We start from the raw sequence: 72089 nt of genomic DNA, 5'->3' as shown, positions 1-72089 counted from the left end.
GAGCAGGAAATCCAGTGACTTGGTGCCAGGACTTCTGACCTAACAAGGATGACATAATATGCGGATGTTGTTTTAGCCACTGAGTTTGTAGTAATGTTGTTACATAGCTATAGAAAATGAGTACACGATTGACTGTTCTGAAATGACCCACTGAGGACCTCTGAAACCCACTTCTCCACAAAAAGCCATGAGAACACTAGTGAAAACTGTCACAATTAACTTTTCCAGAGCTCTGAAAAATCTCCAAAGGTTTGCAACACTCCAAGCAGCACTTATTCAAGAAAAATGGCTGAATCTCGGCAAGGACAGTCAGCCACGAGGCATGTCACCCTGACTTATGCCTGTCACCTTCTCCCCAGGAATTCAGTAGCACTGAGAGCTAACATTACTAGCTGGGAAAACCAGCAGCTTAGTGCTACTGAAAGAATCAAAGGGGATTTGGAGCTCCCCAGAAGCTCCATTCCCGGAGAACTGTCATGATTTGACTCATTTGGGACTTCTCAAAAAGCTCCACTTTCAAGGATTTTCTTTATTTGATCTAACCTGAGCTTACTCTTTGTAAAGAGTCCTACCCACAGAGTATTTGTCAAATACAATCAGTGGCAATTGTTTCATATCACAGCTGCCTGAGGAGGTGTTAACAGCTGGAGCTAACAAGCGACTAACCAAAAAAATGTAAAAAAAGAAAAACTGGGTAATGAGATGCCCCTGAGAGCCTTTGAAAAGCTCCAACACATTCCTAGGGATCTAGAAGCCCATGAGCATTTTCAAGACTGTGCATATGCCCAGGAAAGACTGAGAGAACCCTACTCTCTCACTTCTGATTATCTTCAGTACCTGCATGAGCCGGAAGTTAAGGGTAAGATAGAGTTGGAGACTCCCTGCCAAAGCCCTGAAAACGGAACTCAACACACACACACACACACACACACACACACACACACACACACCCCTGAAAAAAGCTGGGAGATTATTAGTTCAAGAATTTTTTTTTTTAACCCTGTCTATTCATTAGGAAACCACTAAGGTAACTGAATAGAGACTTCAGTGGCCATACATTATTAAGAATACGGATTTTACCGAATTTGTCTAAGAAGTCGTTAAACAAACAGAAACAACAACAAAGAGCAGAGAAGAGACTCTGATTTCCAGAGCTGACACATTGTATTATTTTAAATGTCCAGCTTTCAATAGCAATAGCAAAAAAAAACAAGACATGCAAAGAAATAGGGAAGTATGGCCCATCCAAAGGGAAAGTTGGTTTATAGAAACTGTCCCTGAGAAAGGCCACCCATTGGACTTATGACACAAAGACTCAATTCAGTTATCCTAAATATATTCAAAAAACTAAAAGAAACCATGTCTGAAGGATTGAAGCAAAGTATGAGAAAAATGTGTAACCAAATAGACTTTCAATAAAAAGACAAATTATTAAAAAATAATAAGAAAAGTTCTGGAGTTGTAAATAAATGAAAAAATTAACTACAGAGGCCCAACTGCAGAGAGAGAGGGAGAGAGGGAGAGAGAAAGAGAGAGAGAGAGAGAGAGAGAGAGAGAGAGAGAGAGAGAGAGAGAGAGAGAGAGAGGGCTCTGGAGTTTCCCCTCATAAGGACTCTGATCTCATCATGAAGGCCCCACCCCCATGACCTCATCTAACCTCCCAAAGGCCCCACCTCCAAATACCATCATGTCTGGTCTTCTGGTCTTCAACATACTTGGATGAACTTTAGAGAATATAATTGAGTTCAGAGCAGTATGTATTATTAATTCTGTTAATAGGTGTGAAAATGGAGTCTCGGTGAGATTAATACACACACAAAAATATAAAAGGGTAATGGTATTAAAAGAAGATTCCTGTAGACATGTGAATTCCTTGTGGGCATTTTCACACACAGCCATATATGGTCCATAGCAACAGAGGTCATACATGCTGGAATCAGACAGCCTGAGTTCAGTTCCACCTTCTGCCACTCACTAACTCTGGGACCATGGGCAGGGTACATACCTGCGTGGAGTCTCAAGACCCTTACTAGCAAAATGGATGGCTTCTAACCTCATGGAGTCATTGTGAGCATCACATGATAAAATACAAGTCAAGAGAGGCCCAGAGAGCCCGGCACAAAGTGGACATCAAATAAGGCTTAGAACTTCACAGCTAAATATGTAAGATGATCGATGTAGCTGTGATTGTTAGAACAGATTTGGGCAACTCCATTATCCGACACTCAAGTAAATAAACTATGACTCATGCACATGAAGAGATGCTATACAAGCATAAAATGGAATAACACAGATGTTTGGTGACTCCTGGGCCCTTTTCCTGTCCCTATCTACTATGTCACTTTAAGCAAGGGATCTAACCTCTCTGAGCTTCAGTTTCCCCATCTGAAAAATGAAAATTAAAGCAGTATTCTATTTCCTAGAATCGTCCTGACGGTTAAAAAACAAACAGTCCTTGCAAAATGTTTAAAATATTCCCTGGCACATAGCAAGCACCCGATAAATATGAGGCATTATTATATTATGATTCCATTTATATGGAAGGAAGAATGGCTAATTGGCTAATTTCTGGAAAGAGGTATAAGAATCTGCTACTAATTGTTATTTCTGGAGGGTAAGGATGGGAAGTAGGAGGGAGAATGGTTTCACCTTTCCCTTTACCCCGTCTAGACCCTTGAAAACAAACCAACTCCCAAGTTATGAGCTGCGTCTTGCCATTCCCTTTCTCATACAATGTAGGCTAGACTTGATGTGGCTACGCCTGCCAGGACACCAGAGTGCAGCAGCTAAAAGATTTTCCTTCTGCTTGGGAAACAGTCACATCCTTGTATCCCGTGATCCACCAAGGTGAGCGTTAACTCCTGGCCTGCTCGGGGCCTCTGGGATGCCGTCTCACAGTGACTATGGTTTCTTTACGGTCCCAGAGCCTAGGTTAGTACATATTTGGATTTTCACTCCTGGTGGCAGGCTGCCCACCCATTGCATAATTCTACATAACTCTTCGAGGTACATATTGCCATCCTCTAAATGATGACACAAAGGTTACTTAGTACATGGCTCGCCCAAAAGGACACAGATCATTGGTGGCGTTTCTCTGGCTCGCAGGGCCATCCTCCTTTCATTGTCTTTGCTTTCATTGGCTCACAGTCCCTCTCTAAAAATATTCACATGCTCTGCTTCAACAAGTTATTTTCAGAAAGTTTGTCTTACCAGCTTCGTAGTTCTGGCTTGTCTCAACTGGTTTAGCAGTTTCCAACTTTGTGAAAAATGAACTAACTACTGAATTTGATGATGTGTCCTGAACAAAAAACAAGGAAAAGTTCCCTACCGTGGCACTTTTCGATGCCTGCAGAGGTAGGGAAGCCAGAAGAATCATTCTCGCTCTGTTCCCACTCTGAGAGATGCAGTCCCCTGCTCAAGGTCGCAGGGGCTGAACCAGGCTTGGGACTCCATTCCATGGAGACTAGACATGGTTTGGAAATTTTAGAAGTCTCAGGTTACATCATTATTAGCTGTGTGACCTTGGGCAAAATTACTCATTCCCTCCCTCACTTTCTTCATCATTCGCAAATGCGGGTGATAGATGTATAGGCACTAAGCTAATATCCTACAGGAATATTAAACATTTCAGCAGTCACCAACCAATCAAAACAAAGCTGCCGCAGAGTGCTGGAGGCCCCTGCTCTATAGGCAAGTACCTGTTAGTTAGATGGTGGGGATATCCGTGGGGGGTCCGAGGGCAATGGTCAGGTGGCCAGGAAGATGGGAATGCTATGATAGTGAGGGGTGGGTTTCAGGGATGCAGCTATTTATCAACTGATATAAAAATGCATCAATATTTTAACAACTGGTACTGCTATACAAATGACTATAGGATGAATATGGGTCCTTTGCACTCTGAGTTTGCATTTCCAGAAGAATTTACCCTGTGCTTGGTACCATAGTGAAATCTGTTTTCTCACGTGATTCCATGAACTCTTCAAAAACACTCCAGATGGTGCTACTTCAGGCCTATTTTTTTGCAGATGAGGAAACTGCCTCTCTAAAAGTTACAATGGCTCTTCAGTGGTAGAACAGGCATCCAAATTCAAGTTGACCAGGCGCAGAGCCAGACTTGTACCCACACTGGGGGAGTGAAGGAGATTCTGGACAATAATGCAAAACTGAAGTTGAAAACATGAATTGAAAAGGATAAATAAGAGAGCTGGGCTGTCAGATAATTCAAAAGAGGAATAAAGAAGCTGCAAGACATTCAGAGTCCTTGGGTAAGAACGACATTAAAAACATTTATCCCACTTGCACTTTTCAAAGGGAATAAAATGTTCACAAAAGATGAATCTGGGTACAGGGTAGACGAGGTTCTTTTGCACTGTGCTCATTCAAGCAACTTTGAAAGGATGCCCAAATAAAACGTTCAAAGAAAAATCAAAGCTCCTTGCACACTGGGCTCCTGACTTCCCTTATCTCGCTGTCATCTCTCAGTTGAATTGTTCAGCCCCTTACCTTCATCAACTCATTTCTCAGAGTAACAGGGGCCGCCGGAGAAGAGCCAAGTCGAATGTCCCACCTCTTCTGTGGAAGCAGAACTGCAGAAATCTGGAGGGAAGACTTTGCGATTTTGTGATTGGGGGAAAGCTTGCAAGCGAGAATGAGTATCACTGCTGTAAGTAACTATAGTGCAGCAGGAAGAGCAGTGGCCCAGGAGTCAGATGGAGGGTTGAATGTTGTTTGGTCCACTGCACAGCTCAGTGGTCTTGGATGAGTCATAACTTCATCTGTAAAAGGAGAATCACAGTGACAACCTCCCAGGTCATGCTGGGGATTAAAGAAATTAATATTATGTGGGCATTTAGTTGTGATACACAGTGAATTTCTCATCGCAGGTCAGTAGTCAGAAAGTCTGAAAAATGCCGTTCACAAACAAGAAAGAAAAACCTTGGTATGTTTAGGGAAATAAATATAGGCCTGTGAGGCTGGAATATATCCTGCAGTAGACATAAGCAGAGGCCCAACTGTGCAGGTGAGAAACTCTGACTTCATTCTAAGCACGACAGGAAGCCACGGAAGAATATAAACCAGGACGTTGCACACTATGATTTACACTTTTAAAAGAAACATGATTTTTGGATACCTTGCTCCCCTGTTTTCTATTGTTTGTTCAAGTTCCTAGATTGGACTCGAGAATTCATCAGGCAGATCCAATAACGGATAGCTATAGAGGAAATTAGAATGTTTGTAATAGAATACAACTGGTAAACCACTGATTTGAATCCTTGGTGGTACCAATAAGACAAGCTCGGATGGTAAAAAAGAAAACTCAAAGAAAGTCAAACCACAATATACTACTTTTTACCTGTGAGTAAGCAAATATTTCCAGACACTGGAGAATGTTATTAGCATTACTGTAAATTGGCACAATCTTTTATAGAGAGTCATTTGGTTGTTCCTATCAAAATTTAAATTTTGCATAACCTTAAATCCAGCAAGTGCACTACAATGATTATATCCTTCAGAAATACTCATATATATGCCAACAAGAGGTATCACAATGCATTTGTGGTATCGTTTATAATTAGGAAAAACTGGATATAATTTAAATGGGCATCAATGAGAGAATGCATAAAGCAGCAGCAGAAGCTTTTACTATGAAATACTAAACAACTATTTAAAAAGAATATTCTAGACACTTTATGTACTAATATAAAAGAAAGTTGATTTAGTGATGAGTAAAAGAAATATGGGTAGCATAATCTAATTTTAAAAACTGAGGAAAACATGTACGGATAGCATGTCTGAATGTTCATAGGAAAAAAGTCTAGAAGGAACACAAAACACACCTACTATTGATAACCCGTTCGTTCGAGGTAAAACAGGCTGAGAGAAAGCAATGCAGGATGTTCTTTACCTTTAGACGCTTTGGTATTTGAAATTTTTTATATTAAGCACATATTATTTCTGACATGTAATAATAAAGTCATAAAATGACGTTAATAAAAAATCATCATAGGCTTAAAGGGCAGGCAGAGAGAGGCATTGCCCAGGGAGGTAATAAAACAATTATAGCTTTTTGATCTCAGTACCTGAGCTTCACCTCTTAGGTTGTCAGGTTGGGGACAAATGAGAGTCAGATTCAATAATGCATTAGGCTTGTTAGTATGTGTGTTACACAGATATTTATGATTTTCTCCCAAACACCTGGGGCCAGCTAGTGTCAACCATTACAAAACCCAATGTTACACCATCTGTGACCATCTGAACTCTGGCTAAGTTTGGTTTACTCTGCTCCAATCTAAAATTCATCTGTGAGATTTTGGTGTTGAATCATGGACACTGGGCAAAACTGAAAAAGGGAAAACTGACAGCAACCAATTGCTGAGGATATAACTTCATGCCAGGACTACTTTTGGGTGATTTGTGTATATTGCCACTAACTCCATAACCCCACACGGTAGGCGACGTATTATTGCCCTTCACAAATGAATACACTGTGGCCTCCCAAGCCAGACGAGGTCATCTGCCCAGGTGGCACAGAAAAGGGAGGTGCTGGGTGACAGCCCCGGTCTGGCTCCAATACTGGCTGGCCAATGCTTTCCACAAGGCCTCGCAGCTCCCTCAAACCACAGAGAATAGCCTCTGTCCTGGCCATATTGGAGCTGCTTGGCTAAGCCTAAAGTCATCTGGATGATGGTACTCAAGAGAACACTTTCGCTGCAGTAACATTGATATCCTTTCAGACTTTTCAATAATGTACCCTAGTTGGCTGAAATCTCTACCAGCACTATGAAAAAGAAAAAAGGAATTACTAAGCCATTTATAATATTTGTTCTCATATACCCTCCCCTACCCCTGGCATACAAAGACAAATGTGTGTTTTACTCTTAAATTAAAGGGTTGATGAGGTGGGAGCAGAACTACATCAGAATCTTTCTCTGAGAAGACCTCCCCCTACCTGCTTCACTCTCCCCAGGAAGCCTATCCTGGACCCTTCCCACCCCCACCACGCGGGGTTAGCTGCCAGCCCCCCACCCTTCATCATAATGCCTGATGCCTGCCTGAAATAAGTGTATTATTTTCTTAAGAAGTACTACAATGGATGTTGGCAAAAAGAACGGCCACCATTTGATGCTTTATGAACAACCTTGTTCTTTCTGAACTGTAAAAAGAAATATACTCCATTAGAATAAAACCACGCATATCCACTGAGACACAGGAAAATTCTCTCCATGGGCTATTAGCCCATGTGTTAGCCAAGAGTAGAGCCACGTAGCCAAGAGAAATATAGTCTAGTATGGGGGGGGGGGGAATCAGTGCTTAAAAATTAAAAACAAATGCTAAATACTGTTTTCAAAATTAAAGAGATACAGATACATTTGCTCTTATCATCATCTTTTTCCTTGTCCATGGCCCAGATTTGGTTCATACTATTAAGACCATAACAAAATTTACCAGTACAGAAAAAAATAATAATAATTAAGTGTAGTCCCTACTTTCACAATAAAAGCATTCCCTAAAATTCAGTCATCTTATTATCATTAGTAACTTTTTACATTTACACATTATTTACATGAATGAGATTTAGGACTATGTTCAAGGAATCAGTATTAATTAGTATTAATTATAATTAAGTAGAGCAACTAGCAACTTCTATAACCATCTCAAAGGATAAAGTTGCACTCAGACTCTTGTCAGAGACTCCTCCCGCTAGAGTTGGGTGCTCCACCCACAGAAACGTAGATCCAGAGTCCTAGTGTGGTAAAGGGACTTGCTCAAGGTCATATATCATATTCGTAGCAGACCATCTATGGCAGAACCAACAGGGCCACCATGCTATACCTAAATGACTCATGATGCACTGGATTTAGATTACCTCATGTAAGCCAATGAACAGACGTATAGAGTAGGCATCTCAAGTAGCCTCACTTTTTAGATAAGTCATAGTGGCTTAAAGAAGTTATTAACATGGCCGAGGTCACACAACAGGTCAGGGGTTGGAGCCATGATTTAAAACAGGCCTGTATGACCTGACCTAAGCCATAAGAGAGAAATGGAGTCACCAAAGCACCAACAGCAGAAGGGCAGTTTGAGCAGGGCTGGGCCCAGTGCTCGGCCACTGGGAGGGTGAGACAATTATGGGATGGTGAAGATTCACCCCAACTTGTCATTGTTCTTCATGACAAGGATGTAAAATCTCCCTTGGCTGAGAGTTGCCTCTCCTCCCCTTCCTGCCTCTTCTTGCCTCACAGAGTCACTGCCTGGAGAGCTGCTGCAAAGACACCTGCTGTTCAGGTACAGCTACATGCCAGATGTCGGTGCAGAATGGGGTGTTCTCCACAGGTAAGGAGAAGGGAGGGGTGGCCCACGGGGCGGGAGTGGTCAGATGCTCCTTCAGTGGAGGAACCACAGTCTGGGGTTTTGGATACCAGCACTCATGTCCCAGGCCAGAAGCTGTCATTTATTAGCTATGTGACCAGGGACAAATCACCTCATTTCTCGAAAGCTGTTTCCTCAACTATAAAATGAAAATATTAGCATCTGTCCAGAAGGCTGCTGTGATGATTAAAATCGGACAGTGCAGGTAAGGTGACCTCATCCTTAAATTACTGCAAAATCCCTTCTTATGCCCTCCTCGGCTCTCCAGCACCTAGGACCTTCCAAGTTCTCAGGAAATATTTCTTGAATTGATTAAACGTAATAAAATATATAAACAAGTTAAACTGTTCATCTACTAAAGATCAAAGCTCAAGAAACATTTCAAACACTATGGCAGTGACTACAAACCTAAAGGGTTAACTAAAGAATCTTTCTTATCTTACCAATTTCCTGTATCTAGCTAAGAAATTCTGCACGACTAAAGGGAAGAACACCTGTCTCTCCCAAACAGTAACTTCATTTTAAATAAAACTTTTGAACACACACAACAGCACAGATTTTCTCTAGTTAATCATAACAGCAATTGATCTGGGCTTTCTGAGCAGTTTCATTTTGTTTTCACAATAATCATTTGAAGTAGACGCTACTGTTATAGTCCTAGTATATATTACATATTAATGAATTATATTGTTTTAGAAATGCAACTGAAGTGAGTCACAAGCTGCATTGTCCAGAAGAGGGAATAAAGTTCCTAAGCAAGTACATAATTACTCCCCAGGTTACCAGCTTAACAGGAGGCAGAGCCTGGAGTAGGGAAACCCAGGTAACAGTTTGACTGTCAAACCTTAATCACATTTCGATTCTGTATGTGTAGGTCAGACCCTCTACCTCCACTGTGGTCTAACAAGCGAGAATCCTCCAAGTTGTGGAACTAAAAAGAACTTACTGCATATTATGATAACCATACCTTGGCAGTGAACTACATTGTTGTAGAAGTTTCCCAAGGAAATTAGCAGAAAGCTCATCTTTGGGGTCATTTAGGGTCACCGTCCACGAGGCACGAGAGATTATATTACATTATAGCAGTGGCTTGTGCTGGCGAACTGAACAAAATAAATTCTTCCTCGATCGTGATTCCACGACTAGGCAGACAGGCTGCTAAACCTGTGATTCTGTTTTACCTCTGCTCCCAGCCAGCCTGGCCTGCGCTGCTTCTCTCCCTTGCATCAGGAAAAGGCCCAGATTCACCCTCCGCTTCATAACCTGCCTGGCGATTTAAGTCATCAGTAGCACTAGCAGTGTGATTTCTAGTTCTGGGAAAGAGGAAGAGTCACTCATTTGCTCTCCCTGTTCAACCCATCCTAAAAACCACTGCTGCTTCACTCTCCTTAAACCATAGTCATGAGATCACCTTGAGAGAATAGGAAGGCTTTCTAGTCTAGCAAATCCCAACCCCAAATTCATTCCCTCACTCAAACTCTGAAAGACGGTGCCCTTGCCTGGTCCTGCGTTAAGGGTTGGAGATGCACGAATGAGTTAGCATGTTGTGACTCATGGAGACATGACTACTGGAGCATGAAGCAAAGGCATTTTCAGAGCACTCATTGTTCATTCATTCACTCCCAACCTACCTCCTTTAATTAATTCACTGTGCCCAATATGAACCACCTCTTTCTCCTCTACCTCTTCCAAAGTTCAGCAGAAATGGTACTTCTCAGGGAATCCTTCTCTGACTCAGATAGAGGTTCTGCCCCACACACCCTGTACAGTATCCTTCATTGCACCTACCACAACTGTAACTAAATACCTTTTAGTGAATTTCTTTTTGGTGGTTACCTGCCTTGCCTACTAGAATGTAAGTTACACTTAAGATAAAAACTTCTCTTTCTATGGTAGGCACTGGGAATATAGGATCCACCTAGTTAAGTACCCTGTGAATATATTAGTTCCATCTTTTCTCCATCATCATTTGCTCCTTCAGATTTCTCATCTGATTGCTCCAATGGGAGTACTCCAAGTCAACCCACACACATCTGCTTTGTTTTGAATACCTACCAACCATCGGCGTTTTTAGGGCCACTTTTTACTCTAATCTGTCCTCTATGCAGGAGTGAAATTGGTTTCCCCTTAGAAACAAGCTCAGGGGCAGGGACTGTCTCTCCAGGCTGTTTGTTTTTGACTTCTAGATGTCCCTAGGCTAGGGCTCAGCGTCCTTCACCCCTTCATAGATAACTCAGTACCTTGCTGTGACTACAAATGCAGACACTAACCCTTCTTGCATCTACTCTGCAGATGAAATCGCTGTATTTGTTCAATCAGTAGTTTTTTGTCAGTAAATTCATTCAGGAAAAGGAAATAAAAGCCCTTCTGCCCATAGTCTAGGCCTGTTTACTGAGGAGCTCCTTTTAAATGCTTCCAAATATGTCATTGTCCTTCATTGAGCAAGCTCAGTCCACTTGGGAGAAATGGGAACAGCAGACTACACCAAAATCACCCAAGAATAGACACATTCTGGATTAGGCTTGTCTCCCTCTACTTTCTTGTGCAATGAGAACCATGATAAATTAAGGACTCCCACTCTAGGGAAAAATGGTCTCACTGCTCCTTGAGCTCCCTATCACCTGCATTCAACTTTCCTCCTGGTTAAGATTCTCACAGGAATCTGTTGACTAAGCTCAGGCTTTTAAACCTCAAAGGATTGTGGTAGTGGCTTCAGGGGTTGGCCTAGGGAGTGCTGGTGACTTCCCACATAAGTCTCAGACGCCACAGCTGCTCCTTGGTCTGCTTAAGGCACCTGCAGCCCTTATCATAACAACAGTGCCACGTGATCACATCTGTCCATTTTCTGTAATAAAATTACTCACTGAGCCCATTCCCTTTGTTTGGGACTCGGAAACCATCTAAGACGCAACATGAGTAACTGATCTTAACCCCAAAACACCCCAGCATAGATTCCAAAATGTGAATGTGCTTTCCAGCAATGCTTGCATCGATTCTGAAAAATCAATGTGTATTCAAAATTTATGTTCATGAGAGTTTTTTAATGAACACTGATAGCCTAGAAGTAATGGGTCACTAATTCTCACACAGTAAAGGCAGGGAGGGCTTTCAGTCACTAAGTGAATTTATCAAAATGTTTACTAAGGAAGGAAAAGATGATACACACTAACAGTGTGTATATACATATATATATATATATATATATACATACATACACACATATATATGAACTGCAGGTAAGTTGAGTAGCTTGGATTTGGGCCAAAAATGGCAGAAAAAGGTATATAAGTGGGGGGGAAAATTATATATATATATATATCGATATATATATATATATCGATATATATATATAGATATAGATATATCTGTGTGTGTGTATATATATATCTGTGTGTGTGCGTGTGTGTGCGTGTGTATATAATAAAAATTCAATTAACACCAATAGATGGTTTATTGGAAACCTTCATAGCATTTTTCAAAAGGATTTGACAGAATTTTATTTTAATAAGACATAGTGAAGAGGAAATGGTTTGAAAGATGTCATCAATCTTTTATTTAACTAAGCAATGCCCTTCATTTTGAAGGAAATGATATACAATTTCAAATCAGTATCTCCTCTCAAGAAGTGGTATAAGAACATAACATTGATTTAACATACAATCTTCAACAAAAATAAAGTTTACACAATTCACTGGGAAATAAAATACATGTATGGAATTTATGTTAGTCAATGTAATTCTCCATGGGTGACAAGTATTATAGCTAAGAACAAAACAACATAATGAAACATTGAATAACCAGTCAAGTTTATAGTTACCCTGATTAAAAAAAAAAACACAATCATAAATAAAATATAAGTTTCCAAACAAATCCATTCAGTGACCATGACTACACTAAATTTATGCTAATTTATAAAAAATGGTTAGACAATCACATAATATCAAGAGTCTTCAACACAGTGGATTCCATTTTGTTAAGAAAAAAATAGAAAACAAGTAGTCCTTAAATTTTCTTCACTCTCCATAGCATATGTAGTATAAAATTAAAGTTTTGCTTCCAAAAATATGTTTCCATGTGGTTGTAGTGTTGTCTAGTAGTGCTATTAGAGCCAGAAGCACCAAAGACGTGAGAAGTTTAACCACTGACATGTCATTTTTCATAAAAACTAAAAATTTCCTCAAAGGTCTGGAGTAAAGTCTTCTGCTAGGCATTTTAGTGCTATAAAGTTATTTTAAATTAAATGTGGAATAACAACTACAAAAAGCTGTGTTCTTTCAATACAAAAAGTTGTGTAGCTGAAGTTGTGGGCTCCTTTGACATACATAAGCAGTCTCAATAAAATAGTTGCTCAAGTAAGAAAATAGAATTTGTCTGACTACATTTAGCATACGTTCCGGTCAGGCGTCCTGCTTATCCCTGCCAGAGCTTCTGAAGAACCTTAGAATTGTTATTTCTTTCCTTCAAAGAACATCCGTAATTCACAGTAAAAAATAATTCTGAAGTCTTAATCCTAAGGAGAAATAAAAATCATTAAATACAAATATATTTTTTAAAGTGCCAGATGTCGCCATTGCCTGGCATTAAAAAACTCACTTATCCACAACACTGCCATCTTGAGGAAAGATCCAAGAGTTGATTTTGATTCTCCTTTCCTGGCACCTTCACTGGTTGCTTGTTGCTTCACTTGAAGCTTTATAACCCTAAGAAATCTTCCAGTGGAATTACTGTTCCTAAGTATTACATATTTCACCTCTCTGGTAACCTGTAAAAACGCTGGCTTGACATGGGAAAGCAGTGTTTGGAGTAGACCTATTCCCTCTTCTAGGTCATTTTCAAGCCCAGTTATCAAAAACCACTTCTCTAGAGGCAGAATGCTATCGTCGGTGTAGATCTTACCGGAGTTCTTCCTTCACATTGAGATTTCTTACAAAAAGCAGTTCATTTGCAACAACAGGGAGGCACTGCTATACCTCTGTGACCATTGACATTCACTTTCCATTTGAGGGCAAAGAAGGGTGACAGAGATGGGAAAGCGGAAAAGAGTTGGCTAGCGAGCCCAGAGCTGCTGGGCAGCGCTGTTTTGCTCTTTTTCCTTCCTGCTGTCTGCACATTGGTCATTACTTTCAATTTTCATTACTGTGTTAAGCATAAGAGAAGATCCAAATCTGTAGGTAGAATAGGCTCTCCTTAATGTCTTTACCCATGTTTATCTCATTCCACGTTTCTATGAGCAAAAGAAAATAAACACAAGGCGGTGAGATCTATATAAACTAGAGCTCCGTTTCCAGCAGGAGACTGATGTTTCTTCAAAGTCACAGACTAGGGCTGAGAATGGCTTATCTTTAACAAACACAACAATAGGACTTGTTTGGTGATCCCTACACAAATAGGAAACATAGCTAATGCCCTTGTAATGAAATAATGTCATGTTGAGGTGATACGGAGGCTTTTGAAAAAGGATGGCCTCGCCTCCCAAGTTTGAAAAAAGTGTACGAGAAAATTCTTCAAGTCTTGTTGCCTTTGTTTAGACATTTGTTTAGGCAGGAGGCCCAAGGATGACCATGGCTGTAGAACACTCCAGTATGATTCTACTCCAACTCAAAGATTTAGGTCCCAAAATGGCTGGTTCAGTGTTATCAGTAATGACTCTCGTGAGAAAGAACAACTTCACTCAACTTTTGAGACAGAATGAGCGATGCCCATGAGCAGCAGAGCTGCATTCTGAAATCGAGGACCCACGTAACTAAAGAGCTCACGTGAATACAAGAGACAAGTTCTACTTTTTTTTTTTTTAAAGTTTCAGAGGAAAGCAAATAGAAGCTCAGCAGCAGAATCAAATAGTATCAGCGAGCCTGCCGCCAACAGGTCCCACCATCACTAACCTGTGCCTTAGGACTGTCACCAGATTCAGCACTGACTACACCAGGTGGCATTTGAGACTGCTGTCACCTCTCGTAATTGAGAAAGCATTCCGAAGGGGTGTTCTCCAAGCAACAAGAAGACTGCTGCAATATAACCAGACTTTGCATCTTAAATGTAGTGTGCTTCAGGTGTGGCTACCAAAATACTTACTGAAATATGCCTCAAGCTTAAGGTTTTACCAGCAGCAGAAAAGTGACAGGGAAGGGGCGGTGAGGGAAAATGAAAATTCACAGGACCACCACCAAAGTCTTCCCATTTTAAAAAGGTTACCTTCACTGTTCAGGAATGGAGTTCACTGGGGAGTGGGAGTAATTGACTAATTCCCACCTGGGCAACCCTGTTTGGCTCCTTCTGTAGTGGATACTTTAGGAGTGGCACCTGCCAACCCCATGTGGGACTGCGGATGAGCACCACCAAGCAGGTTTAATTAGATCAGAGACACAAAGGGCTAGACCCTCCTTTGATAACAACACAGCTGTAAGTGCCTACAGTAACAGGCAAAAAATACAGGCAGCCAAACAGAAGCATCACTGAACCCTTCCCCTAGTTGGTCCATGACAATGATTTACTTGCAACCTGGAAAGTGACGAATGGAGGAGGAAGCAGGAGACTCAGCTAGAAGCCAGCTCCAGAAGATGAATTACTTGGGGACAGGGAGGTAGCAAAGTCTTTGTTTTGTAGCCCAAATTTACTCAACTATTTGTTACACTTCACAGGCGGCTCTTTGCTTTTGGTCTGCTGCTCCCAGACCTGGTCCTGGTTTCTCCAGTCTTGCACCCAGGAATCCTATAAAATAAATCACCCCAGCCTCCAGGATCCACACACACACAGCTCCACATGGGAAGCAGATAAGCAGCTCTGTGCTGGCCAGGAGCCTCAATAAACCCACTCTGGCCTAAGTACAGGACATCCTCCAAAGGGAAGGTAGGAGGGAAGCAGGAAGGGGCGATGGCAGGCGTTGGTACTTGGAACTTTTCTCCACCCCCACGTGCATATGAAGAGTCAACTTTGGACCCAGGTCCAGCAGGGATTAGTGTCAGGTGTGTCCACAGTTTGTCCCATCTCAGAAAGGAAGACTGACTGAGGGGGCAGGCAGGAAGTGCCCCCAACCAAAGCGCTCCTGTTCCCTCTTCCTCCTGTCCAAGATAACATGCTCAAGCCACAGAGAGCTGCGCATTTCGCCCACTCTAGGTTTTCCAAATGGCCCAGGAGCCCACATGGGGCCCAGAAGATGGTGGAAGAGGGAGTCAGAGGAGGGAGAGGGCAGCGGCTGCTGCAAACAGCTACCTCTCACAGCTCTGCACTCACCTCGCGGGTCAGGGCACGACTGCCTCTCGGTCCTCTCCATCCTGGCCCCGCGCAGGAGGGCGCTCGAGAGGCGGCGTAGTCCGCGCAGCGTCGCTGTCGCCCTCTTCGGGCTCGGCCGGATGCAGGTGCATGGCCAGCTCCTGCAGCACCGCTGCACGCCCTATCTGGTCGTTGCGCCGTTTCTCCATTATCAGGTCCTCCAGGCTCTGGAACTCGAGCGTGTGGCTGCGCTGTGCAGAGAGCTGGATCTGCAGCCGATAGGGCTGCTTGCCGATGCGCAGCTCGCCACCGATCTTGAACTCGCGCTTGCCATAGCGGCACCAGGCGGCGAAGCTCTCAGAGTTACGCCAGCTCAGCTCGCGCTCCTTGGCGCCCACGTGCGCTAGCGCGTTGCGCACCACCGCGCTGGGGCTCAGCGGCTTGTAGCGGTACAGATCGTTCACCACGCGGCCGCGCCGGCCCTGGCTCGCGTCCGTCAGGAAGCTGTTGCTCACCTCAAGCCGGTGCAAGTGCACCACCTGGAAGTTGCCCACGTATACAGCCCAGTGCGGGTACTGCGCCTGCGACACAAACTCCACCAGGTCGCCAGGCTTGCACTTGTTGAGCAGGTTCTCTGGCGTGTAGGTGCTCAGAGCCGCGGAGCCCGGCGCGAAGCTTTTCTGGTAGATGCACTCGTCGCGGTAGAACACAGAACACTCCACCTCGTGCAGCCGCGGATCGTAGGGCTGCGGTGGGGGCAGTGGCAGCCCGTCCCCGCGGTCAGGCAAGCCACTGCCATCTGGCCCATGGGGCGGCGGCTGCGGCTCCACGTCCTCGTCGTCATTGGAGAAAATGTAAGAGACCCCAATGCGAGGCCCGTCATCCCGGTCCACGCCCGTCGGGTCGGCGGTGGGAACTTCCTTATAACTTAGGTGGGTCAGTTTCTCCACCTGGTTGCCCATCACGCTGCGGACACACGTTCACAACGCCGAACGGGGAGAAAGAGAAAGCACCACTAGGGTCATTGGCACAAGTTCCCGGACAGGGGATGAGACCACCTGTTGGGAGAGGAAGGCAAGGGAGCCACATAGGAGCCTCTCCGCGTAAAGGACGATTTGTTAAGAAGAGGAAGAAAAGACCGGGTCGAGCACCGGGAATCATTCTACGGGGAGTCTCGGATGCAGTGAGCCTTCCCTCATTTCTCCACCTCTAGGGTCATGGTCACAGGAGGCCAGGCAACTCTAGCTCTCCCCCGCCCCCAGCCCTTCATCTCGCTCCGCCAAAAGCCCATTGCATCAGCAGCTCCTACCGCTTCCGCCAGCGCCCTACCTGCCAAGCCCAGGCAGGAGAGGGTAAGGAAGAGAAACTTTACTCCAGTCTCCAAATTCCTAACCATCCTTTCTCCTTAGGGCCCTAAGTTAGTCCCTGAGACCGACACACCCCACCCCCACCCCGCCTCCTGCCCCGAAGAAACCGGCAAGGATCGCATAGCACGGTCCGAGCAGGTGAGCCACCCTACCTGGCTCACCTGCGGAGCTTTTGCCTCCGGTCTGGCCCGTCCCTCCCCCCCGCGCGCCGGCCCTCTAGCTCAGGTTACCTGCGCAAACTCACCCGCCGAGAGGTGGAGGCCCTGGGGAACGGGGAGGGGCCCCAGGCCGCACCCTGAGACTTCTAGGGTGACTTTGCAGGTGTGGGCTCTTCAGTTCCTCCTCTCCAGACGTGGGCGGCAGCGAGGCTGGATAGGGGGGAGCGACGCATGTCTTGCCCCCTTGGCTACGTAGAGCCTTAAGACTTGAAGGTGGGAGGCACCTCTTCCCTCCCGCTGAGTCTACTGCTCCCCTTCTACCGGCTCTCGGGGAAGGTAGGACGCGAAAAGAAGGAGAAGGAAGCAGACTAGCTGCCGGGCGGTCGCAGCTCCCGCTCAGGCTGGACGAGCAACAAGCGCCGGAGCGGGAGGGACGGGATTGTAGATCCGGCTCCGGGCTTCCCGGGCGGGAGTGCAGCCCCTGGCATTTAAAGAGACAGGCGCCCGCTCCCGAAGCCTCGGTCTTTCCCACACGGCGCAGAACCTCCGTGATCCCTGGCCCGGCCCCGCCCACCCCGACTCCGGCACTCCGCCCAGACCACGCCCCCACGCTGGAGCGGGTTTAAATCCCGCTGGTAAATAATCTACAGGCTGGCTGGGCTGGCAGTCTGACCGCAGGTGTCAACCGCGGCCACTGGGGAAACTCGCTTGCTTTCTTAGAGCAAGGGCCTGCTATGGGGTTCACACCCCTTGCTCAGTTCGCATTTTTCCGAGCTGTGCGCTTTATAAAGTTGGAAGGCAAAAGCCATCTGACAGTATACAAATGAGAGAGGCAGTAAGAGTTTGCTGTTTGTTTCCTTTCTCCTTCCCCTCTTTTTTGCCACAGTACCTGGAGCGGGAGGAACAGTCATTCTGAAACGAACAGACTTATTTTCTTTCCTAGAACTTATTTCTTGCCAATGATCACAGAAGATATTTTTTTTCTGGGACGGCTCAAGAAGTGCATCCGTTTAGAGGTATTTTCAGAATGAGCGCTGTGAAACTTTGGAGTAGGAAAAAAAATCCACAGAAAAGAAACTATAGAACAGAAGGAAGACTTATTCACTGGCTTTCTTCCAAGACCTGCGCTCTGTTTATTAGATGTCGCTCGAAATTAGCACAAAGTTGATTTCATAACCTCCATTGTTTTGAGTTACTACTTGGTCCGGTAGTGAGAGGAAGCATTCAGCTCTGGTTGTTTTTCTTGAGGGCAGGGGAGGTAGGAATTGCCTAATTGTCCTTAAATTAAGAACAAATTAGCAGAGGCCCCTGTTGGATATGTTTCCTTCCTGCTGACTTACAGAAGGAAGTGACAGGGGAGGAGTATTGCCTATTAACCTCCACCTCCAGAAGACACTTCCTCCCTCCCCTCTCCAGGCTGGTTTCATTTTTTTTGTATCTAACATGTAGGCTACCAAAGTGTTCTTTCTTTGTGTTTGCAAAAAAAAAATAAAAAATAAAATAAAAAAATAGATATGTGTGGAGGTGGAAGTTTGACAATAGACAAGCTTGATGGAATTACGAATGCAACTCAAGACCTCTTCTACCCTATTTTCCATCACTGTTTCTTTCGACTAAGTTTTTCCAGGTAACACTATTATTTATTCAGTATGTATACCAATCAGTGGAAACAGAAATATACTAACACTACTGCGATCCTTTTCACTTTCAGAAAAACTAAATCAATTTACTATGTACTTTTGAGCCTGAACAATCAATCTAGGCAGGGCTGTGATGGTAGGTGGTCCTTCAGCAAGTCTAAGATCACTGTGTGTTAGACCAAAAGGAGACTTCTGTGTACCTGCTGGGCAGATTAAATTCAAGTTTCATCAGACCAGCCTTAGGAAAGTGTGACCAGATGAGTGCCCCCCCCCAATACCTTTTGATCTTTTGATAACACATAGCTGCTGCTACCTGAGTGGTATTTGTCAGTACCCTGCAACTCATGTAGGTACCCATTTTGCAGGTAGGAGTTAGGCTTAGAAAGAAAAAGGCTAGTCATTCCATGTCTGTTAGACTGGGAGACCTTTGCTGCCATCAGCCATGGGAGGCCACTGGGTAGGTTGGCTGGTGATAGGAGAATCCTTGGAAGGATGTCGTATGACAGTTTGCAGCCATCACTCTGGGACAAGGAACTAATAGGGAAACCACTGTGAAAAATAATATAAACAGAGCTACTTCAAAATAGAACCAGAGCTGTCATCCCAAAGGGACTGCCTTGCAGTCTTACTCCTCAGACCTTCAGAATGTTAAACCTGTGCAAAATAACCTTTGGACTGGGCCTAAAGCAACACTGTATTCCTAACAACTGTTTGTTGTGACTGCTGGACTGAAGGTTACAGACCTTCCTTAGAATTAGAATCACTACGTTAGCTTATCTGCACCTATGGAAATGCCTGCCTTCTATTTATTTAATTGTAGTTGGAGAGGTGGGGAAGCTTTGGGGTTTTAAGTTTGTCAGTCTGGCTGCCCTGTGAAAAATGGATTGTAAAGGGATGAGAGAGGAGGCAGGACCCCGTAGAAGGCCAGGCTGTGAGGCGGAAAGGTGTTCCACACAGACGGAGCCTAGTGACCAAAGGTCAAAGCCCCCGAAGACACCTTCCCCAAGACCAGCCACAGGAAAGTTAGTTGGATTTGAATTCTCAGCCATATTGTAACTTTATCCCCCATCAGGGACCCAAGTGTCACATCCCACATACCTCCTCAGAGAAGGTACCCTATCAAAACAAATTGTGTGGAATGCCAGTTAGTGACTCACACAGTATTCCTGCCCGGGACCCTGGGGAATAATGCAAAATTGACATTTTCTACCTGATGAGACATGGGCACTGACTGTGCATGTGTGGTAGCGATCTCGGTTTAGATGATTAGCTCCAAGAATGTACAAAAACAGGAGCACGAGGGCAGAATTATGTGATTAGGCAATCTGGAACTCTGCTTGTTCCCTGGGTGGGGCCCCAGGCCCATGGCAGCAGCAGATAGCTGAGTGAGTTTACTGGGAAACAGGTTCCTTCATACTTCCCTTATACTGGGGAACTAGACTTACCTGCACCTGTTACCCACTCCTGGGGTTTTGTCGATACCTGAGGAGGGGTGAGGTGGCAGAATGGAAACAGATGACCCAGGTAGGAGTCCTGTTTGCGAAGTGCATGACCTTGGAGCTGTTTCTCCTCTACCCTGGGCCTCCTTTCCCCGTCTCTAAAGTGGGGCCGTTGCTACTTCTTGCCTCACTGTGAATCCTCGAATGAGACAGTACATGCGGGAGCACCGTTGAAATCCTAAAGGCGATATAGATGCCAAGCATTATTTATACAGCGCATAAGAGCCAGATAATGGTCTTAATATGGGAGCAAAAGCATGACCATATGTTGTGGGCATCCTCTTACTAAATCATACCAATCCTGTTTTTTACATCCCTACCAGTAGGTAAGAATACAAAAGCCCAGCGATGTGAATCTTGCCTGTTCTACGTGGGAGAAGCTGGATTCAAATCCCCAGCTGCCTGGCTCCATGCTGTGTCACATTGCGTCAGGCTCACCAGCATACGTGTTTGTTCAGCCACCGGCCAGTCTGAGGACCAGGGGCTGGGTTGGAGAGTGACCAACGTGTCCTGGTTTGCCTGGGACTATCCTGCTTTTAGCACTCAAAGTCCTCGGCAAACTGGGACAGCTGGCTGCCCTACCTGGCTGCCTCCCTATCCTGGTCATTGCCTTCCCTGACCAAGAGTTTCATGGACTCAGAGCTGAGGATGTTGCCAGGGGGGAGCAGAGAAGAAGGGAATAGGAGAGTCAGGTGTTTTTGTCCACACCTCACACTTACAAGGCCCCCATTTCCATTTCTAGGTAATACATATAGCAACAGCTGCATAACCAGGGCCAGCCAATACAAAAGATAATACCTCCCTTATACTGGGAAACCTGCTTTGGGCATTTTTTTTTTCCCCTTTCTTAATCATACTCCTCACGTAAGAGGTGAGGGTTGGGCCGTCTCCCCTTGGAGAGGAACTGTCCTGCAGCCGCTTTCTCCACCTTCCCAGCCGGCCTGTCTTGGGCTTGGGCTGCGTTACTCCTAAACCTTCAGATTAACGGAGGGAGTCCAGGGGCTTCTGAGTGGCGTCTATTCCTTTGGTCTCTGTATTTTATCTGCTTTTCTCCTCAGATCACCAGAGCAGGCTCTCCCAAGCAGGCTGGGCCACAGCTAGTCTGACCTATAAGTGAGGGTGACAAAGAGATGCCCTGAGAAGGGGTCTGAGGCTGTCACCCTACCTGAGACCATCCGCCCTCCATGCATTCATGTCATGGCTAAATTGTGAGGCAGCTTTGAATCCTTTCCTGGAAGAGGGCTCACCAGTGGGAAAATACCGAGGCCAGTCTCTCCCAGAGGCTTGCTCTTTTAGGAGGCCCCTGACATCATATTGCGGAGGTTGAACCCAAGTTTGATTTGTGCTACTGAGTCTGAGCATGTAGCTAGCGCCTGCAGAAGCCTCATGAAAGATGCATTCCACCAGGCGGTTCCTGGGGAGAGACCGGCTTAAATTACAGCTTGACAAATCCAAATATTGGCATATCTGCAAATCCAAATGTAGGGATTTCAAGAAAAAAAAGCTAAACTCTAAGGATCTTATTTTGCACTCCTTGTGCAAGAAGGGGAGGATGAGATCGAGAGGAGACAAGGCCGCTATAATGGGAGAAGCTTGGGCAGAGCAAACCCAACCTCCTCTTCTTTCCTCGGACGTTCCTCTTGCTTCCAGGAAGAAGAACTCCCACGTGAGGGAAGAAGACATTTGTTCAGGACAGCTTTCTGCAGGACAGATTAAGCGAAGCACCCACCCAGGATGTGGGACACAGGGCTCAACAAATCTGGTTGGTCAATTTCTGTCTGCTTTCTCCAAACCACTTCTAGGCCTGGGGCCAATGGCTCCCCATAGAGCACTTACCCCCTATTGTTGTTCACCACACAGCAGCCCCAGCAATCCTGTGAGACCATGAGCCAAGCCAGGTCACTCCTCTGCTCAAATACTCCTTGGTTCCCCATCTCCCTTGGAGAAGGCCAAAGGCCCTAAAACAGCCCTCAGGGCCCCGGTCTGCCCTCCCCCATTACCTCTCTGACACCCCCTCACTCATATCTCCAGTCTCCCAGGCCCCTTGCTTTCCTCCCCATGGTGAGCATTGCTTTTCTCTCTCAGAGCCTTAACATTTGCTGTTCCTTCTGCCTGGAACACTTTTCCCCCAGATAGCTTCACGTCGTGCTCTTAAAGTCTTGACTTAGATGTTAGCTTCTTGGTGAGCCTTCCCTGACAACCCTATTTAAAATCCCAAGTGTCCTCTCATACATACACTTAACATTCCCGCTCTATGTCCCTGTCACTTAATCGATTCACTTACCGCCTTTCAGTATCCTATATAATTTACTAATTTATTATTGTTTACCATCTCTCCCAATTAGACTATAAGCTCTATGAAATCAGGGATCCTTGTTCATTGAGGTATTCCCATCTCCTAGAACGGTACTGGATAGTACATGCTAGGCTCAATACATCGTAGTTATATGAAAATACTGAAGGACTTTGCACGAGTCACTTCTGTTCATCCTCACAATAGCTTTATGGTATAGGATTAAGTTACAATTTAAAGATAGGAAAAGGAATTATAAATTTCACGAAATACCTGTGGTGCGCCAGGCACGGTACTAGGCAGTTGAGTTTCAGAATGGTTAAGAAGGCGAGCCCAGTAACAGCTCAGTTCACCAAGAAATGATTGCTCTGCCCTGCCCAACATGGTAGCCGCTAGTCACGTGTGGCTGTTGAACGCCTGAACTGTAGCTCATCTGAATTGAAACGTCATAAATGTTAAATGCACACCAATTTCCAAGTCAGTACAAAAAAAGTAAATATCTTAGTCACTTTTTCATATTGATTATATGTTGAAAGTATAATATTTTAGGTCGATGGGTAAAACAAAGTATATTATTAAAGTTAATATCACCTGTACCTATTTCTTTTTCCTTTTTTTTAATGTGGCCACTATAAAAATTTGAATTACACGTGCATACGTGTAATTTGCTTTGCATTTGGCTCTTGTAGCTCTTTTCATTAAACCTTGCATCTCTGTCTTCAAGGAATATTAGTTCTTGGAATGTTGAGGGCAAGAGTTCAGTGACCTCATCTTTCCTATAAGGATAAGAGCAAAAATATGCAAAATTTATCAGCAAGTTCCAAAGAGAGGAACATACTTGTTACATACTGGATTTTTTTGCCCCCCACCCCTAAAAATTTCTATGTGGAAGCCCTAACCCCAAATGTGATGGTATTTGCCGGCAGGGCCTTTAGGACATAGTTAGGTTCAGGTGAGGTCATGAAGGGGAAGTCCCCATGATGGGGTTAGTGCCCTTAGAAGAAGAGGAAAAGACACCAGAGCTTCCTTTCTCTGCCTTGTGAGGACACAGTGAGAAGGTGGCCATCTACAAGCCAGGAAGAAGCTTCTTACCAGAACCAACCATGCTGGCACCCTGATTCTGGCCTTGCAGAAATGTAATAAAACAAAATTTCTGTTGTTGAAGCCACCCCAGTCTATGGTATTTTGTTATGGCAGCCAGAGCTGCCCAAGACAATACCTAAAGACTAAATGTCTCTTCCAAGGACAGTAAATCTCCATGAAAAGCCAGTGGAGGGTTGAACTGGCCTCCAGGGGTGGTGTGTTTTCAGCACCTTCAGTTTCAAGCTGATAGCCCCCCACACACACTTGAGAGTTGGATCTGTGGAGAAGGAATTCCCAGTATAATGGAGGTGGATGAGGCTGACTGTCACAGAGCCAGGACACGCACCACTAAGATTATCGATCATGTTCTTCTTCCCTCTGCTCCCTGTTAACTCATCAGCCTTCTGAGAGGCATTTGGCTTCTCAGATAGACATGCTTATAAAAAAGACGGATTGACCTGATGGTTACACTTCCTTTTGTCAGTCAGTAAGCTGGAGAGCTGGTTTTCCTCATCTTGACTCTATGGGCTGGGTCTGTCCACTTTCAGTGGATTGACAGAGTTGAGTTTTTGAGACTTCCAGCTAGAGGGTCACACCTCAGATGACAGAATTCATGAAAGTGGTAATAACACAAATACGTAAGATGGTAGCAGTTAACATACGTGGAGTGTTGACTGTATCAAACATCGTTCCAAGAGCTTTGTGTGTGTTCGCTCTTCTAATCCTCACCAATCCTCACCAGTGGGCATTATTATCATTATCCTCATTTTACGGATGAGAAAGCAGAGGAATTGTAAATGTAAACATCTTACCTATGGCCACACAGCTAGTGATTGGCAGAGCCAAGAGTCAAATATAAGACCGTGCCAGGAAGTAGTGGTCACCTCTCGCCATCCATCTTGCCCAGACAGTAGCCAATATGGCTGAGTTGCTTTGTATTCACACCCCACATTCCTTTTGGGCCCATCTAGGGATGATGAAGCCATCACCTATCACCTTTGCGTTCATTCATAAGTCTGCCTCTTCACCACCCTTCTGGCCTCTCTCCTCCCAGTTTTCCATAGCCCGCTATGCCCCAGCCACAGCAGTCCTTGGTTCCCGGTCCACACCAAGCGCAGGATTGCCTCAGGTCTTGGCATGACGGTTCCCTGGGCCTGAATGTTCTGCATCCCACTCTTCACAAACCTAAATTCTTTGCATTGTTAATGCCTTCAATTAAGTCAAGTCCTTAGAGAGGGATCTGCAAACTACAACTAGCTGGCTCGCCACCTCCCACTTCCTCAGCCTGTTGGTTTCCTACAGAACACTTACTGCAATCGATAGTGACTGTATTTGCCTATGTGCTCATTTTTGCCTGTCTCTCCAGGAGCCCAGACTTTGATGTATCACTGTTCTTCCCCATCGTCCAGTGCAGTGTCCTGCACACATCAGATGCTTAACAAATATGTACTGAGTAAATGGATCCTTCTTTGCAAGAGCCCAATAGTCTCATTCTGTAAGGGTCAAGAGAAACACTTCTTCAAAAACTGATTTTGACTTTCAATGTGACCTTGGTTCACAAAACTAAGGTGTTAAGTGAAAGCAGGAGGAGGCTGATGAAATAGAATGGATCAAGGAGAAGAAATAGAAAAAAAAGAAGGAGGAGAAGAAGAGGAAAACAATAAGGGTCTATTAAGGAGAACAAATATCAAGAAAGGGTTTTGTTAACGTTCGTAGCATCGGGGGCTGATTTCCAGTTTGTCCAATGAGTTTATCTGACAGGACTGCATGAGAGAAAGATGGGATGGAGTTCTCCCTTTGCAGGGTGAGATGTACCTTTGGTCCAGCCCTGTCCTGGTCCCTGTAGCCAGGGCTGAAAGTCCACCACTGCCGTGAGGCCTGTGCCTGGCAGTCCAGTTCCAGGAATCCTTGAATACCTACTTTATGCCACTCATGGTTCTCACTTGCTATCCAAAGGGACTAAAACCCCGTCCTGGCCCTGTGCATGCTCATGCCGCATCACACCAGCTGGCATCTACTGAACAACTCAGTAGATATCCAGTAAGTATCTTTGAAGTAATGGATTAATGAGTGCCTAGTATTAGGCCTTTTGCTTAAGAGTCCTAAGAGTAGTCAGAGATGTCAGACAAGGGATATGTAGAGACTGAGCCAAAAGTATAAGCACATAAACTGAGCTTACCTAGCTTTTGCAAACTGAAGAGCCACTCTGTGCATAGCTGAACAATAGTTTTGCTCTGCCTATCTTATGTTCTTTATCTGCGGCCCTCAAATGACAAGACAGATGAACAAGAGAAAAAGAAAGGAAGTTTATGAACATGTGCATCCCGTGTACATACCTGGGAGTACTCTGTGATGAGTAGATCAAAGGGGTGGCTTGAACTTGGCCTTATATGGCATCTTAGCAAACAACAATAATTTTGTAGAGAAATCATGAGGCCAGAAAAAGGATTTGGAGCTTCTAGTGGTGGCAAATATGTGGGCAAACTAATGGTAAATAACGGCTGGTTAGTAAGGTTTGTTTGTGTAGACTATTTCTTAGGGCCCTTTTGTCTCCAATGATAGGGTCATTACCCTCTTCATGGACACCTCAACAAGGGAAGTTTATGTTCTGTTTTCAGGTAGACAGGGAGAGGGCAGAGGGCTCTTCTTGTATCTGCTTCTTCTCAATTGACTTCAACTCAAGATAATCCTTGTGCCAAAATGCAATATTTCAGGGTAGCAGAGTATGCTACTCTTCACTGCAAACCGACAAAAAGATGAGGTCTTGTCTCTGAGATAGCAGAAGGCTTTATTCCGTGCTAGGTACTGTGTTACATTACCTGGTTAATCCTCCTGACACCTTACCGGGCACATTGTTATTATCCTAATACCCACTTTATAGCTTGGGAAAGTTAGGGACCAGTGACCTGTCCCTATCACACCGCTGGCAAGTCTACCAACCAAGAGGAAATGAACCTGGGCAGATCTGCATCTAAACCCCACTGGACATGGCACCTTGGCACTCCCCTATTTGTCACATTGATGTCACAAAGAACAACAGGAAGGACCGTCTTGGTAGGCAAAAGGCAGCCATTCATTTTTTTCTTTTTCCTCTTCCTCCTCCTCTGAGTGGGGCATGCTTTCCCCAGAGCAGCGAGCCCAAGGGTTTCAGACATATTTCTTAGCATTTAGTACACCCATGATTGCAGAAACGGACTGATAGAAGATGGACCTCACTGGATCCGGAACTTGGAACTTTCTAGTATCTAGGGACAGCCCAGGGAGAAGAGGGAAGAAACAAACTGGGGACCCTGACTAATGAGACGAATGAATATATTACCACAGGAGGGTCTGAGTCATTAGATCTTTGGGGACATGCCAACTAAGATAAATAAGTTGGATTTCAGTGTGCCGCAAGAAATCACGACATCCCTGCCGGCACTGAAACAGGACACCGACCTGAGCATGAAGACACCAGCCATTTTGGCAAGGTCACAAAAATTCCCATTCCCACCAGGCAAAACCCTCTCCTGGTGATTTACAAATTCCTGCTCCAATTGTCAAGGCCTAGATCAACATTTACTGATTCTGTCTTCAGCCCTTTTCCTTCTAGGGCCCACAGGCCCGAGGGGCTCCTGCCTCCGGAGTCATTATGTAAATGATTACCAGCAGATTCTAACAGTCATTAACTGTGCCTGGAAGATCTCTAGTTAACTGGATTTCTGCTTAACTGAAGGTTAAATAAAACCTGCCTTGTTTCCTCCCTTGTTATTGAAAATCTTTCTAAACTCTGTTAGTTCACTCACTTGCCTAAATTTCTGGAGCAGAATGAAAATAATTACATTTTTGCTTGATGATCGGACATCTTGCAGTGCCTTGGGGCACTATTTTGCCTACCGGTTGAAATTAAAATTTCCCTGTAGTTGGAGACTTTGGTAAGAAGTTGGGCTCCAACTGTACTAAGATGAAGAAGAAATATTTAATTTTGCGAAGAGAAGCAGAGTATCCGGCCTTCCCAGAGCCTAGAAGAGTGTCAGGAGCATTTTCTCGAAAACTTTATCTCCGATGCCGAGGGAGTCGAATGCCTGATATGAATTTATTTCTTGCAGATTTTTTTTTCCCTAATAATAATTGTATCTGCTCTTTATTGATCACTAAGGATTGTTCCAGGTGTTGTGATAAACCCTCTGCATGCATAATTTGATCCCAGGTTCTCACCCAGTGGGTGGGTTTTCTTTTACAGATGAGGAAAGGGAGCCTCAGGGAGGTAGAGTGACTTGGCTCTGTTCTAAAACTAGGAACAGATAAACCAGAGCTCCTATTACTGGAGGGGTTTTATGGTGGCAGTCTCCATCTGCAGGTGGGGCAAGAACTCCCCTAAAACCATAAGGGAAATAAACAGAACCTCTAGGAAATGGGAATGGAAGTGGTTGAAGACACACACACACACACACCACGGTCCTGGACTCTCCATCTATTAGGGAGCCAATACAGTGTAGACGTTTTAGTGATTTCCAAATTATCTGTGGGGATGGACCAGACTGTTTTTGTTTGTTTGTTTTGTTTACAATTTCCTACTTTTGGGCGACTGATACCTTTGTAAAATAACATTGATATCCATTACTAGGAGAATGAAGTAAAAGTAATCAAATGCTGTACAAGCCCCATGTTTATTGTCGTTGTTAGATTTAGCAGACAGAAATAACTGCCCAATAGTTATAAAATTTCTAGTGGCTCACTTCCAATTTCTGTTCTTTCTCCGTGGACAGGTAACAAACTGTACATTATCGTCCACATTCCTCTTGTGAGGCTGAGTCAGATTGACCCTTGCTCCTCCAAGTGAGATCGAGCAGCATGGGCCTCACCTGCAAGCTGAGCTTGTGGGAAATGCAGCCTCTCAGGAAGTCTCAGGTCCCACCTCCAACCTGCTGAGTCAGAATCTGCATTTTAACCCAGACACCAAAGGGGATACTCCTGTGTGTTACAGCACAGGAAGCATTGAATTAGAATATAGGCTGTGAAGTCTGACCACCTTTTCATCAAGCTCTGTGGCTTATGAAGTAGGAATATTTCTCTGTGAGTCCCCAAATGATGTAAATGATGTGGGATCTGCTGGCAGTTTCTGGGTGTGGGCCGGGATCCTGTCTCATGAAGCCGAAGAATGGAAACACGGACCAGGGAGAGGCAAGGAGTTGTAAAGGAAGATAGTTTATTAGAGGCAGGAGAAGAGGTTGCAGCTCCTGAGTGGAAAGGGGTCCCAAATGGGGGTGCTCAGTGACTGAGGCAAAAGCTCTTACTTTTATACCTTCCCTTGACTGTTTGGGGAAGGGAGCTGGAGTCTTCTAATGGAATTCATCTATTAGATTTGTCCTGTTTGCTCATCCTGAAGGGATTAACTAACCAACCCATTCCTATCTATCAGATCTGCTCCTTTGTCCGGCCAGAAGGGATTTGAGATTATTTACTAACCTCAAGGCATATCCTCTTGTCTCTGTCCTGGGGTGAAGGAGATATTCCAGGGTCTGGAGTTTCAGAATATGGCTGCTTTTCTGTTTATTCCACCAGGGACCACCCTGTCGACCTAGCAACCATACTAACTATCCCGTCTCACTTACACCTGTGTGACAAATGGGCAAATCACTGAACCTCTCTGTGCTTCAATTCCCTAGTCTTAACAGTATACCCCTTTTGGGGCTGTTGTGAGCAGTCCATAATATACCTGGAGGGTGGGAGCACACAGCGAACCTCAGCCTCAATGGAACCTAGCACTCTAAGGTAAGGGCTCCCTAGCTATTGTAGCTGCTGTTCATGATTAAAAAACAAACACACAAAACCTCCCCAGGCCATCCTTATTGTTTGTGGGGACAGAGCCAGGAGTGCAGTTTCCAGGCTCTCAGCCTCACGTGGAAAGGTGCTGGATCAGGTAGTAAATGGCCATCAACTATGATTTGGATGGCCATCAGCTGTGGCTACTTGGCCGTCAACTGTAACCATTGGGCACTAATATAACTGCCATAGCTACGCTAGCAGGAAAAAGGGGGCTAGCAAGAAGATGGTGGCTGAGCTAGCAAGAGCGGATTGCAGAGAGGCGGATGTCGCCAGCGAGAATATAGTGATGCGACTCCCCTACTTATGACTCAGTGGGTGTTCCTTTTTGGCCTCACCATATCCTGCGTTCTTATGTGGGGAGCGGGAGCTGAGACCCCTGTGACACCCTGCGTGACATTGTTTTTGAGGCTTAGGCATCCAGGCCAAGGATGTTTGCTTTGATGGCTAACTTATCTGTTACCTGTATGGAGGGTTTCCCCTTCCCCTGCCTGGTCCACGTTATTTGCATGGCTACTGAGGCCGTTTAAAACCCATTGGGACAGGTTCCTCCCCCCGCTCAGGCAGGGTTGTCTGTTCCTACTAACCATCCAGGATGGGATGAGTGTACAGGAGGCCCTAAAAACCTGTAAGTTCTGGTCTCCCAGGACAGATCTCCCCATGTCTCGGTGGATCTTTCTGGGGGGCTGGAGCCATTGCAATTCAGCTGGGAGAGAAGACACACACCCTAGATGGTGGGGTCTCTGTGGCAGCAGTGACTCTGGCTGCTCTTTTTTTTTTTCTCTCTGTTATCTCTACAGATGAAAGAAAGCCAGTGAGTCCTTTAGTGAGACTGACGATGCCGCGAGCTGGAAGCCAGGGAAAGGCAGCAAGCAAAAGGGAACAGTCAGCCAAGTAGAGTTTGCTGGAGATTCATGCAGATGTACGGCTGCTGGATTTATAACAAAGGTGGGGTAATTTGTTCTTGTGTGCTAAGATAAGGGTAAACAAATTTTATGCTGTGATATAAGCCCCTACCTGCAGAAGTCAGGAACTATTCCTCGCCCTATTGCGGAATCACAGGCTTGACAAGTTACCCTCAGGCTCATTTCTCCAAGACTTCATCTAGAGGTCACGATGCAGCCCAGAGTCAAAGGTGGAAGGGCATGCGTGGGTGCAGAGGTGGGGGACTCTTTTGTGCCTGTGCGTGTGGAAGCTCAGACATGAAAGTGGCCACGACAGTGGCTATAGTATTTGGAAAATTCCAGAGAGAACCTGGGTGTCTTCGAGTACCTCTGTTCATCAACTAGCCCAAGATGTCACAGTGAATGTGGCAGAGTTACAATATGACACCAAGTTCTCTTTGATTCCAAACCCTAGACTCTACCTAACACTGCCGAGAAGAAAAGGAGCTGAATTGTCCACCAGGAAATGGCAAGTAATTAACCTAAGTACTGGCACTCAAACCCTGGCTACCTCAGAGCCACCTGCAGGGCTTTTTAAAACACCTATTGTTAGCCACACCCCCAGAATTTCATATTCAGTAGGTTTCAGCTAGGGCCTGCGAATTTGCATTCTAACAAGTTCTCAGGGGATGCTGTTGCTTCTTGTCAGGGACTGCTTTTGAGAAACACTGTCTTAAAGAGATTGGAGTGAGGGATCATAAAGCTTATTTGGTGATTTTAGGGTCAAAAGTGATAGAAACAGGACAATTTCATGCTGTTTATATATTTTTGTAATTATTTTCTTTGTGTATTATTTTTGGGCCTTAATAAAACACTTTTTGAAAATATCCACCTATCTCCTCTATTTTAAGGTGAAATGACTTTGTGTCTATGCATGAGCTTGAAAGAAAGGGGGAGTAGTGTACATTAAGGTATGGAGCACAGAAGTGGTCAGAGGACACCCCAGGGGAAAGGCCAATCACTAGTCAGGATTCTTCTTTGTTGCAAGTGAAAGAAGCCTAACTCAAGTAATTTCTCTTAAGATTCCCTGTTTCCCTGAAAATAAGACCTAGCCGGACAATCAGCTCTTCTGCATCTTTTGGAACAAAAATTAATATAAGACCAGGTCTTATATTATAGTAAAGTAAGACTGGGTATTATATATTATATTAATTATATTATATTATATTATATTATATTATATTATATTATATTATATTATATTAATACCAGGTCTTATAGTAAAATAAGACAGGGTCTTATATTATTTTTGCTCCAAAAGACGCTTTAGAGTTGATTGTTCGGCTAGGTCTTATTTTTTCGGAAACACAGTTGTATTAGGCTGTGTGTGACAAAAGCACACTTTAAACAGGTATCTTGGAACCAAAGTTCTGTTTTTCTTGTGCAACAACATTTCGGGAGTTAGATGGTCATTGGTGCCCACCAGTGTCAGGTCTGGAATCTCTGTGTTTCTTTTCCTTTTAACTCATTGTCTCAAAATAACTGCTGTTGCTCCAGTCATCACATCTATATTCCAGTAAAGGAGAAGGTGGAAAGTGGAAGGCATGTGGTCCACCTCATCAATTGTTCATATCCCTCTTTAAGGCTTTAGCTGTCACATAATCAGGATTTTGTGGTCAAGGAAGAAGGAGTGATTAGATATTAGGAATGCACTTAACAATTTTATATAGCAGATTGGGCAAAATGGGGAACATATTGCTTTCATGAGAAAGGCCAGAGAGGGTATCTTCAAGAAAGTTATATGAATTAACTTTTGCGGCATAACAAGCAATTCCCAAACTTAGTGACTTTTTAAGTTTAACTTTAAACAAACGTCTATTTGTTTATAAATCTGTGGATTGGCAACTAGGGCTGGGCTCATCTCAGACCTTCATCTCTGCTCCGTGTGGTGTTGGCTGGGCTTTATGTTACATCTGTTACCTTAGCCAGACGAACGGGATCATTGGCACGGTTGGCACACGAGGGCTTTTCTGTCTACATGGTTTCTTGTCCTACAGTCGCCTTCTTCACATGGTGGCAGAAAGGTCTCAGCAGCAAGTTACTTATTGTTGAGTAACAGACCATTCCGAAACTCAATGAAATAAAGAACCACCATTTCATTTTCTCATAACTCTGGGAGTCATCATTTTGGGCTGGACTCACCTTGTTGGTTTGTCTCTCGATCTCTGGTGTTGCTCACGTGGCACAACTGGGGCCAAATGGTCTATGATGGTCTCCTTCTCCTGTCTGGTAAACGATGCTGGCTTTGAGCTGGGCCACTTGTCTCCAGAAGGCAAGGCTGGTCTTCTGGTGACTAAGTTGGAAAAAGCAGCAAGAGAAAGGGTAGTGTCCAATGCATAAGTGCTTTTCAAGCCTCTGCTTCATCACATTTGCTGATGTCCCACTGGCCAAAGCAAGTCACGTGGCCAAGACCCGACTGGATGTGGGCGGGAACTGTGCCATGTTGTGTATACGAGGAGATGCGATTTACTGGGGACGATGAGTGCAGCAATCTACTACATATACCTTCAACTAAGGACTTGGATGGCCACAGGGTTCTCTCTAGCATGTTCTCTCTTTTGCTTTCCTCTACGTGTCGTCTTCATGACTTTAGACAAACGCCTTCCCCAAAGGCTGGAGCCACAGCTGCCCTCAGCTCCAGGAATCACTTTCTCAGCTGCCCACCCAAAGGGAAAAGGGGCTTTTCCCCTTTAATTCTATGCTGGAAGTCTCTGGGAAGAACTCTGGTTAGTCTGCTGTGGGTCAGGTGCCCACCCTGAGCCTAAGCAGTTGACATACTATTACTGACAGTTCCCACCAGAAAGTCATATTTGGACAGGGGTTGCAGAAAGAATAAGTGTGGAGACACCACCCTAAAAATAAAATAGTGTTTTTTCTGGAATAATGGAGATATTCTAGCCAGGACCCACAAATGCATGTGTGCGGACAGCATTAGGGATTATTTGAACAGAAAACCTCATAAACTTTGTTTTTGGATGATTTTTGTTTGTCAGTTTTGTTAGTTGGTTGCAGAGTCTGGTCTTAAGAAGAATTTAAGCGAGTTCAAATTTAGTTTCTATAGTTTTCCAAAATATTATCTTATTAAACCAATCTATACATTTCCCTTATTTCCTATGGAAAACAAACAAACAAACAAACAACAACAAAAAAATGCAGACTAACATGCACTGCTGGCCCCGATGGGAAGTAACTGGGTGTTGTTCTTTGTGGCAAATACACAATAGCGGGTTCCATTTTCTTGTCACTCACCTCCCCCTGAGATTGTGTTGGGAAATCAGAACACAGAAAAAGCACAAGAAGAGAGACCTGACTCCTTAATTGGCACATCGCTCACATCAATGAGGGTCTATTTTTCCCTCCAATCCCGTTAGGAATTTAAGAGCATGCTAACGACACTCCACATTGTCATCTGTGACTATGTGGGATTTGTGGCAAATGGTAATTGCTGGGATCCCCTCTGCTATGCACAGCCTCTGATGAAGGCATTCCAGCAGAACATCCCTGAGAGTCTCCAGCATGCGTGGAGTGGAAGGGTCCCCTCTTGCCTTTTTAATTGGAGAGAGGGAACATCAAGAGAAGCAACTGCAAGAAGGGCATGAGTGCAGGAATGTGGGTCTTTGGGGAATGCTATCCAGTTTCCACAAATAGCAGAGATTCCTGAAAGGCTTTGAGGCAGGCTCTGCTGGGTAGCCATGGCAATGATGCTGTAAGTCCCACCTTCCTGCTGCTGGAGATGGTAAGTTTGCTCCCACTTGCCAGAGGCCTTAGCTCAGGTAGCAGCGGCTTGTTTCAGAGACTCCCCTAGACAAGCTACTACTCAGAAGTATTCCAGTAATTGGTGGAACCAGCTCCTAACTGTCTTGGTGCCCTGAGGCATTTCACAGGCCCCACCTTCTGCCCTCCCAGAAAACATTTGCCAGTTATAGTGGAGTCACCACTTTTAGTTAACAGGTTCTGGTTTGCCTTCAAGAGGTTGTTTAGTTCTTTTGGGGGGATTCTTTGTTGGCAATTAGGGTGTGCTGATCAGCAGGATGACTGAGGAGTCTTGGATGTGACTTTGGAACAGTCGACTTGCCATGAACCCAGTTCAAAATTCATGCTTCCTCCTTCCCACATTCCTTGGTCGCCTCCCATATGCATTTATCCTGGATGGGAGTTTATGGGAGATGGTTGGGCCCCAACTGGGATTTCTCATTCAATGTAATGGAAGAGTCAAAACGAGAAGGGTCAAGTTTAAATTAGGTAAATTGTGCTAAGGTCCATGAAAGGACACAAGGAGACTACATGCCTTTCTAAAGATGGGTTTCAAGGTTGAGCTACAGAGCCAGGGACCAGCTCAAACTATTCAGTATGCTTGTGCTGGGGATGGGGGTGGGAGCTGGGGGGAGGCAAAGCAAGGGAAGGTTTCAAGTGACTGGCTAGACCAATGGGGAGTTTTCCATAGTCATGTCTCGGACCCAAGAGGAGGAAAGTGAGATCTGAGATGTGTCTATGGGCACAAAGTGAAGGGGGCTGCACCCCTACTTCAGCCAACACCCCTCTATTATTATATTTTATATACTGAGTGACTAGGATGTATAATTTTTTTAAATTAGTTGTTTTACTTTTTAGAGTAGTTTTGGATTTACAGAAACACAGAGAAGAAAGTACAGAGTTCCCACATGTCCCTTTTCCTCTCTCCCTCCCCAGTTTCCTCTATTATTAAATCTTGCATTAGTGTGGTACATTTGTTACAATTGATGCAGCAGTATCTGTACATTATTATTGACCAAAGGCCATTAGGCTTGACTCTTTGTTGTATATTCTATGGGTTTCACAAACTTACAATGTCACGTTCCCACCATTATAGTACCATACAGAACAGTTTCACTGCCCTAAAATGCCCTGTGTTCCATCTAGCTATCCCTCCCCTGCACACTTGGAAACCACTGAGCTTTTTACTGTCTCCATAGTTTTGCCTTTTCCAAAATGTCATATTGTTGCAATCATACACCATGTCGACTTTTCCAATTGGCTTCTTTCACTTAGCAGTATACACTGAAAGTTCTTCGATATCTTTTCATGGCTTGGTAGCTCGTTTTAAAAAAAAATTACTGAATACTATTCCATTGTCTGAATATACCACAGCTGGTTGGATGCTGATTTTTAAAAGTGGTCTTCTACAGAAAGCATGTTTTAAAATCACTGGTTTAGAGTTTATGACTTTCTTTTATGATGTGGCCAGGTAGTTGCATAGGTCACCTGCAGGGATAATACTCATGAAAATAGATGTGAGGGTGGGTGAGAAAGATTGGTTCACAGAAAACCCCAACTCCTATACACTCACAAAAGACAGCATTTAAAAAGGCTGGTATTAGGGGATGAACATTGGACCAGGAATGCGAAGATGGGGTCCATTGTGAGTTCAGCATAGAGGGGGCATTTGTTTATTCATTCATTCACTCATTCATTCAGCACTGATTTACTGAACACTGAATTGGAAGATATCATGCTTGGCACTGGGAACAGAATAATGAGCAAAACCATGTGAAAACGGATGGAACTTTCAGGAGAGTCAGGTAACTCACCCAAGAGGTCATGCTAATGAATATCCAGTTATAAAGAGAGTAAATGCTCTGAAGGAAGGCAACTTGACCATTATTGGAGGGTCAGGGAAAATTTCCTACATCAAGGGGCACTTGGCCTGAGATCTTAGGGATAACTAGTTGACTTGGATGAGAGAAAATGCTGCTGCTCTTGTGACCTGCTCAGCTGGCATCCTGCTTACAGGACGCTTCTGTTCCATTGTCCTCTCTCCATGGCAGCTCCACGATGGAAGTGCAGCTCTTTGTGGAATGACAGTGGGTGTCATCCAATGACTCCATCCTAAGGAGCTGGCCAAGTATCTCCAAGCAACATAGGAGGGCAAGAGAGAATGAAGCTTTATTTCTTGCTTGCTACATCCTTCATCCCCATTTTTCCAACAAAACATGTTTGTTTGTTTGTGTGTATGTTTGTTTTTAGCAGCCATGATGTTCCATACATGGGAGGTGTAACTTAAATGAAACATGGTGTCTGCTTTCATGGATGCGGCTGATGAGTCAGCATTTAATTGCACAATACATTTTGACGGCAGCCCTTGCAGGGTGATTTGGGGACAGCCATGTGTCTGCTCGTCCTGCAATACGTATTGAGTGTCTGCTGTGTCCCAGGTGTTATGCTGGGCCAGGCACACAGATGAAAGAGGCACATGATCTGCCTACAAGGACCTCACTTTTTAGTACAGAGGACACCTGTAAATGCAATCCAGTACAGTGAATGCCAAGGTGAAGACAAGGGGTGACAGAATTGCTTGGAGGAAGGCACGATTGAGGGCCCTTGCTTAAAATCCTTTTTGCTTTAGGCAGAGAAAGTAGACCTCTTTCTATTTTATAGTAAAATCACTTGTGGAAATGTATATAGGCAACTATTTTCGCTAAAATAAATGATCTCCGCTTGATCTGAGGACTGAGATGATAAATTCCTCACTCTGCAGAGGGAATCTCCGGGTTGCAGCATCAAATAAAGACCATTCAGCTTCTGAGGGAGGCGGAGACAGAAGCCAGCATGCAGAGGTCAGCTCGCTGCTCTGCTCGCTGCTCGGATGCAAGCGGCCTCCTTAGTTTGTTCCCTGCTATGAGTTCTCCTGGGGTCTAGTGAACGAATTAGATGTTTGGGGGCAAGAATAGCCCTGATTTTTCTTTTGAAATAAAGAATCCACTACTGCCTGTCCTGATCTGCTTAGTTGTTTTAAATAAGGTTCTGCCCCCTTGAGAGCCTCTCTCAGTTCAGCCAGGGCAATTACAGAAAGGCTGAGGGGACCCTGGAGTGTGATTCCCAAGCAGGATTTCAATGTGGGTGAGATCTGACAGCCCCTCACAGCCTCTCTGCCCCAATATCACAGGGTGATTCCAGGAGGAGGGGACAGTAAGTTCAAGGGGGAGGATCATTTTTCACCTCACTCTCATTTGCATAATCTTCCACCTGATGAAGAGGTTGTCAGGTACGTACACCACCTGCTCTGTGTAGTTCTGCCCACTGCATGTCCCCATGAGGAGTTGCTCACCGTTACCTCTCCCAGGATTCCCAGCTTGCCTGCATTGTCCAGAAGAGTTTACTGCTGTTCCATACAGGACGCCAGTGAAGAACATGGCCTCTGGATTGAGCAAGATCTGGTTTTGAAAGCCAGTTCTGCCACTGTCTAGCTGTGCGACCTTGGACAACTTACTTTACCTCTCTAAGACCTGTCTGTAAAATGGATATAATAATAATACATATATATTGGAATCCCAATAGTAAATAGCTGCTGCACTCCTGTTAGGATCATTCAAACAGGGCTTATTTACACAAGGAGAAATTACAAATGTGTGGAAGCAGTTTAGGAAACCACACAAGATCGTGAGGTAACCCAGGTTAGTGGCACAGAGCTGTGACTACTCCTCAGCCAGCAGGAAAAAGTGGAGAGGCAAGTGACAGGAACCAAATGGGGGGAGAGGTACTTAGAAAAGGCCTCCGAGAAAAGCCATGACCTTGTTCCACCAGAAATGACCTAAAAAAAGCTGCTCTCCTGAGGTTGTCCATTGGCCAAACCCAACATGAATCTTGAGGGTATGATGGCAGGGGATATAATGTGTACAGACCAGCCTCCCAGCGCAGAGAGAGCAAAGTGGAAGAGGGCGGGATGACTGTGGAGGGTGAATGGAAGATATCCAGTACAAACCAATACACAGCACGGCTGAGCTGATTAAATAATGAAATGACATTAAGGGCTTAGCACAGTTCCTGGCACCAAGAATTTTAAAAAAGTTAGCGATGACTGTTAATATTTGTCTTTTCCAGATCAAATGTGAAAGAGATGCCAGTGTTTTAGGGCTAAGTGCATGAAGAAGGCCTAATTGGAATAACTGAGGCTTCTACATGTGGTCCCCGCCCAGCCCAGGTAATGCTGAGTTTGTGCTTCCTTTGGCACAAAAAGGAAATTAGGTTTTGTTTCTCTTCTCCTGAAGAATGGTCAAATACTTCTTCCAACTTGTGCCACTTCCTGCACTTCTGCCATCTTTTCTTTGTCATTTCTGGTATCACGTGAGCATGCTGTTATGAAGAAAATGTGATTTACGCTACTAACCATGAGAGCAATGGTTCTAGAAAGAATAAGGGTTCTTTGGGTGATTGGAGGGGCAGGAAAATGGGGACTCAACTTGCCAAGATGCAGTATGTGTGAGATGTAGAGCGTACGACGAAGACGTGAGCCCTCATCCTCAGAGACCGACTCTTTCAGAAATAGGTCGATCCCTAATCTGGGTATTAACAGACTTCCCACATGGTCTTGCTTGTACCTTAACTTTCCGTGTGAGCATAAACAAGTCACGTTACCTCGATTTCTGTACATTTTCTGTCTTACCTCATAGGAGTATGCCACAGATTAGCAAAAACACAGGAAAATAGGTGAGCCTGTTTGTGTAAAGAACGTAGCCTTCTCTCTTGCTGCCTACCTCTATTTTCTGGGTGGGCAGGCTGTCTGGCCTCAAATGGAAGAAGAGGGTCAGGAAGATCAGGATAGAAGGGAGAGAGATCCTTTTGATGGACAAATCCCTGATCCTCAAGGTCAGGGACGTGGAGGAACCTGTCTGGAGGGAAGAGGGCAGGGGGCCTGCAGACATGAAAGACTTCAGTGGGACACACACAGCCTTGGAGTGCGTTAGTCAAGGGGTGTTCACACCCCACGTGCACCTGTGACTGATGGTGTGAACTCGGGTGAGCTGTGTCCCCTCCCTGAGTCTCACTTTCCTCACTTGTTAAGGTGGGATAACAGTATCTTTCTGGGATGAATTGAAGTAAATGAAATCATAATGCAAAAGACCGGTGGGTGCTCAATAAATGGCTCTCTCTCTCTTGAAATTTATTAGTTTCTTTTTTTAAATATCCATAAATGCACCAATAATAGGGAGCCAGGGAGAGTTCACAAAGATGCTCTAATTTACTGAACCAACACCAACAGAAAAGAGAAATATTTCCCAGTTCCCCTACATTCAAGTGCCATGGAGAGACACACCTCCTCTGAAAATAGCCTGCAGGCTCCCATCTCCTTCCAGTGGCTCCTGCTGACCCTCCATCTGGAAGGCTGCCCTGCTCACCCCCCTGTCACCATCAACTCCTGCCTCGACTTTCCCTGTGTCTGTCAGTCCCTAGAGCTGTGTTCACACTCCCCTTAGAGACCTCCCGCATTGAGCCACTCTGATCTGTTTACAACTCCGTTAGTCTGTGTCTTTTCCACAGGTAGCATCTGAGATTTAATACCAGGAAACACTTGCATACCAGGTCTGACAATCGTTTGCGAACTTGTTGCAATGATGGTGCTAACCTTTTTTGATATCGGAGGGATTATTCATTATGAATTTGGACCAACTGGACAGTTAACAAAGTTTACTACTTGGAAGTGCTGAAAAGGCTGCGTGAAAAAGTTAGACGACCTGAATTTTTTGCTAACAATTCATGGCTCTTGCATCACGACAATGCACCAGCTCACACAGCACTGTCTGTGAGGGAGTTTTTAGCCAGTAAACAAATAACTGTATTGGAACACCCTCCCTACCCACCTGATCTGGCCCCCAGTGACTTCTTTCTTTTTCAGAAGATAAAGGAAATATTCAAAAGAAGACATTTTGATGACATTCAGGACATCAAGGGTAATGTGACGACAGCTCCGATGGCCATTCCAGAAAAAGAGTTCCAAAATTGCTTGGAAGGGTGGACTAGGCACTGGCATCGGTGCGTAGCTTCCCAAGGGGAGTACTTCAAAGGTGACTGTAGTGATATTCAGCAATGAGGTCTGTAGCAATTTTTCTAGGATGAGTTCGCAAACTTAACTATCTGACCTCGTAAAGCTCCCGGATTCCAGACACTGGGTTACCATGGTCCCTACATGCTATCTCATTGAATCCTCACATTTGCCCTGTTGGGCACTGCTACCCCACTTTATGGATGAAGAAACTGAGGCACCAGAAGTTTCAGCATTTTTACCTAAGCTCTCAAAGGTGCAAGTGGCAGAGTCAGAATTCGAATCTGGTCTGACTCGAGAGTCTCCATTTTTCTCTTCTCCTCTACACCAGCAGTGTTTGTATTACTAGCCCTGAATACAATACCTACCCCATAGATCGTGTTCAGGAAGTACTTATTTAATTAACTAGAAAAAACACCGGAGGCTGTACTTAGAAAGTTTTAACTTCCTGGACTATATACCCTTATTTGAAGGAAATTCTGATGTCATGCATTTACATCCATGAGGCACAGGAGAAAGCCAGGTTTAACACATCAAAATCACTCTGCTGTTATATATAAAACAATGTATGTAGGATCCTTTTTGCATGCAGACAATGACCTAACATGGTATAAACACACAGAATCACATACAAACTACACATACCACGCACTTTCCTTTCCTACGTGGGGCCAAGCTGGGATAGCTTGACGAATAAGATGCCAACATATCTGTGTCCTTGTAAGGAAATTCCAACAACTCCCATGAAGAATGTTGCCTTTGGTGGTTAGCAGCTAATGGCTGCACAGAGGAGTGAGATAAATGTTATCACGGCCATTGGACTTGACTGCAGCTTCACCCCAAGGTCACTGGGAGTCCAGAGCTGAACAAGGAAAAGAATGTTGGCCCCTGAGCCAGCTCAGCGTCTCGGCATGCTCACCTCTCTTTATTGGCTGCCGCATCTAGCCCTGTGACAGTCTGTACCAGCCCTTACTTAGCAACTCAGCCATGCTGCTTCCCACCGGAAGGGAGCCCATCCCCCTCCCAGGCAGGAGAGCATGGGCACCTCCCTGCATGGCCCACATTCCTCCTTGCCCACATAGCCGTCTCCCCACTCATACAAAAGGCTCTTTCAGAAACCCGTCACCTAGATTTGAACTTTCCAACAAGGCTTTTTCTTTTTTTTTCCCCTCTTTAAGCTCTGCAGCTAAAATACCAGATTCTGCTGTTGCTAAGATTAAGGATTTTCTCCCCTTCAGTTCAGTTTCCATTCACTAGGTAAGACCAAGAGCTAGATTACTGTTCTCCTGCCAAATGGAGAGAGGGTGCTTGAGCTTCTGGGGCTCCAGTGGGGTGCGGTATTATTCAGGCTTATACTAATAGCCTTTAGTTACTCCTCACACGCTCACAAAAGTCACGCATGTTTGTGTCAGTAACCAAGGCCTACTGAAACCACTCCGCCCTAAATGCACACAGGAGTTGTGCATTTAGGAGTTGGAGTAAGAGGTAATTTAACATGAATATTTACATACTGTACATACCGTGTGCCACGATTCCCTCAGCTTATTTTCATTGGGTGCACTTTCTTCCCATTTGCAGTCTTTATTTATTACAAAGGTAATGCTGTTAGCAAAATAACCCTTAGGGTAGGTTTTCTTTTTCTTTTCCTGCTTTCTAATCTACCTCTGGGAAAGTGTGCCAATAGAGCAGGAAAATTGGTCAGTGCTGCCGAAGCCCGAGAGATTGATGGACCATTGTACGGAGCTAGGACCTTTGCCCCCATTCCCCGCCTTAACCGCTGAGGGCTGAGCCCAGTGGCTGTATGAGCCCTGTGTGTACTGAGCTGGGGCAGCTCACCTCCGTCACCAGTTAGCGACAGGAATCACCCATTTCTCTGGCTTTCAATGTGGGAGTGCAGGTGCCAAGAGTGCTGCCATGTTCACTGAGTGCTCATGGGCTGGAGCTGGAACGACTTGGGTTTAGGGCCTGGCATTACCAGTCACTAGCACGGTGGCTCTGGGCAAATGCCTTTAACAGTCCGAGCTCCCACTTCCTCTTCCACAAAATGTACGTAGTCATAGACCCTTCTTCACAGAGGTGGGTGCATGTGAAAATGTATAAATGCGTGCACGTCCTCAGCTTGACACACGACAAGCTCTGACTCAACATTAACACTAATTACACCCAGGTGATCCTAACAGTAGCCAGGGAGGGTGATGGAGACACGTGTGCGTGGGAGGTTAACCTCCTTTTCTAATGCACACACCTAAGTGCATTTTGGACCTACTTGTCTGATCCGTGTGTGTCTCATTCCAGAGCTTGCGATCTACTCACGGTGAAACACAACTCAACATCTCTTGCCACATTTTTACCGGAAGTATTTGAAATCTGGCAAATTTGAGCTTTAGGGAGGCGCTGACCTGGATATGAATGGTGAAAGCAGGTAGACAAGGTTCAGACTTTCCTTGTGCGAGTGTCTGTGTAGAGATTAAACACATCTGAGAACTGCCACCCCAATGTTCTGATTCGTGACGGAGTTCCATTTCGGCAGGAGCTATAATTTGTAGCACTGCAAAACCTCACTGTGGCCATCAGGGTTTTCACAACTGGTTTACCAAGAGTCGCATCTCTCAATCCCAGGGGAATTTCCTGTCCAGTTCTGGATGTCATTTTCCAAGAGAAACAGAAACTGAGCATGCCCAGAAGGTCACCAGGAAGGTGAGGGCTGTGAGAACATGTGAAGAGGGACAATTGCTGGGTAATGGGTGAAAAGGCCTGTGTGGGAAAGAGGTTAAACTTCACCTTTGAGGGTTCAGACAGAAGGTCTTGAGCCACAGGTACAGGTTACTAGGGAGATAGACTGGGGTTTGATTGGAGAGAGTTTTAAGCCTGAAAACAGCTCAGCAATGTAATAAGCGCTGATGAGGGTGTGTGTTTCCCACCCCTACGGCTGCTCAGGATGGACTGAGAAGTCATTTTTAATGATGTTATTATAATTTTTCATGATTTTATGACCAGACAAGATAACCTAAGGTCCTTTCGAACTTAAAGAAACCATCACTGTGATATATCTGGTGCCTACAGACCGTGTCCCACTAAAATCCATTCTCCCCTTTTACCTTAATAATATAACTCTTGACTTTTAACTGGACACATGGCCACCCAGCTAGAAACCTCCTTTCTCAGCCTCCCTGGCTTCTGAGGATGAGACGATGTAGCTGAGGTCTGGACAATGAAATGTGACCAGGAGTGACATGTGCCATCTCCAGGTTATTTGCAAACTATCTGTGAACTAGTGTTTCTTCTGCCAGTCTCTTTCCAGAAGGTTGTTACAGAGGTGTTGATGGGAGCCAGAAGATATACCTGGGATCCAGAGCCTGTCTAGGACGTAGGGTCTCCTGTGTTGATGAAACTCCTGTCCAATGTGAATGCCTCACCGAAGCTGCAGCGACCCAGGAGCTGCTGTACGTTTGAGGGACACTCATTCCAAGGTCACTGCTCAGGTGCTCAGGTAACTTGGAAAAGTCAGTCAGCAGCGGAATAATGCCAAGCCAAATCTTCACATGCTTAGCCTGGCATCTTATTTCTTAGATTAACTGGTATTGTGGGGACATGAGGAGGGAAGGGAAGAGGACGGACACAGCAGTGCAGGAGGGTTCATATGAAGTGTCAATCAACTTGAGCTATTCGTTTTGGGTCATTTCTCTGTTGGCCTCTTTCTGTTGATTCTGGGTTCTGCTGCCTGCCTTTCTGTTACAGCTCAAATTGTGTCCCACTGCCCCAAATTCTTAGGTTGAAATCCTAACCCCCATTACCTCAGAATATGACCTAACTCTGCAAGAGGATCTTTGTAGATATAACTGAGTTATGATGAGGTCATTAGTGTGGGCTCTAATCCAATGTGATTGGTATCCTCATAAGAAGACAGGTAGACACATACAGAGAAGATGACCAAGTGACTATAGAGGCAGAGATTGAAGTGCTATAACTGCAAGTCAAGTATCACCCAAGATTGCCAGCAAACCACCAGAAGCTAGGAAGAGTCCAGGAAGGATTCCCCACGTGAGCCTCCAGAGAGCATAGCCCTTCTGACATCTTGATTTCAGATATCCAGCCTCCACAACTGTATGACACTACGTTTCTGTTGCTTTCAGCCACCCAGTTGGTGGTACTTTGTCATGGCAGCCCTAGGAAACAAATACACGCTTTCTGGGCAGCCTGTCTCTGCAGAAATGGTTGCAGCCAGAGCTGTCCAAATAGCAGGGCACCTATGGGGTTTTGTCTCCTTCCATAGGACACTGGGGCCCTGACTTACAGGGTTTCCTTCAGCATTAAAACCAGAATGGACCAGGCAAGAAAAATTGCAAGATTGATTACTTAGCACTGACTTCTTCCAGGGTTACTGGGGAAAGAAACAAACCAGTGGTACCTGGAAGACTTTCCTGAGAGGCCAAGCCCAAGCCCATGGGTGATATTGTCCATGTTCCATTTTATGGTATCATTTTTTTTTTTTTTCTGGAATACAACCCCTCCCAAATTTGTGCTCTCCCCTCCTGAAAAGGTGGCACTATCCAGACAAATGTGAACATCAGCACCAATAAAATCACTAGCTACGTCATTTGCATGAAGTTTTCCCATTTCAATATCATTACCATAAGGTGGGGATCCTATTGCCAGGGCAACCAGTAACAGAACCCAGCAGTGTGGCTTTTCCAGAGATGCTTCCTCCACTTTGACTGATTCCTGCTGTGTTCTTGGCTACCCTCTTATTTGCCATTAAAAGAATACAAACCACTCCACAGTTTTGCCCTTTTCTCACCTCAGTTTGCTTTTCTCTTTGCCAAGGAGCTCAGTCCTTACCCTCAAATTCAACCTGTCCTGTTAAGTTTCCACTGGATTTGCTAACTGACCTCTTTCATTCCTTCTAGCTGAACTTGGCGGTGCCCCCCACCCCTCCTGTTTAATAGCTGCTCCCTCTGATCAACACTCTACTCACCAGTTTCCATGACTGCATCCCCAGTGACTGACACACAGTCATTTAACCCGCATGGCGTGTCCTGAGTGTGAATTCCAGCTTGGCTGTGCATTAACTCCGCGACTGTGCAATAAATTCTTCAATAATTGCTGGTAGCAGGTTGCTCATTTGTAAAATAAGGTGTTCTACTTTGTAAGAGTTACATAAGACAATGCACGTGAAGCCTGATGTATGTAGGCTTTCTATGAGTTACCTAATGCTGCATAACTTGGTGGCTTAGAGCAGCAGTGAGCATCTATATCCGTCACCATGTCTGTGGCTCAGAAATTCAGGAGCAGCGTGGCTGGGCTGCTCTGGCTTGGGGTTGCAATATGATATCGGCTGTCCCTGCAGACATCTGAAGGCTGAACTGTGGCTGGAGAACTCACTTTGAAGGTGGCCCTCTCACACTAATGTGACTCACTCCCACTGGTGCTGGCTGTTGATGGGAAGTCTCAGTTTCTCTCCATATGGGCTTCTCTGCGCCTGCTTGAACAGACTCACGGCATGATGGCGGCTTCCACCAGTTAGAGCAATGGGAGAGGGGGGTACGTGGGGACAGAGAGAGAAAGACAGAGAGACAGAGAGGGGAGTCAGGTAGAGGGACAGAGGGGCTCAAGGCTGTGTCGTTTTTATGACCTACCCTCTCAAGTCACATAACATCACCTACACCATATCTATGTGTTGAAACGAGTCACTAAGTCACTAAATCCATATCACATCCAAGGTGAAGGGATTTAGATTCCACGATTTAAATGGAAGGGTGTCAATAAACTTACATATTTTAAACCTAGGATGGGCTCGTTCTAAATGTCAACTTTTATCATAACTTGAGTTATCTATCTATATCTATATATATGTATTTTTTTAACTGAAAGTGTTTTTATTTATCTAAACGTGATCACATGCCACCTGCTGGTCCTTGTCCTTCTAGCTATCCCGCCTTGTCCTCCCTATCCCTCACGTGGCGTGGTGTGGTGCAGTAGAGGTCCCGACTGGGTGACCATGACACTGAGTATGGGTCCTGGACACGTCTGGTCCTAGGAGCTCGTGCTCGGGCTCAGCTCTCACCCATCTCTGTCTCTTTGTCACTGTCTTTAACCAGATACTCCTAAGTAACCGAGGCCGTGGGGGGAGCCACAGAGTGGGACCCGCCCCACAGAGGCTCATGACCAGAAGGACCCCTCCCAGGGCCAGTACCTCTGGCTGCAGGGCTGGGTCTGGACCAGGATGTAAGGTGTCAGGGGGGCCAGGGAGGGCACCCACTGGCCCTGCCCCCCTGACAGCAACCCTGGGCCCTGCCCACCTCTGCAGCACAACAGGGCACTGTGGGCATCCTGGCTTCAGCCTGTGAAGTTGAGGAGGCTGCATCTGGGAAACATTCAAGGAGCTCTGAGCCCTAAAAGCCATGGCACTGTTGAGTAGGTCCGAGGTACACATACCGAGAAGGCAGTGGGGACCAGGAAGCTGGCAGGACAGCGTTTCCTGAGGGCCTTGACCAGCTCCTCGTTTGTCCTGTACACAGTGCTCTCTGTGGAGCGGAACTGGGCCTGCAGGCCTTTTCTGGGACCTTGGTGTTGCTGGACAGCAAACAGGCGGCTCTAGAAGGAGACCTCCTTCAGCGTGTAGTCACGTCTGGGCTGCACCAACCCTTTGTCACTATGCGGCTGGTCTGAGAAGCCCATGTCCCAGGTGAGGAAGGCCCTGCCCCGCTCCGGGCAATAAAGCTTGTTGCCTGGTCAGGAGATTGATGGCAGGTGGTACAGCTGTTCTCCATTAGCTCCTTGGAGAAGCCATGGATCCAGGCTGCGTGCACGATCGAGTGGGGCCTCAGGGTTTACAGAAGCTTCTCCAAGGAGGTCAGCGCCATCACTGGGTCAAACAGCCTGGAGGGACAGAGCCTTCGTCTGGGCAGCTGGGGGTGGCCCAGCCAGGCTCTGGAGGTCCTGGCTGCGGCCTGGCCTAGCTACGCCTCCCCCTGGACCGGGCTAGAGATGTCTCTGGCCCCCTCAACCCTCAGCCGCTGCTGGAGGCCCTTTGGCCCTGGGCAAAGCAGCACAGCACAGACGGCAGGCTGAACACCTCTTCTAATTCAGCACTGTGTGTTGGTGCAACACCTCAGGAGTTCCCTGGAGGTAAAATTTGAAACTGGCCGTGGTACACGGAGGGCAAAGAGAGACCGAAAAGAGGCAGGCCCCTCCAGATTGGCAGGAGGCAGTTTTAATAAACAAAGGAAGTTACTGACGAGGCTTGTCTTGGGCCCCATAATACAAATAGATCTCCGCACCTCCGGCCAGAATCTTAAGGGTTTTTGTAGAGGCCCTAACTTATTCAGTCACGTCTACTGTCCAGACAGCAACTCAACAGCACATTGCTCTCTCAGGTTGCATCCTTGAAATGGCTCCGACTATAGGAACGGTGGGCGGAACGTGTGTTCCAAGGACAGGGGAAGGGCTGAGGGGCCTCCAATTGCCCTGGTCAGGTCTCCGGTAAAACCGGCAGTCACCACTTCTCCAACAGCCCCTCCAACGATGTGTCACTGGTATCCGACCGTCTGCAGGATCAGCTTCATCTCGGCCGGGTTTGTGCTCTGTTCTCGGGCTCTGGCCGCAAGCTGCCCCTTCGCTGACATAGATGACGCTTGTCACAAATGGCAGTCGTTTGGCAGCATCTGCACGCAGGCCCTTATGGGCCTGCCAGACCATGGAGCTGGACAAAGACCCCTCAGACCCTTCCAGGAGAACCTTCTCACTGGGAAAGAGCAGCTGCTTCTCCCCAAACGTGGCTCTGAACTTGTGGATGTAAAACACCTTGACACGGTCCCTGCAGAAGGCATCTCCGGCTTGAGGCACCACAACAGGTAGGACTCGCTTGCACTTCACACACTTCTGCTCACGCCAGGTGGCAGTGGCGGTGGCCTCTGGTAGTCCTTACCATGTGGCGCATATTTTAACAGTATTTAATAATATAAATACATATATTTAGTAATTTAAATATATTTAAAATATAAATACAAATTGTATATGCTATATAAATGTAAAATAAATATAAAATATGTATTTTACATGTATTTATAGTTTTTCTATATAAAATATATTTTTTATGTATATATAATACATATGCATATTAAATATCTATATATCTATAGCTATAGTAAAAAGAAAAAACGTTATTTCTAGAATTTACCTCATCTTGCTCCGGCACCATCTTAACTACTGATGCTGAGGGGTGGTACAATGTGTTAAATGTTTGTGTCCCCCCAAAATTCATAGGTTGAAATCCTAACCCTCAGTGTGATGGTATTAGGAGGGGGGCCTTTGGGAGGTGATTAGGTGATGAGGAGACCTCATGAATGAGATTCGTGCTTTTATAAAAAAGACCCCAGAGACATCCCCTTCTGCCATGTGAGGACACAGTGACAAGATGTCTTCCACGAAGCAGGAATTGGGCTCTCAGCAGACACCGAACACTTCCAGCCCTTAGAACGATGAGAAATAAATTTCTGTTGTTTATACGCCACCCAGTCTATGAGATTCTGTTACAGCAGCCAGGACTAAGACAGGTGGGGTGACGCTGTGGAACCAACATTTGGTGACTGAAAAGATCAATCTCTTCCTTTTCGAAACAGTGTCTTCATACCCTTTCCGGTAAATAAGCAAATGATGAAAAGCTCAAACTCCCCTCAGGCCTGATGTTTTCTGTGTTAGGAAGTTTCTCTTTTCCTTTCTTCCTGGAGAACCCACACCCACTCACCTTGGCTGGACTTGGTTTTCTGCACACAGCTCTCCTTACCCTACCCTCGTGTTATTCTTAGCTTAGCCCCATCTTGCTTCTTTGACTTCTGAATTGAAGTCATTCTTCATTGTCAAGTAATAATGGAAACTCAAAATATATTTTTTCCCTGAAAATACTATAGTAAGTTATATTTAGATTTCAAAGCTAGTTGCCAAAGGCTCATTTCTCCAACAAAATAACTGATATTCGGCAATAAAAATTTTTGAAAAAACCATAATGTTGCCAACATAGAAGAATGTATTTTTCATTTATTAATTTTATATCCTGTATTATCATAGAGATAAGTTGACTGCTCTTTGGGTATTTAGTTCTTTGAATTTTAACACACCTCTATAATCAGGATATAGAACAGTTATGGTACTCCCCCCAAAACTACTTTGTGACACCCCTTTAAAATAACATCCCCCATCCCAAACACTGATCTGTTTTGTTCTTCGTTACTATGATTTTGTCACTTCAAGACTATTATATAAACGGGATCTTTTGAGACTGGCTTTTTCCACTCGGCATAATTCCATTGAGATCTATCAAAACTGTTGCATGTATCAATTGTTTGTTTCTTTTTAATGTTGTGTAGTATTCTATTGTATACATTATCCTACAGTTTGTTTATCCATTTGCTAATTGAAGGACGTTTGGATTTTTCCAGTTTTTGGCAACTAGGAGTTGAGCCATTTTCATGTATAGATTTTTGTGTGTGTACAAGTGTTCATTTCTCAAGGGCAAATGCCCAGGAGTGGAATTACTGAGTTACATGATACATGTAAGTTTAACTTTTTAAGAAATTGCCAAACTGTTTTCCAGAGTGACTACCATTTTCCATTCCTACTAACAATACATAAGAGTTTCAGTTGTTTCACATCCTCGCTAGCAATTAATTTTTTTTCTTTAGCCATTTTAATAGGTATAGAGTAGCATCATATGCTTTTAATTTGCATTTCTCTAATGGCTAATTATGTTGAGCATCTCTTTATATGCATTTGTCACATCCATGTCTTCTTTAAAGGAAGTGTCTGTTCTTTTGCCCATTTTTAAAACTGGGTTTCTGTTTTCATACTGTTGAGTATAGAGTTCTTAATTTATATACACATACAAGTCCCTAACCAGATATGATTTGAAAATAGTTTCTCCTAGTCTGCAGCTTGTCTCTTCAATGAGTTAATAATGTCTTTTGCAGAGCAAAAGTTTTTAATTTTAATGAAATTCAGTTTATAATTTTTGTTTAGTTGTGGATTTGGGGTCATTTCTAAGAACTCCAGTTTTATCTTCAATGGTTTCTGAATTTTAATTGTTCCCCTGTATGTGAGACATCACTTCTGCCTGGCTGCTTCACAGATTTTTTTTTTTCGTTTCTTAATTTTTTCAGAAGTTTGACTATGATGTGCCTGGGTGTAGATTTTTGTGTGTTTATCCTTTATAGGTTTTGCTTAGCTTCTTAAATCTGTAGGTTTAAGTCTTTTGCCAGACTTGGGGAATTTTCAACTATTACTTTCTAAAATATTTTCTCTTTCTCCTATCTTTTTGGAATGCCAGGGACCTAGATTTTAGAACTTTTTTTAAAAATTTTTTATTGCCCCACACATCCCTGTGACTCTGTTAAGTTTTGTTCAGTTTCTTCTTTTTGTTGTTCAGATTGGATGATTTCTATTGATCTGCCTTTAGGTTTACTATTTTCTCTGTCATCTCAGAGCCCGTGCAGTTATTCTACTTTTCATTTCTAAGGTTTCCATTTGATTCCTTTAAATCTTTTATTTCTTTGCTGAGATTTTCTATTTTTCCCGTTGTTTCAAGAATATTTGCTATTGCTTGTGGCATTTTAAAAATAGCTGCTATAAAATCCGTGTTAGAAAATGATGACATCAGTGTCTGTTAGTTTGTTTAGGCCGCCATAACAGAACACCACAGACTGGGTGGTTTAAACAACAGAAATTTATTGTCTCATCGGTCTGGAGACTGGAAGCCTGAATCAAGGGGCCAGCAGGTTTGGCGTCTTCCAAGGCCTTTTTCCTTGGCTTATAGGTGGCTGCTTTCTCACTGTGTCTCACATGCAATCCCTGGTGTCTGTCTGTGTGTCTGTTTCCTCGTCTTATAAAGACATAGTTTGATTGGATTACAGCCCATCCTCATGGCCTCATTTTAACTTAATCACCCCTTTAAAGGCCATATCTCCCAATATAATCACATTCAGAGGTACTGGGGGTTAGGGCGGCAACATATGAACTTTGGCAGAACACAATTCAGCCCCTAACACTGTGTCATCTTGAGGTTGCTGTCTGTTGATTGTCTTTTTATTTTTGAATGTGGATTGAAAGTTTCCTGGTTCTTCATATGCCGAGTAATTTGGAATTGTATCCTGCACATTTTGTGCGTTATGTTGTGAGATTCTTGTTCTTATTTAAATCCTACTGAAAACAGATATTTTTGTTTTGTCAGGCAATTGACCTGGTTAGATTCAGGCTACAAGTTCCGACCTGCCTTCTGTGGACTGTATTTCCAATGTCAGTTCAAGTTTTGAAAGCCTTTGCAGTTCCAGTTCAATCTGTCACATGTGTGCGTCATCCAGGGGTCAGTTTATGACGTGAACAGTGGCCTGTCTGTGTGTTTAGTTCTTGAATTCTTTGATATGCTGATTCGGTCACATCCATGCATGCACAGGCCAGGGGACACCTGGGAGTACATAAGTAGTTTTATGAGGTCACTGTGTTGATTTCCTTCCTCTTTGCAGTCTACTGGTACTTGTTTCCTGAGTGTTCCCCTTTTGTTCCATTAGCTAGAAAGCTGGAGCTTTAGTTAATCCCGCTCTGCCATACATCTTTGTTACTATGTCCACATCCGGGGTTCACTGCTGGGAGGATAGAGAGAGTGTAAACATCAAGAAGGGGTCACGCCACCTTCTTGTAGTAACAGCTCCATCCATCAGAGAGGAAGGGCCCCCAAAATCCTCCCCATTGGGTGGGCTCCCATAGGGACCTCTGCCACCACCGCCACCACGGCAGTGCTTTGGGACTGGGGTGTGAGAAAAGAGAAGAAAAAACATGAGGAAAATGTATATACTCATTTCAGTGCTAGAGTCCCCTTTTTACTACTTGAGGCAGAATTCAGGTTTCCTCAGGAGTTCTCTGTGCTAATACTCACTTCTGGGTTTCAGCCTGCATTGTGCTCAGGCTGGGGGATGCCAGAGGGAAAAAAATGGAAATATCACCACTGGTTGGTAGTACTCTAAATTCTGGTCTTCATTCCCAATCTTCCTGCTACTATTTACTTCTCAGGGTCCCTGAGTGGCTGTTGCACGTGTCCTGTCCAGGTTTTATAGCTGCATCAGTGGCAGAGACAGAGTGGGTCGTGCTTACTCCATCTTACCAGGAACTGAAAGCACCTGAAACAAAACAATATTGAAATTAAATAAGAAAAATATGTCTTTTGAATGCTCATATTTAAGGCAAACTGATACAGTTAGGAGGAAATGAAGATATGGTAGACATTGAAGTGAAAAATAGTAGTTCTGAAGGAAACACCTAAAAATCTATGAAGGCTTTTGAAATTGAGAATACAGGTGTTTATTGTTTAATTTTAGACAAAAATGGATAGTTTCTACCTTCTTGAATGCTGACATTAGACTAATACTATATGCTTATAGGTAATGATTAGAGTAATTTTTCTGTTAAAAAAAAGAGTGGGGAAGAGGGATATTTGTGGGGAATATAAAAGTGAAACAAGAGAAATGAAGTTTAAAAGGATACATATATGTGTGTATTGCTGTGTTTGAGTTTGACAGTAAAGATTGTAGAAGACAGAGGGAAAAAAAAGCTGTGAGGGCTTGAGTCTCCTTAACGGGAAAAATGGGGGTATTAGAGAAAACATACATCTGTTATGCTCCGCTGACCACTTGGGGGCGCTGTTGGCATGAGACAGCTTAGTGCCATCCTCTCCAAATTAGGGTGTATACATTGTAGGAATGCGCAAGAATATCCCTTGAAGTCCCCAAATAAAATATTAAATTTTAATTTCTATTTAGATTTCATTAAGAAAGTAGAAATTTATGAAGCTTTACTAACAGTTAATATAAGGACTGATACTAGCTTCATCACTTAATCAGTAAGTTGGATGATTCTGTGTCACAAGGTCCATAAGAATACTGCAAAAAAGTGGCAGTTCTGTAACTCAGGTTGGTGGTGGCAACCTCTGGTGGTGGCGATCACATTCATCCAGTTCGTCTAAACATACGGTGACATATTGCCGTGTACATGTTCTTGGTGAAATGGATTTATACTATATTACTGATTCAATAGTTCATAACTAATATTTGAATATTAATTTATTAATCATCAATAAACAATCCCTCTTAAAATGTATTGGTGACTTAAAATATTTCTTGCAAAGAAACTGCAGGTCAAAATGAAGTAATTCAAGCTGAAGATAACAATAAAAAAATGGAAAAATAGCATTCCCCTTCCTCCTGGTTTGGACCCTTTTTCAGATAAAACGTGGGATAAAAACAATGGCTATAGTTGATATGTTATCTAAGAGAGATATTTTGACAAAATATACCCACTTAGTTGATCCCTTTGAGTTAAAGTAATGTTTTAGACAATAAATGAGAAAGAACTTCCCACTTTTGAGAAAAGATTTTGAAAATATATGTTTAAAAATATTTCCATCATTATGTGCTTTTTGCTCTTGAGACTAAGACTGGTGTATTTTACCTATGAAACTCTTCTGTTTCATATTTATAAGGCTTTGAAACTGAATTTTCTAACCTATTTAAAAATCTTCCAAATGAAAATTTTCAGTAATTTTAGAACATTTATAAAATTATAAATGTTAAACATGGTCCTTTAATTTGCAAAAAAAGAGAGTGACATTATGGAATATGGAAATTTATTAACCAAATATCAACACAAAACTCAAAATTATTAGTGAATAGGATCAAAAATAGGGACCAAGGCTAACTAATAAAAGTTAATATGATTACTTGTTTAAGAACATGCTTTTTCCATAAGGACCTGTGTTCCTTTATGAAGTATATTTTTCAACTAGGCAGTCATTCAAATCAAGAATCAAAATAAATCTAGAACCAGGTCATCAAATCACTGTACCACAAAATACTGTACCCAGACTTTGAAAAGCCGCAGAGAATAGTTCCTCGTATTTCTCTTGCTAAAATTAATGATATTAGTGATATTTTTAGGCAGGTCAAAAAAGTTTATATCATTAATCAGTAAGATAAAATAAAATTATTTAACTCACATGTCTCATTTTCTTTAAATTTCACCTTTGTATGTTTTGTAATAGACACAATCATAATGATTACATCTAGAACTTTGTACATTTAACTGTGAACCAGATGGTGTTTTAAATGCTTTACATAAATTGTTTCAAGGTTCACAACACCCAATATATGTATATACTAGGATCCTCGTTTAAAGGATCAGGCAGCCGAAGCATAAATAGATTAAGAAACTAGAATAAGACCAAGTAGCTAATAAGTGACAGAATCAAAATTGATTAGTACAATAACACATATATTTAATTTATACATAAATTACTACATTTGTAAAACAATAAAAGTCTGAAAGAAATAGGGGGTTAAAGTTTGGAGACTGTTTGTCTACAGCTAATAGGCATGGTGGCAACATAAGAATGGGCTCTCAGGGAACGCAAGCCAACATTCAGTACATTAGCATTTATAGCACAAGCGTGATGCTATTTAATTCCATAATAATCTTTGAAGTAGTCATGTTAATCTCAAAAACACAAGCATACTTAAAAAATAATATTTAATGGACTCTGACAGACTTAGGTATAAAATTTAGTGTTACCACTCGCCACATCTGTGACTTAGGGTATTTCTTTTTCTCATCTTCAAAGCGGGCAAAATAATATATGCCTTGAAGGATTAAATGGTATATTATAATATAAGTAGTGGTTAAGAATTTAGATTCAGGAGCTGGACTATCTGGGTTTGAATTCTAGCTCTACCAATCATTAGTTGCAACTTCCTTTGCTAAGCTGTAGATTTTCTCTCTGCCTTAGTTTTCTTATCTGAAAAATGGGGTTAATAATACTACCTACCTTATAGAGCTTTCCGTGTGGACCGATTTATGTAATGTGTTTAGGACCTGGCACCTAAAAAATACTCAATAAATGATGGCTGTTATTAGTAAATATAAAATGCTTAACACAGAGTAGGCATTCAAAAAATAACAACTTTACAATCATTATACCCATTGAGAGCTTTATTCAAGATTACGCGATTAAGAAGTATCCAGGGCTCTTATTTATGGATTCTGTGTTGTAAATGGCTAAAGTTTACATGCATGGATCATTCGCTTCTGATAGGTGTAGGCAAAATATGTTCCTGAGGACAGAGCACTGAGACATGAGCTCATCAAGAGAGGCAGCCCTGGGATCTGAGTAGCATTCGGAGAGGTAGAAGACAGGGAGGAAGGAATCCTGCAAAGGCCGAGAGATAGGAAAAGAAAAACATGTTCACGGAAGAGTGAGTAAAATGTCTTCCCTGGAGCAGAGCTACATTTTAGAAAGATTAACCTGGGGGAGTTTGGGGGGGAGTGTAGAATTAGGGAATTAAAACCAAAAAACGCCAAGAAATGAGAAGCCGAAAGAGAAATTCATTATGCTCATCCAGACATGAGTGGTAAGGACCAGAACTAAGAGAACCACTGAGGGCGTGGAAAAGAGAGGACAGATGAAAGATAGATGCGTACCCTTCAAAAGAAAAGTCAACAGGGCTTGGGAACTGATTAAGTGATGAACGAGCAAATGTAAGTCAGCAGAATGACACCAATGTTGTCACTGTAGTGAGTGTGATGACACTGAGAAATTGGAAAGTATTTGGAGGGGCAATGATAGGTTTGACGTTTTACATTGAATTTGAATTAATACAAATACATTTTAAGTAAAAATTTGGAAAACTTAGATTGCTCGGGTCCAGAGATAGAATTGGAACTCGGCACATAGAGGATATAATTGAAGAAGGTCTTTACTATCCGAAAATGTGTAGTGGAAAAAGATTATTTAAATAAATCCATATAGAACAAGGAAAACATATAACAATAAATAGTGAAAAACTGGTTAAATTGTGACTTAAAAGAAAACAAATAAGTATAAACAGTTATTTGTATCTTATACTTAAAACAATTTATATTCAAATTCCAACTGGCCACTGATTCTTAGAATGAACAAAGAATTAATTACTTTTTTTTTTTGGTTGTTGTTATTGCCATATACCCAACAAATTTGTGCACTCGTCTGTTATAAGAATCTATACTCTGTTTTACTTTGAAAAACATGTAAATGCATATTTACTTTCTAATCTTTTTGTCATCTTAAAGTCTTTTTTTTTTTTTAAATACCGTGTGTACCTGAAAATAAGACCTAGCTGGACAATCAGCTCTAATGGGTCTTTTGGAGCAAAAATTAATATAAGACCCGGTATTATATTATATTATATTATATTATATTATATTATATTATATTATATTATATTATATTATACCCGGTCTTATATTATAATAAAATAAGACCAGGTCTTATATTAATTTTTGCTCCAAAAGACGCATTAGAGCTGATTGGTCTTATTTTCGGGGAAACGTGGTAGTAAGAGCCAGTCTTACTCTCGAAGAGTAAGCCAGTCTTCGTCTCTTCAACATGGAATGAAAATTTAGACTCTTTTGGCAAGCAATCTGAATGTAATATCCTTTTAGATTTTTATAGCTGTTTCCCCTGAACTTTTTAAAAATACTGTACAAAAATTGCAGTAGAGGGGCAGCCTGATGGCTCAATTGGTTAGAGCACGAGCTCTCAACAACAAGGTTGTTGGTTCAACTCCTTCATGGGATGGTGGGCTGCGCCCCCTGCAACTAAAGATTGAAAATGGCAACTGGACTTGGAGCTGAGCTGCACCCTGCACATGTAGATTGAAGGACAACGACTTGGAGCTGATGGGCCCTGGAGAAACACACTGTTCCCCAATATTCCCCAATTAAAAAAAGATTGTAGTAGAGTACACATAACATAAAATTTACCATCTTAACCATTTTTAAGTGTACAGTTCCATAGTGTTAAATATATTCACAGTGTTATACAATCTATCTCCAGAACTTCACCTGGCAAAACTGAAATGCATACCCATTAATCAACAATTTCCCATTTCCCGTTCCCTCCAGCTCCTAGATACCACCTTTGTACTTTTTGTTTGTATGAATGTGACTACTCCTGCTATCTCCTAAAGTACAATCAATCATACAGTGTTTGTCTTTTTATGATTGGCTTATTTTACTTAGTATAACGTCTTCTAGGTTTATACATGTTGTAGCATGTATAACATTATGGCTGAATGACATTCAATGGTATGTACATATCACATTTTGTTTATTCATCCATCAATGGACACTTGGGTTGCTTCCATCTTTTGGCTGTTGTGAATAATGCTGCTATGACCATGGGTGTACAGATATCTCTTTTTTTTTTTCTTTTCTCCAGATATCTCTGAAGACCCTGCTTTCAATTCTTTTGAGTGTATTCCTAGATGTAGAATTGGTGGATCATGGGAAATTCTGTGTTTAATTATTTGAGGAACTGCCGTATTCTTTTTTATAGTGGCAGCACCGTTTTATATTCCACCAATAGTGACCAAAGGTTCCAATTTCTTTACATCCTTACCAGCACTTGGTTTTGTTTTGTCTTTTAATAGTAACCATTTTAATGGGAGTGAGGTGATATCTTATTGTGATTTTGATTTGCATTTCCCTAATTATTGGTGATATTAAATATCTTTTCATGTGCTTAAGGAGAGAAAAATATTTGAAGTTGCTGGGGAAGGAACTTTCAGGAAATTATGAGAAGAATGTGTTTAATTTTTTTTAAAAAGCTGGAGAGAAGACAATTTTAGATTAATTTTCTCAGGAAGACTAAGAAGAGAGGAAAGAGGAGTATGGGACGTGGATTGCTTCTTTTAAAAACAAAGAGAAAAAAACATGATGGTAGTTGCAAAAGGAACTTGGGTTTCAATTTCTTTTAAAATAAAGGCGGAGGTGGGTAAGAGTTGCATCTCCCATCGAGCTCCTATTGTCATAGACTTTCTTACTTTTGTGCACAGACTAATGCAGGGGCACAATTAGAGACCATACAAAGCTTAACATTTCTGACTTTATATTTGAACTGCATCCCATCTCCCATTCTCTCTGTCCTGTAAACTACTCCTGCAGGGCTTTTGTCACAGCTGGCATACACCCACCTTGATGTTAGTTCGTAACAGCTGGAAGCATTTTCTCTCAGAACTATTTCCCATTTAATGAGTGATTCTAAAAATCTCATAGAACCATGTAGAACCAAAAGTAGAAAAATATAATGGTGGCCTGGCAAGCATATTCACAAAGTCATGTTGGTTTAGTCGTTCTGCTTTACTCCTTTCTTTTAAGAGTATTTAGTGAGCTATCTATGTGCTTGGCACAGGATTGGGCTGAGAAAACAAAGATAAACAAGTCCTTACAGAATATACTGCCCACGCAGTTCTCAACCAAGAGGCAATAATAGTACTTGTCACTCCATGTTTGAAAATGTTGGGGACACTTTGACTTGTTCCATTGACTTAAGGGACATTAGAAGTATTTAGTGGGTGGGGATGCTAAGTGTTCTGGAGTGATTTGCACAAAGAAGAATTGTCCAGCCCCAACCAGTGGTGTCTCCACTGATAAACAAATGCTAGAATATGAATAATACCAGTACTAACAATTTATTACAGACCTGCACTGTATGAGGCACTTTACCTGCATTGTCTAATTTAACCTCACCTTGACACTTTGGAGTAAATACAATCCCTGTATTTCTGAACAGCTTCAAGAGCATATAGAACTCTCTCAAAGTCACACTGCTAGTTAGTGGCTGAACCAAATTTCTAGACCTGACTCCAGAGGTTACAGTCTTAATAACTACACCACCTAGCTTCTTACACTAACGATAAAATAGAACCTGGAGATCATGTCTGAGCAAACTGAGGGTACACATTATGGTTTATTCATCTTCCTCCCTTACCTGGTATAAAGACTTCAATAATGCTTGTCATTTATATGTTATTTTATTTAGTCTAATCCTTCCCATTTTTATAGATAAAGAAAACTGAAGTTCAGGGACGTTAAATCCTTCTAGTGTGTAGCAGAGCTGAGATTAGAATTCAGGGGAGATAACAGACACCACGGAAAACAATATGGAGGTTCCTCAAAAATTAAAAATAGAAGTGCCATGTGACTGAGCAATCCCACTTCTGGATAAATATCCAAAGGAGATTAAATCACTGTCTCAAAGACCTATGACACCCCCATCTTCATTGCAGCAATATTCACAATAACCAAGAAACGGAAACTATTAGGTTGGTGCACAAGTCATTGTGGTTTCTGTAATTATTTTTAACCTTCTAAACCACAATGACTTTTGCACCAACCTAATACTTACATAATGGAATATTATTCAGCCATGAGCAAGATGCAAATGCTTCCATTTGTGATCTCACTTATGCTAAGTGAGATAAGTCCGATAGAGAGAGACAAACACTGTATGATCTCACTTACCTGTGGAATCCAAACAAGCCAAACTCCTAGAAACAGAGGAATGGTGGTTACCAGGGGTTGGGGAGAGGAGGACGCGGGGGAGACGTTGGTCAAAGGGCACAAATTTATAACATGAATACGTTCTGGGGAATAATACACTGCATGGTGACTGTAGTTAATGGTATTATATTGTACACTTGGAAGTTGCTAAAAGAGTAGATCTTAAAGGTTTTCACCACAAACAAAACTATGGTAATTATGTGAGGTGATGGAGGTGTTAACTAAAGTTACTGTGGTAATCATTTCACGATATATAGTTGTATCAAGTTAATATATTGTACACTTTAAACTCATGCAGTATTATAAATCAATTATATCTCAATACAGCTGGGAAAAAAATAGAGCCCATTCACCCTGGATCGCTTAAGAGAAATCCAGAGAAGGAGTTGACAGTTTGTTAGCAGCCAACTGCTCTATCTCTTAGTTTACCCACTTTCCTAGTTTCTTAGTCACTGGCATCTATTTATACCAGAGACTGGCAAACTTTTTCTTTAAAGGGCCAGGGAGTAAATATTTTAGGCTTCGCAGGCCATGTGGTCTTTGTCACAACTGTGCACCCTGCCTTTTTAGCGAGAAAGTAGCTATAGGTAATTCATAAACAAATGGGCATTTGTCCTTTTAGATCAATCTATCCTGAATCATCATTGATAACTTAGAATAAGACTGGTCAACATTTAGAACAGCATTTTTCAAACTGGGTGTTCAGGGCATTTCTTGGGAACTGTATTTAAAAGGTAGATTCCTGAGTCCCACCCTTAGACGTTCCAATGCAGAATGTCAGGGGAAGAGCCTCAGTATCTGTATTTCTGGCCCCTGTCTATGAGACACACAACAAAGTGTGAAACCCATAAATATATGGCTTCAGTAGATTACTTTGCAAAGAAATAATGTTAAGTACATCGCTGTGTAATTTCAATTTCACCCATAATCCTAGCTCCATGCCCAAAACTCTGGTTTACTGAACAGAATATCCATTTCATCTCAAAACCTCATATCATTCCACCCTTTCCCCATTTATTCAGAGGCAGACACATTTATGTAAAAATAATCACCATCAGAATACTAATGGGCCATAAGCTAATGTAAGGATATTTATTCAGCTGAATGCAATTACCTACCAGTAAAACCTTGTTTTCTATACAGTGTGACTATAATCCAATTTAGGTCTTTTAACCCCTGGTGATTTTTGTTTCATTTTGCTTTGTGATGGGTGGAAACCAGGCATGGTTGCTGGAGGCTGGCAAAAGAATAAAGGGGAAACAGCACCACCACAGAACAGGCAATTTTCAGTTGCGTGAGTCCTAAATCTCCATAACCACTGGGTGGTTCAACATGATTCTGTTGCTAATTGATTTGTTTTCCCCCAAGTACAATGAGTGCTTATTTTGCATCAACACGATTCTAGTTTGTGATGATTGTAGGTAAAGTCAGCTAAACTAAAGGTATTTCAGCTTCCACATCCAACAGGTATCATGTCTATGACTAAAGAGTAAGAGTGTGCCCAAGTGGGTTTTTCCAAAACAAAAGACAACATACTGAAAAGATGGCCCCGAACTCACTGCATTGGTGTGGATGAGATGGTTGGGAAGCTCTCTCCACATCACGGATGTTATGTCCTTCTCGGTCCATCATGTCAGACGGCACATGATGCTGATGTGTCTTATTACTGGTGAGGGCAACACTGATCATTCGGTTAAGGTTAAGGTTTCCACACTGTAAAGATTTAAACTGCCTTTTGTAATTAATAAACACTTGTAGGAAGAAGCTCTGCTGCTGTGCAAATTCGTGTGGCGTTGGTTGTGAGGAAATGTGGAAAACGGACACATGTAACTATGAGCATATGAACGGGATGCATCAGAGAGTTTGATGGCTGAACGGGGTTTTACCGTGAACTGTGTCCAGAGTCCCTAATTTCAGACGAAGAAAATGGCTCCCCTACAGGCCGACTGAGAATTTAGTCCTAGAACTGGGATGACGACTGGCCCCATGTCCTCACCTGAGATTACTTTCCTCTGACCACCCTTAGAATTTATCACCTAATCCATATTTTGTTGGCCTTCGATTCTGTTAGTATCATAGAGACAGAATTCATTCAAGTGCTCCCCCTCTTCCACTCATTAAAAATAATTGTCATTGGTCGGCCAACTTCTGTCTTTCTCCCACTCGGCAATGTGGGTTCTGTTTTTATCACCACAGGGTTCTGCTGTAACCTGTTTCATGTGCTTCCTATGTTTAAACCTTCCTTTGACTCCACATTGCTTGTGGGTTTTAAAGCCGCTCATGCCCCCTACCTCTGGTCTTTTTCTAGCTCTTCCTTGGGCGTTCACGCCAGTGGGCCTTCGGGCACGTTATTCCATTGGCCTGGGATTGCCTCCCCTATCTTTCAGTTGGGTGAAATCCATGTGAAATTTTAGCATCGATGCCACCTTCTCTGAGAAGGTCCCCTGACTCTGTGTCCCACCCCCTAACGTCGCTTTGGATAAATCCCCATTCTAGCTCTTATGACACTGAGTTCAACTGAGCTGCGTTTGCACCTGTCTTTTCTATGCCAGCCCCCTGCTTAGATCTGAAGTGCAAAATGTAGGTTTTGGGTGATCTTTGTTTTATTGAGCACATGATAGCACCATGATCTTCCTTCCTTGTACTCGCTCAATCCTCTCAGCCAGACTTCCAGCTGCTTGAAAGCAGCATTTTGCTGGGTCAATGACCTTATCATCCCCAAGACCTGATACAGAGCCATACAGGTCCATAAAAAGGGGTCAGTGCATGTTGTTCAGTGTTGGCTGTAGGCCCGGGGTCAGCTGGAAGAGAGGCTCCAGTTCCCTACAGCAGAAGCAGCTTGTTCCCGGAACTGGGGGGAGGAGTACTGGTCCCTCCCACTGCTTTTATATCTCCCTTCCTGTGTGAGGCTGGATGTGGAACCCCAAACCAGGCTAACTTTGCTGAAAACGACCACAGTTTTCTGTGCTGCCTTAACAGGAGCTCATCGGTGCCTCTTTAACATGAAGTGTCGGAGTTATTTTCGTCTTGCTAGTCTTAGTTTATTTCGGGTAGATGAACACTGATTGATGTGTCTTACACCAGTGAGTCTCCATTGTTTTCCCCCCGTGCTCTATCCTAGACTACATTTGAGAGGGTGTCAGACCAGAGCCTGGAGGGAGTAAAAATGGGGTCAGAGGTCTCCAGAGATCACCTGCAGGGTCCCCTCTCTCCCGTTTAGCCAAACAAACCCACTCATGAGAAGGACTGGGATAATAAAGACTCTGCTTTTGAGAAAGGCTTACCCATCGCCCTGCATAGAAATACAGGTGTGTATTAAAGACCAACAGTGGACACATCGTTGCGGTGCGTGCATTAGGATTGCAAAGGTGAGAGCTTTGGAAAATCCGTCACCTGAGGAAGGCAGTGTGTCACTTAGGGAACAGAAGACTTGTGGCCACAGGGTTTCTTTCTTCCACTATTTGTCTTGTGAAGTTGGTAGCAAACACATTCTGTGTGCTTCTAGAAGGTGAAATTAGATCCTGTGAATGGGTGAAACAAGGAGGGGGATTTTGGCTCAGACCAAGAGGAAGAGTATGTGTCTGCCATGCTTGGCCAAAGCGGGTACGATATCTATTTTTACCACATCTCTGTCCATTAAAAGTTTTCATTCACATATAAGGAGGCAAGACTCAGAAAGTAGCCGGCCCGACGTTACTCTGCTCATGGCAACAGACGTGGATTTGAGCCCAGGCCTGTGGTCTTTCTCCTCCACCTCTCTGCCTCCTGGACCTCTGCAGCTGAGCTGTTTATTAACACCTTGGGTAATTCTGTGTCCTAGTGACTCTCCCCTTAGGGGGGCATTCGAGCAGTGTGTGACCCTAGAAACTCCTGCACTGAGGGTGCAAGGTTGCACCAGATGACCTTTAAGATCCCTTGCAAACATCGGACCCTGATTCCAGTTCAAACCAAGGAATAAATGGACAGGTCAGAGATGAAGGGCTCCCTGCCCTACACCACTCAGCACACCCATTCTTCCCAGTGCTACAGGATAACCCTCTTGAAAGCACATCTCAGCTCAGATCCCACCGCTGCTCCAAAATCTTTAGCACCCCCATTTGCCTGTGGAGTAAAAGAAACAAAACCAAGGCACATTTCCTTTCAAAGCAAAGCCTGTCTTCACTTTATTTTCAGCTCACATGAAGCCCCTTCTCAGAGCCTGCCCTCTGGGCAACCATTCTTAAGTTCCCATGCTGTGCCTTCTGTGCCCTCTGCTGCTGAAAGGTGCTCCCTGGTAGCTCAACTCAAATCCTTTCCCTTCTTGAAGGGTCACTTCTAATGTCACCAATTCCATGAAACTTCTCCCCAGTGCCCAGCCAGAAGTGGAATCTGTTGTGTGAAGCTGCAGAATGAATACCTTGAATACAGCATGCAGCCCGCTCTGTGCAGTTTTAAAATCGTATGTGCCCTTTTCTTATCTCTTCATTAAATCATAGACTCCCTGAGGGCAGGGCCTGGACCAGTCATTCCTCCCTTTCCCGCCAAGCGTCCACTGCAGCATCCGACACACACCAGGCAATCAGTGGTCACTGCAATGTGAGGAACCGGTCAGAGAAATGAGGCAGCAGGTTAATTCCCAGAGCCAACCTACCGAACCGGTGGTAATATCCAAGGCATTTTAGGGTTACCAACTGGAGAGGAAGAGGAAGAGGGGGAATATATTTTATCTGTTCATTCTTGCCCCGTTATTTTTAGTCTCTTTGTGAAGGATAAAAAGAAGAAAAAAAGTCAAAGCTCTGTCGACAGTGAAAAGCAGACATCTATTATCTTCACCAAGTGTGTGCTCACTCTGTTCAGGAGGAACTTAATTCAGCTCTGGAAAAAAAAAACACACAAAAAACAAAAAAAACTTCCACCTCCCTATAATTATTTCCTTTGAAAAAATTTCCATTTTGAAGAGAAAATTCCATTTCAGAGAGGTTAATTAACTTGCCCAAGTAATGGCGGATCTATCTAGACTCAAAGCTTTTGCTTTCCCTCCTATCCCACGCTGCCTCCTGGACCCTGTGAACACACACTTGTGAAAAGTAGTTGTCCTGGGGGATGGCCAGTGACTCCAGGAGGTGCTTCCGCCGAGGTTGTCTTGCTGAGAGTTTAAAAAATACAAAATATAATAATGCAACTAGTTCTCAAAGTGAGCAGATTTAACTTTTCCCTATTTGTTTCAGATCATGCTCTTTAAAGAGGGAGGGAGAGAGAGAGAGGGAAGGAGAGAGAGAGAGGAAGAGAGACAGAGCTAAAGAGCCACCTCTGTCCTTAATTTATTATTCTTTAACCAGCAATTAACACATCTTTAGAAAAATGAATGATAAAAGCAGTGTCTCATTAGTCTGTGGAAAACTAAAGAAAAAAAACACTAAAATACAAATGTATGTAACATTTGCCTTAATTATATACACCAAGCTATATTCAGGTTCTCTCTCTCTCTCTCTCTCTCTCTCTCTCTAAGTAAAAATAGGCAGCAGGAAATCATGCTATAATCTAAGATTCTCTTTTTAGCGTGAGCCTCTTTGGCCTAGGAGACCACATGAGTTCTCTACAGAGACCTGTCCTGATTTCTGGAGTTTTTATCAGTGAGGAAAGGACCCTAGGCTGGGAGTCAGGTCCCAGGTCTGACTCCGCCACCATTCTGATGGGCAAAGTTGGGCATGAAACTTCACTGCTTCAGCTCAGTGATTTTGCTTTTTAAAAGAATTGATGAAAGTACTACACTGGATTAGAATAGGGCTGTTCAACCTCAGCGCTATTGATGCTTTGGCCCAGGTTGTTCTTTGTCGTGGGGGCTGTCCTGAGCATCATAGGACGTGTAGCAGGATTCCTGGACGTGCACCAGATCCCAGTATAAACCCCCCATGCCCCTTCCCAAGCTGTGACAGCCAGAAAGTTTCCAGACATCATCAGATGTCCCCCGCAGGGTACATTCACCCCCCGGTTGAGAATCACAGGCTAGAAGCAGGCTTTACATCCATGGAGTATTTCCTGAGAACACCGCCAGGGAAAGCTGTTTCCTGTGTACCCAGACACAACAGTAAGAAGAGTAAATGGTGTCCTGTCTTCATGGAGCTTTGATCTAGTGGGGAAGATGAGTCTTCAGGCACATGCAGGGGAGTCAGGGATCTTTTGGACCTGTTATTCTACGAACATGCCAGCCCTGGATGAACCCAGTCACTTCTTAAGAAATGATGTATTTTGGCCTGTTGCCCACTTACATAAGTGGGGAAAATGAACACTCCCATTTGGGGATAAAGAGCTATTGCAACACAGGCTCACAAAGACCTGGGGAAACAAGTGAGTATGAAATGGGCACCAGAGTAGAATGATTCTTTGTGCTTAATTCTCCTCTGTCTCTGGGGTAATGATTTGGGCATGGTTTCTCTCTCTCTCAGCTGCCACACTCGTGGGAAGAATGCAACAGAGGTGAGCCAGACCAGTGTCTGGTGAAACCTTTCTTAGCCTTCGATTTTCACACTCCACTGGGGAGTTTATGTTGTAATGGGATTATCAGGACATCCTAAGCATCACTTTCTTTGACAGGAAAAGTAAAGGCAGTTTTCGAAGGTGGTTTCTTCCTTAAAAGGAAGAAACCTAGATATTAAATAGACAGGCACTGTAGCACAGAGATTAGGAATCCAGGCTAAGGGAGTAGAATATTTGAGTTCGTAGTTCTGACTCAGACACTTACTAGCTGTGCAATTTCAAGCAACTTACTTGACCTCTCTGTGTTTTGATTTTTTTTTTCACTAGTAAAATGGAAATACTGATGGTACTTACCCCACAAGGTTGTTGTGAGGATTAAAGGACTATGAACAAAATTGGGCATATGAAAATCACTCATTAAATTTTTGAAATAAATTCTGATGAGTCTGGGAATCACGGGGTACTTGGATGAGGGCCTAGCTTATAAAGAGTATGAGCAGATTTTTGCAAAGCACTGTGTTTAGTGGACCAGGTTAGGCTCTTCCCACCCCTTCACATCCTTCTAACATAAGCATAAGCCTAATACCAGCTTGTGTTATCTCTAAAACAGGGAACGTTAAACGTGATTCATCCAAGGTCAGGCAGGTGAACCAGAAGATTTCTGGAAAATCCAGCCCAGCTCTCAAACCTCTCACTTTGACTTATTCTGGATTCTTAACAGATTCTCTTTCGCTTCCTGGGCTCTGTAAAATATGAAAAATTGATCTCATCCCCACTACATTGCTCATATATTACATGAAGATTTAAGAAAGATGTTTTATTGGTAGAAGAAGTGCTTTGTGAGTAAGTCGGGATCAAAACTATATCTTGATTGATTGCGTACACACTCTTGGATTCACCTTTCTTTCTCCCTTAGGAATTTTTTTTCCCTCCTTTCATCCCTTTCCCTCTATTTCTCTTCCTCCACAAATTCCTCAAGACCCAATCAATGATCCTTCAGAATATAGACGTTGTTTGGACTTTTCTTCTCTGCCAGGAGCCGGGCATCAATCTGCACTACACACCTACCTGCCTGCGGTGTCTTGGGGGAAGCAGTTACCACAGGAGCTAAACTCGTCCATCATCCTTTCTCTTCAACTAGTATGGACGGCCCATCTCTGGTCATTGTTGACTTCTGGTTTAAACACTCAAGCTAACTTCAGCTTCCTGACCTGTTTTCTGCATCTTGGGGTTACTTAATCCTCTTTGAACATAAGCAGGCGAGGGAACTCAGAATTCCCAAGGTTCAATAGGAGCAATACATATTCATGAATTGACTGGTCTTGAAAGAGAATTTTCCCAGACATCAGAAAACCAACATTCTTGTGCCACAACCAGACCCATTCTCCTGTATTCTTGAGGGAGAATTCACTGAGCACTTTCTGTATGCCAGGCTGTGTGCTACGTGCTGGGGATGAGAGTGAGTGAGACAGTCAAGGTCTCTGTCATCATAATGCTATAGTCTTTTGGGGGAGATTCATTAGGTATCTAAGGCCTTATACCCACTTGACAAAATTGCAACCTTATTTGCTGGTTTCGGAATCTTGACACAGGAGGATTTTCAGATCACGGAATCTAGATGACATGGGATTCCAACAAGGAAAGAACATGGGAACAGTGGGGCAGAATCTTCTACCTTTATCTGATGCCTCTGAGTGATTGACTTAGCTTCTGGGCATTAGAGAAACTCAGAGGATGAAGCGTGATTGACATCTAGACTCATAGATACTGAGACAATCTTTGAAGTTTGTGCAGGGGACTACAGTAAAACATATACTCTTGACTGCAGAGCTGACATCTAGCTGTGACAGATATCCTTATCATACCTGACTGGCAGCTCTCAGATGGACAGCTAAAGAGAGCTGAAGAAGTAAGGTGCACCTTTCCGGATAACCAAGTCAGGCGCCTCAAGATCTGTGGGGTGACAGATGTTGCGGCCTTCTTACCTGGCTGATTCATTGACTATTAGTAATAAAAAGGTCCTAGAGTTGACTCAAGCTAGTGGTTCTCATACCTGCAACTGGAAGTTTATGAAAATTGAAAAACTCAGGGCATAGATTTACAGAGACAGAATGGGGACAACCTCAAGGCATAAGGCTTGGCATTCTGTATATTTTTAAACATCAAGTGTAAACCCCCTGTAAAGGAGTTAATGGGCAAGCATGAGCCAGTTAATGTGTGGTAGATGCTATCATTCTGTTCATTATTTTAAATATAGTTATCGTTTCTGGAACATTCCTTAGAAAAATCATGATTAAAATATTTTAATTTATGTAAATTTATGATTCTTGGAACCAGGTCAGAATACTTTTAAGACTGTGCCTTCTTGGGAAATTAAAGATCTGCTCCTAACCCTAGGATGAATGTTTAGTTAAAGTACTCACTATTCCTGCAAGGAAAGTGTGTATGCGTGCGTGTGAGTGTGTGTGTGTGTGTGTGTGTGTGTGTGTGTGTGTAAGCATGGTCACACAGTGTTTTCAGCCTAAGAGAATACAGACCTAAGAGAATGACCTAAGAGAATACAGACATGGCCTAATAAAAAGGACAATGGCAAAACCCTATTAAATAATTTCAGTTCTGTGATGGCTGTAAAAGATCATTTCTAACTTCTGTTAGTCTTGGGAGACCCTGAAGAACAATATGAGCTATGAAATCCCATGTCAGTCCTTACGGAGATCACCCTGGAGCAGGGGCATAGAGAAAAGTCACATGCAAGTGTAAAGGAAGATCAAAAATGGTCCCGCAACCACCTCCCTCTGCTTCAACTTCAGCGTGTGTTCAATGTTGCATGAATAAGTCCCATGAACTTGACAATGAAGCATGGGTGTTAGAGACAGAGAAAAATGAATTTGTCTCTGTGGGCAAAGACCTCTATTGTTTTCTGGGATCAATGCTATCGATTGTGCTCCACGGCACGTCAGAGCAGTGGCTTTAAGCTGTGGGTGTTGACTAGTAGCAAAAGGCCAAGGATAACAGCTGTGGTAATGAGAGAAAATGATAAAATTTCTCTGTCGACCCATAGGAAGCCGTTGACTTATTCCTGAGCCTCCAAACTCAGAGTTTAGAGCAATTGTATGGGTGGCACCTTAAAGAGCGAACCTAGAAGAAGTGATAAAGTTATACTTGGAGTGTCAGGATCGACGGTTGGCATTTGAGTTAAGAGAGGAAATCGGACCAGAAAAGTGTGTCCTCAACTTGCCTGATCATAAATATGACTTGGGATTTGTGTCAGTTAACTATGTCCCTAATTTTGTTATATAACAACCACAGGTCAATGGAATTTTTTTTAGCTTCCATGTCTTCTGTCATTTGGATGGGGGTCAACTCATCTGGACTGAGCTTGGCTGATAGGGTCTCTGGTCTTTTGTCTCAGCTGAACTAACTCCTGAAGCTGCTGTTGCCTGGGGGTCATCCATCCTGGGTTGGGCCCAGCTGGTCCGCGTGCCTCTCATTCTTCTCCTGGGTCAGTGTGGTTCAGCTAGGGAAAGCTTTCGAAAATGCAAGAATAAGTCTGAGTGCACAAGTGCATTTCAAACTTTGATTATGTGATATCAACTGACATCCCGTGACAAACTACACAGATACACGGGAGGGTGAAGAATGGGAACCACGAATGCAGTCTACCCTGGGTCTTCTGTTAAATATTTTAACTATAAGAGTCTGAATCAGAATCTCTATGACAGGCGCCTGAGCCTCTGGCTCGTATCATTGAGCAACTTGGACCTAGAATGAAAACCTTCTGAGTATTATTTTGATGCAATTGAATATGTACAAATGTGTATATGTGTGTGAGTCCAGTCAACTTGGAAAAATCAGGCTAACTAAAATTTCTTTAGAATAAAGCTCTGACTCTTTCCTCAGCATTTTTTTTTATAACAGCTTTATTGAGATATAATTTACATGTCATACAATCCACCCATTTAAAGTGTACAATCCATGGCTTTTAGTATACTCACAGTGTTGTACAACCATCACCATAGTCCATTCTAGGACACATTCATCAACTCAAAAATAAACCCATGTCTTTTAGCTATGACTCCCATACCCCATTTTCTCTGTTTTGGAGGCAAGGTTACTGATAATTTTCAAAAGACATTTCTATGTTTATGTTCCCCAGAGTTTTGGAAATAACTGCATTATAGCACTTAGCATATAGCAGAGCTATTATTCATTTTGTTTTCTGTCTCTCCTATGAATCTGTAACTTCCTTTAGGACAAAAAGAACTGTGCCTTATTGAACTTTATACTTTCAGCAAAAGGTTTAGTATATCTTGGTTTCAAATAATAGAGGAAGGAGGGAGGAAAGGAAGAAAGGAAGAAGGAAAGGAGGAAAAAAAGGAAATTGTCATAGAACTTTTAATTTAGTCTGGAGAATATGGTCCAGAGAAAATATCTCCATGACCTATTGTGGCAAATATTCATGAGGTAAAGAGTAGTGTTCTTTCAAGAAAGATCTTCGGTTTTGAATAAATTCTTTGATGAGCTGGTCCCATCCTGCAAATTCTGAGGTACGTCCTTCAGAATCCCCACACACAACATCATTCTTTATTTGTATTAGTTAAGACATCTATTTCAGAGAGCTTCAAAATAAAACAAGTTAGAAATGTATTTTTCTCGGACACAGCCATTGTTAAGTAGATGGTTCAGAACAGGTGGGACACCTTGCCCCTCAAAATTGTCTAAGAAATCCCTCTTGTGTGTTGTCACTCCCCAGGGTGCCATCTTCAATTGCACTGTCTAGAACGGCTTCCCAGTTTTCTATGTTCCAGCCAGTTGAGGAAGGGCATAGGACTTTAGGAACATAATCTGGACGTTACATGCATCACTTCTGCATGTAGCCCATTGGCAGAACTAATCATATGGCTGCACCTAGGTGCACAGCGGGTTGTAAAATATGTTTTTTATTCTGGTTGGCTTTGTATCCAGCTACAAGTTGAAGGTCGGTTTCTTTTTCTAAGGGAAGCGAGGGAGAGACTGGGTGTTAGGAAATGGCTGGCTGTGTGTCGCATGGAGCTTTCACAAGTGCTAATAGTAGGCGATGTAAAACTGAGCTCTCATTCATTTTTCTTGTTTTAAGTTTTGTGTCTTAACAAACCTTGAGGCCTGAAAATTACTGTGACTTTTAAATATATTTTGCTTTAGTCTTCATGTTTGGATGTGTTTTACTTCATTTAAAAGAAAACGGTCTCTTTACAGCATTGTTTTCTACTTTCGTAATTGAAAATGCATTTTAGCTAAATTATGGAAAAATAGGTTTTGCTGAGCTAGCCTGAAAAACGTACGACCACTTACAATATCGTTACTATGGGAAAATGGCTTTGAATTCTTAAAAGAGTCTGACCAAAAAAAAAAAAAAAAAATGTACTTTTGGAATTAAACACATTTGAACGTTGGGAACTGCTAAACACACTTAGGTTTATACATATGAAATAACAGATGAGATTTACTGGAACATTTTCTCAGGGAGGCTTTACGCAACATCCCAGCAGCTACGGTGCAACCAGAACTAGTGAAATCCAGATCCAGTTTCTTCCTTTCTCCATATGTTTGTCAGGCACACAACTGTGGGTTTCTCTTTTTCACTTCAAACGTTTAACTTGTCATTGGAAAGTCGTTTAGTTGGGAAGTTGCAGCTGGAGCACAAATAGCAGACGAGGTAAGGATGTCTTAAGACATCTGAGTTATAGGGTAGATCAACATTTAAGAGACCATTTCAAGGGAATCACATCACCTTTTTCCAGATAAGGCTAATGCGCCTTAAGATTGCTTAGGAAAAACTAAGCTGGTCAGAGGCTCAGGGATTAATTGTACGTTGCACAGAAAATCACTGGTGAATTGATTGGAATGCAGCAACTATATGAGACCATAAAATCAGAGTGTGAGAACCCACATGACCTCCAGAAACTGTAGTGCCACTTTGATTCTTAAAACAAACAAGACACGATTCCTGCTTCTTTGTAGCAGACCACGTCCCACAAGTCCCACCAGGATTTTAGAGTAAAGCTATTCAATAGATA

The 72089-nt window shown here is 43.4% G+C and overlaps 1 protein-coding gene and 1 pseudogene across 2 annotated transcripts; both read right to left on the bottom strand.

Moving 5' to 3' along the window:
* Window positions 1-11896: 11896 nt before the first annotated feature.
* On the bottom strand, window positions 11897-17646 carry LRATD2 (LRAT domain containing 2). 2 transcript variants are annotated; one of them, XM_088798950.1, is made up of 2 exons: window positions 17191-17646; window positions 11897-16637 (listed from the first exon to the last, which is right to left on the bottom strand). In XM_088798950.1, the coding sequence occupies exon 2, from the start codon at window positions 16539-16541 to the stop codon at window positions 15609-15611; it is 933 nt and encodes a 310-aa protein (XP_088655076.1). In that variant the 5' UTR covers window positions 16542-16637; window positions 17191-17646; the 3' UTR covers window positions 11897-15608. The 2 variants fall into 2 exon arrangements, with proteins under 2 accessions (XP_088655076.1, XP_088655077.1); XM_088798951.1 differs by having other exon boundaries at window positions 11897-16545.
* On the bottom strand, window positions 17187-61266 carry LOC109434467 (cytoplasmic tRNA 2-thiolation protein 2-like; annotated as a pseudogene).
* Window positions 61267-72089: the final 10823 nt, after the last annotated feature.

Source organism: Rhinolophus sinicus, chromosome 6, assembly GCF_057876585.1.
Source record: "Rhinolophus sinicus isolate RSI-liver-muscle chromosome 6, RSI-T2T, whole genome shotgun sequence".
In the NCBI taxonomy this organism is placed as follows: domain Eukaryota; kingdom Metazoa; phylum Chordata; class Mammalia; order Chiroptera; family Rhinolophidae; genus Rhinolophus; species Rhinolophus sinicus.
The sequence above is the reverse complement of the archived record's forward strand: the minus strand, read 5'-3'. Positions and strand labels throughout refer to the sequence as shown.

Coding starts and splice junctions, on each gene's coding strand:
- LRATD2 (XM_088798950.1), bottom strand. CDS start 16,541: ATGGGCAACCAGGTGGAGAAACTGACCCACCTAAGTTATAAGGAAGTT.